General features: G+C 44.8%; 1 protein-coding gene across 3 annotated transcripts; it reads right to left on the reverse strand.

Moving 5' to 3' along the window:
- Positions 1 to 6850: 6850 nt before the first annotated feature.
- GNPDA1 (glucosamine-6-phosphate deaminase 1) lies at positions 6851 to 18632 on the reverse strand. 3 transcript variants are annotated; one of them, XM_039236211.1, is made up of 7 exons: positions 18569 to 18632; positions 17519 to 17648; positions 13882 to 13983; positions 12057 to 12161; positions 10842 to 11026; positions 8991 to 9165; positions 6851 to 8287 (listed from the first exon to the last, which is right to left on the reverse strand). In XM_039236211.1, the coding sequence occupies exons 2-7, from the start codon at positions 17640 to 17642 to the stop codon at positions 8190 to 8192; spliced, it is 789 nt and encodes a 262-aa protein (XP_039092142.1). In that variant the 5' UTR covers positions 17643 to 17648; positions 18569 to 18632; the 3' UTR covers positions 6851 to 8189. The 3 variants fall into 3 exon arrangements, with proteins under 3 accessions (XP_039092142.1, XP_039092140.1, XP_039092141.1); XM_039236209.1 differs by having other exon boundaries at positions 12057 to 12239; XM_039236210.1 differs by lacking the exon at positions 18569 to 18632 and adding an exon at positions 18293 to 18451 and having other exon boundaries at positions 12057 to 12239.
- Positions 18633 to 71761: the final 53129 nt, after the last annotated feature.

A 71761-nucleotide genomic window follows, 5' to 3' on the forward strand; every position in this document is an offset into this window, starting at 1 on the left:
CTGAAAACCTTTCCTTGAAGACTGATGACCTAACCCTATCAGACTCAGCCAATCATTGAACATTTTGTATGTTTGAGGTCTTTTTGTAGCTTTCAATCCATTATATCTCAGGACATTTCACTGGCTTTGTATGGAATTTTAGGCGATGTACGTGTTATGGTCATTTTCCAAATCAGCTTCATGAGGAAATCATGAAACTGGATAAGTATTTTGTTGTTGTTTTAAAATATTTTATTTTTAAGTAATCTCTATACCTGATGTGGAGCTCAGACGCAAAATCTTAAGATTGAGTCTCATGCTCTACCAACTGAGCCAGCCAGGTGCCCCTATACTGGGGAAGCTGATTAGACTGTGAGTCATCAAGACCCACAGGGCTCAGCACTGGCATGAGAGTGTAAGCTTGCAGTCTCAGCTAAATACTGAATCCAGTAAGTAAGCAATGTGTGGACACATCCCTTCCTGTTGAGGAGATGGATCACGGAGAAAAGACTTGGCAGCCACTCTCCCAGACATAGTATTGTTAGCAAGGTCATTTTTTCTTTAAGTTTATTGAAGTAATCTCTACACTCAACGTGGGGCTTGAAATCACCACCCTGATATCAAATGCCACACACTCTTCCGACTGAGCCAGCCAGGTGCCCCAGCAAGGTTATATTTTAGTAGTAGATGGTTCTAGTTTACTTTAGAAATCCCTTAATACACTTAAGATTTATTTTTGTTGTTTTTTTAAAATATTTTTTATCTATTTCTGAGAGAGAGAGACAGCGTGAGCAGGGGAGGGTCAGAGAGAGAGGGAGACAATCCGAAGCAGGCTCCAGGCTCTGAGCTGTCAGCACAGAGCCCAACGCAGGGCTCGAACCCATGAACCGCGAGATCATGACGTGAGCCGAAGTTGGACGCTTAACCGACTGAACCATCCAGGCACCCCTGTTGTTGTTAAGAGAAAAGTGGAGTTGATGAGATAGAATAATTATAAATCCATTCATATGGCTGACTGCTTTGGAAGGAAATTTTGGAGAGCCCACTAAGTACTAACTTTGTCATAAGCATCACCAGCAGGTGGCAGCAGTTTCCATGGTATAAAAATGCAGTAAATGATTAAGAGAGGAGCATTATGTTATTTTACTACAGAAACGGTCATTTCTGGGATTTTAATTTTCCCCATTGTGTTTTATTATAGTCTGATATCCACACTGGTAGGTGGAATGGCAGCTAATGAGAGCAGCAGGGTAGGAACAGCAGTGCTACCAAAAGCTGTGAGGCCACTTAAGACTATACTCGAACCAGAGTTGGCATCTCATTGTTACAAAGAAAGTGTCACTTATACATCCCCTGGTAAACAGATTATTATATCCGAAGCTCTTAAGTGTGACGGATTATTCCCAACACTGATACCATCTGATACTGGGAAGAAGAGCCAAACAGTCTGCTCCCTGAACTTTGGCTCAATAAAAAAAAAAATCGGCCAGCAACCCAGTCCAGGTCCTTTGTGGTCAGAGAGCTGACTGTGAGGATGTTTTTAACAAAGGTTAATGCTAATTATCCACCTGCAGCGTTCACAGTCCAGTCCTTGCGTAATGATTCAGGTACTAAAGATTTACCATTCCAAGGATTTGCATACTTCTCTGAGCCAGAGGACACCTAGGAGAGGTTTGTGCACACTGAAAACTTAGATTCTGATGCCAAAGTTGTAAATACAAAGTCAGCATAGTAACTTTTTTTTTCCTTGATTGGCTCTCCCCCCCCTTCGCTGAATCAACAAACTAAACTAATATTAATATATCAGTGAATGTGTGGAAATGTAAAAGGTGATTGTGTGTCTTATTCCCCTTCCATTTCTTGAAGCCTACTATGTTCCTAGTATTCATTCACTTACTTACCAAGTATTGGACACCTCATGATGGGCCTTCCTGTTTTTCTGGGTGCTGAGAATGTAGCCGTGAATAAAACACACCGAAATCTCCCCCCTTCTAAAGCTTTTAATTCTGGTAGAAGGAAACAGACACTAAGGAAATGCTATGGTTAATGAGAAGTGAAGTTGGTTGAGGGAATAGGGAGTTAGGGAAAGCGGAGTGATGTTGGATTTAAAAAAAATTTTTTTTTAAATGTTTTTTATTTATTTCTGAGACAGAAAGAGACAGGTGAGCAGAGGAGAGTCAGAGAGAGGGGGAGACAGAATCGAAGCAGGCTCCATGCTCTGAGCTGTCAGCACAGAGCCTGACACTGGGCTCAAACCCATGAACTGTGAGATCATTATCTGAGCTGAAGTCAGACGCTCAACTGACTGAGCCACCCAGGTGCCCCTATGTTGGAATTTTAAAGAGTGGAGAAGACTTCCATCATGATAGCCCTGGGACAAAGGCTTGGCAGTGTGGGAGTGTACCATGTGGGCAGCTAGGAGAAGAGAGTCCAGATAGAGGGGAGCAGCTGGGGCCAGGACCCTTGGAGTAAGAGCGTATAGGTGGGCTCCAGTAACAGCATGGGAGCCAGTAAGAGCTGAAGAGAGTAGTACGAGGTGGGATGGCAGAGGCCGACTGCTTGGACTTGGCCTTCTGCTCTGAGACAGGAGCCCTTGGAGGGCTTCGAACAGAAGTGTGATAGGGTCTTAGGTTTTAAGAGAGCATGTGAGCAAGGGTAGAAACAGACCAGTTAGGACAGTACTGCAATGGGGGGCCTGGCTGGCTCAGTCAGTTAAGCATCTCTTGATTTCGGCTCAGGTCATGATCTCATGTCTTGTTGGTTGAGTCCCACATTGGGCTCTGCGCTGACAGTGTGGAGCCCGCCTAGGATTCTCTCCCTCCTCCCCCTCTCTGCTCCAATCCCACTTTTTTCTCTCAAAATAAATAAGCTTTTTAAAAAAGTACTAAGAAAATGTTTACAAAAAACAACCCACGATTGCAGGAACTCAGGCAATAAGTACAGGTGGCTTGGACCATTGTGTCTGCACTTGGAATCTTGGTAAGTGGTCGGATTGTGTACTTACCTTAAAGGTAAAACTTCAAGGATTCGCCAGTAGATTGGTTGTGTAACATGAGAAAGCGAAGCATCAGAATTGATTTGTAGCTCTTTTTGTCTCAGCAGTTTACATTGGCAGAACTGACTGGTGAAGATCAGGAATTACTTTCCGACAGATGAGTTTGAGACACCTGGCAATTGCCTCAGTGGAGATGTTGAGTGGGCGGTTGGGTATTATAGTCTGGAGTTCAAGGGAGAGTCTCTGGCTGAAGATGGAAGTATGGGAGTCAGTGTACAGATGGTATGTGAAGCCATGGGACTGGATGAAATTACCAAGAGAGTGAGTTTTATGGGGAGAAGAGGTCCAAAGACTGAGTCTTGGAGCACCCCAGATGCCAAGAGTTGAGGGCAATGTGGAGGACCCAGCAGAGCAGATGGTGGCTACCAAGATAAAATCAGCCGAGAGTGATATCCTGGAAGCTGCGTGAAGTTTGAAGGAAGCAGTGGTCAGCTGTCACATACTGCAAACAGGTCAAGTAATATGAGCTCTAAGCATTGACTTAGCGATCAATGTGGTCATTGGTGACTTTGACAAGCGGTGTTTCAGTGAAGGGAGGGGGAAATCTGGAGTGTGTTTGAGAAGAAATTGGGTAGCCTCACAACAAGAAGAAATGCTGAGCACACTGAAAATCAGCTTCTCTCTGACCCGTCAAAGAAGAGAGGTCACACAGGGCAAGCCACCACAAAAACTAGAGGAAAAAGAATATGCAGAGAATACAGGTCACGTCACCTAAAGGAGACGCTGGAGCTGATAATCAGGATTGAAGCTAATTACTGGAGGCCGAGTGTGGACTACCTTGAGAGTTTACAACTCCTGGGATTTAATCTAAGGCGTTGCCCACACTTTGCTGGGTTTTACCTCCAGGAGCTTCCCCAGGTTCTCAATGTGAAGATCGTAGACAAATCTCCTCGTGTGGGGGGAATAGCCATTTCAAAATACACGCAGAGCTTTCTGTTTCCTTGGCAGAAGGCAGCCCTCACGGAAAACTACTTAAGTCTTCTCTGACTTGGGAGAGGGCTGTTGGATGGCTTAAGCTGCCTCCTTCCTTTCTCAAATAAGAGAAAAAAAGGCTAAGAAAACTGAAAAACAGGCCACTGAAGGAAATCAAAACCTCTGACACATACAGAAGACATTGAACACAGTCTAGCTGCTGGCCAAATAAACATAAAACCTCATACTAAAGGCCTTCTGATCTCAGTTCCTATTACCCAGTATATATCATGTCAAACTTCCAATCAAAAATATACAAGGATGCTAAGAAGCAGGAAAAGAATCCAAAGAGACCAGACACAAAACCAGATGCTGGTATGGCGGAGATTCTAGAGTTAGCAGACTGGGAATCTAAAGTAACTGATGGACATACTGAGGTCTCTGGTGGAAAAAGTGGACAACATACAAGAACAGGTGAATCATGTATGCAAAACATGGAAACTAAGAATCAAAAGGAAATGCTATCAACACAACAGAAATGAATACCTTTGAGGGGTATTCAATGCAAAACATGCATTTGTTTTGCATGCTGATAGGAGTGATCCAGGAAAGCAGGGCAGTTGGAAGCTGCAGGTGAGCGAGAGTCTTGCTGGAACAATGCCCTCAAGGAGGTGAGAGAAGGATCTAGTGCACAAGTGGAGGGACTGGACCAGGAGCAAGTAACAAGAAAGCGGCAAACCATGAGAGCAGGGCTGGCAGGTGGGTGCATGTGATGATGGGGCTTGTGAAAGTCCTGTCTTGATGGCTTTGATTTTCAAGGTCACAGCCAAGAGAAGAGCTGGGGGAAAAGCGGCTGGAGACCTCACAAATTAGTCTTAGAGGAGATGGAAGGGAATAGGGGAAATATCATATGGTTGCCAGCTGGTGGTAAGGCCTCCCTTGAAGCCTGAATTAGTATGTTCTATTTTATTTATCATTACTGCATAAGTCAGTATTTTGTTAAAGTATATTTTATTGGAAACATATGCATGTTTCACTCGCATCTCCTCACAGTAAGGATTTGGGTTCCCGTGAATGAGGAATCAAATTTGCAAAGTTAGATCTCCTTAGGAGGCCAATTGGCTAATCTATGATCATATAATATGCTCCTTTTCCCCCTGGTGGTTGTTATGGTTGTTACTCGTGGAAGGAACTGTCAGACTTATGGTTCAGCAAAAAACAGATACCTTCTAGATATCAAAGCACTGTTAGGGATGGGATAGAGCAGTATTCAGTCTGCCTTCATGAAGCTTCCATTTAGTGGGAAACAAAACACACATCAGGCAGGAAAAGTGCAGGATGAAGGGGAATAGGGAGTCTGGATTGCTTCCTTATGTTGGAGGGTCAGGGAAGATCTCCGATAAGTGACATTTGAGTGGAGACGTGAAGGAAGTCCGGAAGTAAGCCGTAGCTATACCAGGGAAATAGTGGATCTGGCTTTTGTATCTGTCTCTACTTTATAAACCAATTTGATAGAAGAGGTGACACCTACTTATGTCAACAGGCTGCCACTTTTTACTAAATGCAATAAAACCTTAAACACATTCAGTCCTCTCTTCCTGAAATGCAACTCCATTTAACTTAATACTACCTTTTTTTGAGTATCAGACTTACGGTTTCACAGATTGAACTTGTTTTACTTGGCTGTATTTAATACTTACTGATCAAATGGTCACAGCCTGGCCATTCAGAGCCCCATTACACTGGCTGCGTTGTCCTCTCATTACTGCCACAAACCTTTTTAAAAGCACCCTTACTTTTGGCCACAAGATATTCCAGGCCCGCTGTGATCCCCGCCCCCAAACGTCATTAGCTCCTTCCCAAGGAACCCTGAGTAGTGTCAGAGGGCCAGTCTCCCCCAAGAGCATACATCCCGCTTGATCTGTAGAAGAACTGTTTGTACAGGATGACACTGCTATTGGGCCCCCAGGGAAACAGGCCTGGGAAGGGGATCTTTTTAAGGTCCTGAGTTCATACAGGCATCTCCAGCTTAGCTGTTGTGACTAAATTTTTTTTCATTTCATCATTCTACTATAATTTTTTCTAGAACATACCTACTTGAAACGTAAGCCCTTCTTTACCAGATGAACAAAATGTGGCATATCCGTACCATGGAATACTGTTTTGCAGTAAAAAGGGAATACTGATGCATGTTGAATGGATTATCCTCAGAGACATTATGCTCAATGAAGGAAACCAGAGCCACAAGATGCCATGTGGTAAGATTCCACTGTTACGAAATATCTAGACAAGGCAAATTGTAGAGATAAAGCAGATCACTGGTCACCTGGGCTCGGGTAGGAACAGGGAGCTTTCAGGGATGATAGAAATGGACGTGGCAGGGAATTGCACAACTTCGTGGTGGACTAAATAAAAATCACTGAATTTATATTTAAAATAGATGACTTTTACAGGGATGTAAATTATCTCAGTACAACTGATAACAAATTAAACCCTTTTGCCAGCTTCTCCTTGTACCTCAGCTGGTTATATTGACCCAAGATGTTCCACTATGTTTACTTTTCCAACTAAAAAAAACACCGAAGCCTAATTTTTCATACCTTGCAGTGTTTATATCCCCCTCTGTCACAAGTCTCCTCATTCTTTTTAGAAGCTGTCCCAGGCGTAGCCAGAACACGACCATTTACTGCTCGTCTGTTCATGCCTGCCATTTTGCACAGGTGCTTCATTTTTATGAATGACTTTACTTTCCCCCTGGTGACCCAAGAAGTGAGCAGTTGTTCTGATTGCACCTTCCTGCGGGGCTGCTGTCAGGAGTGAATGTGAAGCCTGGCTCACCAAAATACATAAGTACCAACGCAGACCACCCTGTGACTTCTGGGGGCGCAAGTCCACAAAGACACATTTTATTGGAAAATAACAGATTTAATAGAAAATATCACATTGTAAACAAGCCCATCGATCCATTAGCCTAAGACAGAATGACCGCACGATCACATATAAAAGCTAAGGACAGAACACCAGGACCAAACACAGCACTTAAGGAGAGGCCGGAGCCAGTCTCGGAAAGATCTTTCCCCGAAATAGAGGAAGCAGCAGCCTCAAACAGGCACAGAGATCGGGAGGAAAAGGCAGCATCCGCTCCACGAAGGCTTAAGAGGGTCAAAAGGCAGAGCAATGAACTCATCTTGTGAACAAGGGGTGAAGGATAAAGGGGCAAAACAATTGTGTTTCCTGGTGGTCTGGGAACACATGACCACACCACAGGAGCCTGAGAGGGTTGGAGGGCAGGGTATTTAGGTGAGGAAAGGCTATTATTAGGTGACTTTAGAAGCATTTGGTATGTTGCCTTGGCACTCAGCTCTCAGGGAAGCAGGAGAACATGTCACTTGCGTTGTGACTAAACTTAGGCCGAACTTAGCTGCTTGCCCTGGCCCTCGCCTCCTTAGCTGGACACAGTGACATGGTGGCAGCATCTGTCGCCCCAGGGAGTCTTTGGGACGAAAACAAGGGCTTTGGTGGGAAGAGGGTTTCCGCCCTCCTTCTGTGATCGAGGGTCCCGAGGGAGGGGAGGGTGACGTGGCTCTGCCCCTTGAGGCTCTGAGTTTATCAGCAAAAGCCTTCTCTTTAGCCCTCACCACCCAGATCCTCCCCTAAGGAATCCTCTGAGTTCACGGAAAGGCCAACTGTGAGAGCAGAGGAAAACAAGGGAAAGCAAGGAAACTTTTTCTTTCTTTCCATGGCACTTAGAACTGAACATAAGGTTGAGAATTTGTTCCTTCATCTGGAGTAGTGATCCCTAGATGAGGGGCTTTCAGAGCCTCTCCAGAGAGGTTCTGGCTGGTGTGCACTGACCCCTAACCTCCCCCTCCCACCCCCCACACATTGAGAATCAGCGTACAAATGACAGAAGTTACTGGTGGGAGTGTGCTGTATGTGAGAACAGTGCCAGACAGAGAACCAAAGCTAAAAAGCCCTCATCTATGTAGGGCAGACATCAAAAATTATCGAGTACATTTTCCAGAGATGTTTTTTCCTGATTTAGTTACAAAACAAGTCATTCTTCCTGTTCCTAAACTTTGACAAAGAGGCTCCATGCTGCAGAGCCAAGAACAATTAGCATCCCCGTTCATATGGAGTCACCATACTGGGTGAAAGAAACACAATTGTGTCCCCCTAAAGGCAATCTCCAGAACCGTCCCGCCTGTCCTGAGGAGGCCCTTGATGCTAGGGTGCACACAGGCTAATCACCATATGGTTTCTCAGGAGACTCGTTCCCGGTTTCTTTCTCTTTGATGCTGTACAAGGGGTCCACCAACTTGTTATGAACAAGCATTAAGCCTGCAGAAAGTTAAAGACGAAAAGCAGTTAAGGCAGGTAGGAGCCAAGTTCCACAGTTACGAACAATACCATCCAGGAGCTCTCAGATTTTGTCCTCTTCCTGAAAGAAGCCTCATCATCTTTCTGTGGCTCCAAAAGACAAAAACCCGAGAGTAGGAAAAGGACTTGTTATTTCCAACGAATGCTAGAATCCATGGGACTTTTAAATCCAGTCTTTGGAGGGTGTTGGCCATTCAAAGGTTAATCTGTCAACCAAAGAATAAATTCCTAATATGCCTGTTTACTAGATGAGGCTTTTCACATAAGGTTTCCTCAAAGCAGTGTGTCCTTTTTAAAGCAGAAGAGAAAAGGATCCTCCTGAGAATTCAGTGGCCCACCTAGCCGGCAAGGCCTGCAGGAGACCGGGGAAGTTGCAAACAGCCCGCGGCTCAACATCGCTGCCAAGAGATTGCCACATGGCCCTTGGATTACAACGTTTCATTCTGCTGTCTGCCTCCTCAGAACAAAGAGGCTTCTAGAAATAGCCCCTTGCAGCTATGGATAGAAGGACCACTGACTGTATATTCTGAAACCATAAGGCTTGATTCTTGTTGAAATCAGAGTTGTCGACGAAAGTGGCCAGAGCACGAAAACCAGATCCAGTCATCACAACTGCCACACCCTAAACTCTGGCCACCAACTCCCAGGCCTGGACCCCCCTCACCTTTGAAATACTTGACGGTCTTCACTTTGAGCTCAAGGGTGGCGTCCTCGTCACACACAAACACCGTGCGGGGGTGCTGCTGGAAGGCAGATACGGTCCACATGTGGCTCACCCCCTCCTCGATGGCCTTGTACAGAGCAAAAGCCTTGTGGGCACCTGTGATGAGGATCATCACCTGGGCCGGGAGACAAGCCAGTGAGGGAGGAGAATGAGCAGTGGACCGGAGCACAGAGACCCGAATTCTGGCCCAGGCTCCCCAACCAGCTGTAAGAACCCTTGTTTTTAATACACTATTTTAAGTAGTTAGCCTGCATGGCGCTGTGCTCCCTGCTGTCTGGGCCTTATTCCACAAATAACCTGAGGCAGGGGCATCATTATCCCCTTCTTCTATGAGGAAAAGGGCTTTAGGGGATTAAGTCCCTCGTCCCAGGTCATTTCTGACCCAAGGGCCATGATCTAGACCGCCCTGTGATGGTGCCCTCTGATTCCTGTGACGACGGCTATGAATAGACACGCAGGACACAGGCCTACAACCCCTTATTCCAACGGTTCTGACACTGGGTCCCAAGGGGTCCTGGGCTAGGTGAGTTTTCTCAAGCGCAGTCTGCATAAGAGGGGTCCTGACCTGCCCCATCTACAAAGGGCCACGGAAGTGATGGTAATTCTTACGTGTGTGGCTCCTAAGGTTGAAGCCCAGAAAAGCTGCCCCTTAATCTGGTCACTTTCAATTGCAAGTATTAGACCAACTAATAGGACTTAGGGTGATGCTTTCTGTTCAAATAAAACAAAGGCACAGCCTTCCCTCAATAGTTAAAATATCAAGAACGTAAGTGCTAGAAAGTGACTATAAAGAACTCTGCTCTCTAGATCTCCCTTCATTGTAATTCCGCTGTACCACGGAGTTGTGAACAGGATTTACTGTTCTTCTCTTAAAAGATGTGAAAACAGAGGCACAGAGTATATAACTCTTTGTTCAGGACCCCAGGACTCCTGATTTCCAGACCCAGGTCCTTTCCCAGATCATAATACCCTCACATGACCAGGAGGGCCCTGAAACCCTAGGATTTACAAGCTGCAAGGCCAAAAACAGCAGGGTGACCTCCCTACATACTGAGTCAAGGCTACCCAAGAGAAAGCTGGTAATATCGCTCATTTCATAAAAGTTCACTTGAAACAGGGAGCCTTTTTCACTAATATAGATGTTTGTTGGGCAAAGAAACTTGAAGCTAAAATGTATGTGGCTGGTTCCCACTGAATATACTCCTGAAAGAAGAGAACAGGTTTTTTAAATTCTCGTGAAAAACAGTAAAGAAATTGGAACCACCAGAAATTCAAATGATACCCAACTTTCTAGGGAAAGACACACTGAACTGAGTTAAGACCCTTACTTTCACATCACACTTCTCCACATTTATGAATCCCCGAGCACAGGCCTAGGACCACAACTATCTTAGGGTGGCAGTGGGAGCTCCCTTCAAATAGTGACCGGCAACTGCAGGGAACCAGCAGCCCCTCTCAGGACCCGGGCAGGTGCAGATTCATACTCTGACATCAGTAGGCCTGGGCTCCTCTCTGCCAGGGAGAAGCCCTAAAGGAGTAGGGAGGCAGAGGCCGGGGGGCCTGCAGCCTCTTGCAAGTAGTTGGTGCTGAAAAGGGTTCCCCTCACACTGCAAACACTGGCTGCCTCCAAAGAGGAAGGAGGAGCAGTGAAGGGATTGGTTAGGATTTTAGCCTTATTTGTAAGGTCTTCATTTTTAAAAACAGTGTATTCAGGTGGTACCTGTATAGTTAATAATAAAAAGGCCAGTCCAACCCGCCCAAGGAAAGCCCACGGACCTCTTGTGCCCTTACCTCTCTAGCATCCATGAGAGTGCCCACACCCACCGTCAGGGCCATGGTGGGCACCTTGGTGAGGTCACCATCGAAGAACCTCGCATTGGCCAGGATGGTGTCCATGGCCAGAGTCTTCACGCGGGTCCTGGACACCAGACTGGAGCCTGGCTCATTGAAGGCAATGTGTCCATCGGGGCCGATGCCTGCGCAGGAGAAACGAGAACAGGCCTGCCAGTCCCAGGGATCCAAGATTTCAAGAATGGACAATCTATCTTTCCCCACCTGGGGTCTGAAAAAATCCTTGAATTCTCTCTGTCTTCCCATTCACCCTAGGCAGGTATACCTTAAGCATAAGGTTTTCACCGCTCCCCACCTCCTGGCCATTTCTGTTTTAGGGTCACACAGGCATCATCGCCTCGCTACCACCCTCAGAAAGCTAAGTAAGCAGCACTGCAACTAGCTTCTGCTTTCCAAGATCATCGATGGGTAACTTCTCGCTCCTTCCCAGTAGTCAGGAGACCTGCTGCTGAGACAGAGTCACAGCAAATATAAACTGGCCTGGTCAGTGGTTGCAAAGTTTATAAAATCTCAGAACATGAATGCTCAGGACATTATACTCTTCCTTCCCACCTTGAAGTAAAGAAGAGTTAAATCTAGAGCAGGAAAAGCCCAACTTAACATCCCCATGGGTAAATCCGGAGGTGGGAACAGACAAATGTAAGAGGGCAGCCCAGGGTAGGAACAAACCTCAAAATGAGACGGGGACACCCTAGATTCTTCCTTTCTTTCCACTGTTCTGGCTGACCTTGGGGAAGTCACAAAATTTCTCTGGTGTTCAAATGGCTATAGCAGTGTGCAGGGGCTGAATGTGCAATCTTCTGGAACTACACGAAGTCTTTGCTTTTAACTGTTTAGGTAAGTCCTGTGAACTGATCCATGCAAAACCTTTAGGCAATGGAATAGAATCTGAGTCCATAGCCAAACGTCTCACTTTACCAACAAGGCACTGAAGTGCAGGAAAAGGAGACGTCCAAGATCACACAGTTACTGAGCAGCATAGCTAAGGTGAGGGCTCTGACTCTAGGTCCTCCCTGCCTCATGGTAATAAATGATCCCTACTTCTACAGTGCAGTGAGGAAGCTGCAGTGAGACGGGCAGGGCCTGTCCCCCTTCCCACGTGTTCTCGCCACCCCGGGCCTGCCCTGGACCCATGCTGCAGAGTGTCAAACTTACCTCCCACGAACAGCTCGATGCCTCCCGCAGCTTCGATCTTCTCTTCAAAGGCGTCACACTCAGCCTGCAGGTCAGGTGCATTCCCATCCAGAATGTGGGTGTTTTCTGGGCGGATGTCAATGTGCTTGAAGAAGTTGTTCCACATGAAGGAGTGGTAACTCTCCGGGTGGTCTCGAGGAAGGCCTGTGGGGCCCTGGCTATACTCAGTCATGTCCAGGCTGGGCCAGACGGGAGACCCCCAGACCTCCACAGGCTCCTTCAGGGGAACACCCATCAGGGAGCCTTGGGTACCACCCCTCTGAGCCCGAGATGCTTGGGACAGGCTGAGCTGGTCTCCCTGTGTCCACCCACCACCGCTGTGACGACAGGACTGAGCCAGGGTAGCTACACACCAGGAGCCTGAGAGATCCCCTCATTCGGATCTCCTTTTCACAAAGGAGTTACTGGAGGCTGGAGGCCAGGGCCGCTCTGGGCTTCTGGAGGTGGCCTAGCAACCTGGGGGTAGAGTGTGGCCCATCCGGGAAAGGAAGCAAGCATGCCCCTTGCCCTGTGCCTCCCACCTCACCATTCACCCCCAGTGATACCCAGCTCAGCCTGAACCCCAACTTGAATGCCAGGTGGTTGGACAGAATTATCTCCGGGCTTCCCAAAATGATTTTTAGCCAAGAAGAAAAAGCATGTTTAAGGTGAATGTTTAACATGTTTAATAACATTGTGAATGTATAACATCAGCCTTAAAAAGGAACGAGATTCTGATACTACAACATGGGTGGACCTTGAGGATGTTTTGTTGAGTGAAATAAGCCAGTCACAAAAAGACATTTACTCTATGATTCCACTTAAATAAGGTACCTAGAGTAGTGAGATTCACAGAAAGAGTAAAATGGTGGTTGCTAGAGTTGGGCAAGTGGAAAAGGGGTCATTGGCGTTGAATGGGTAGAGAGTTTCAGTTTTGCAAGATAAAGAGTTCTGTAGATTGGCTGCACAACAGTGTGACTAATCACTGCTGAACTGTACATACAGAAATGGTTGAGATGGTAAATTTTATGTGGATTTTATCACAATTGAAAAAAAAAAAGTTTAAAAAGAAGCCATACAAAATGACAACCTGGGGGGTGGGGTGGAGGAGACAGGAGACCAAGGGGTAGCTTTTCAGCCATGGAAGGGACACCAGTGTAGCCGTGGAAGGGACACCAGGAAGGGGAAGTGGAGGATGAACACTGGGGAGAAGGACCTGACAGAGACACCCAGCGACACACCCCTGCCACGATGCCCTTTGCAATCACTGGCTCCAGAAAGAAATGGCATGGAGTTAGGGAAGAGGCAGAGGAGAAGGAGATGCTCTAATATTTATTTAAAATGCTTGCCCTAGAGGCACCTGGGTGGCTTAGTCGGTTAAGCTTCAGACTTAGCTCAGGTCATGATCTCATGGTCACAAGTCTGAACCCCGCGTCAGGCTCTGTCCTGCCAGCTCAGAGCCTGGAGGCTCTTCAGATTCCGTGTGTCTCTCTCTGCCCCTCCCCTGCTTACGCTGTCTCTCTCTCTCTCTCAAAATAAATCACATTTAAAAAATGCTTGCTCTGTATAAGAGGCCTCCACATCTGTGGGATCACTTAATGCGTACCATCTAGGAGGTCAGCTCTCATAGCACCACTGTGCAGCTGAGAACACCAAGGCCTGGAAGAGAACAGGTATCGCTAACCGAGCTTATCACCAAACATCCCTGGTTCCCCGGGACCTCCCTATTCCTCTCCTGGGCTGATCTAAAAGGGGAGGGGTATGACTCTCCTGGAATCAGGAAAGACCTTGAAAGAGACAGACTCACCCACATACTCATCCATGTTGAAAGTCTTCACATATTTGAAGGACAGGTCTCCATTCTTATAGTACTCAATCAGCTTCTTGTAGCAGCCAATTGGGGTGCTCCCTGCAAGAGAGGCCACAGCCATGAATCCCCTGCAGCTCCCAGCTCCTGAGGATGCCCAGGAATGAGTCAGGGCCGCTCAGCCAGGAGAACCTGTCAGATCTGAGAGAACAAGGCAGATCTGGAGTCCTATCCCACTGCTCCAATCCTAAGGGCTTCTGAATGCCTACCTCTCTGCGGGACTGTAAGCTCAAGGAGGGGAAGGGCCGTGTCTGTCCTGTTCACTGCTGAATCCCAGTGCTCGGCACACTGCCGACTGAAGTGAATATCACCGTACTTACTGATGCAATGTTCGCTGAGCAGCTAGACTGTGTGAGGCAGCGGGCCACGGGATGGGAACACAGGAGCAGGAGACACAGCAGCCACTCTGAAAAAGCTCACTGTCTAGGACAGGGGACATGAAACAGTGTCTGCTGTGATCAGAGTGAGTCTGTGGGTTCACGGAAGACTTCCCTGAGGAGCAGCAAACTCCTGCGAGTTGAGTGTCATTAAAAAGTCAAGGTCATAAAGCACATGAAAAAGGCAGGACCCCTGTAGATTAAAAAATTAAATTTGCATGAAGTCTGGATACAGGCTTACTGGGGGGAAAACCATAAAAAATAAATGTGGATGGTTTGGAAAGAAATGTCACTACAGTCTGTATATCAGATGATATAATGGAAGGATTTTTAATAGGTATGATAATAGTACTGTAGTTACGTAAGAGAATGTCCTTATTCTGAGGAGATACATGCCGAAAGATTTAAAAAAGTGTGCGTGCGTGTGTGTGTGTGTGTGTGTGTGTGTGTGTGTATAAACAGCATGAGCCAGAAGAGAAGACAATGTGGCAAATGTTAACAATTGGTGAACCTAGGAAAATGGTACTATTTTATTCTTTCAGCTTTTGTGAATATTTGAAATTTTCTAAACTAAGAAGATGGGGGGAAATGTCCCACCCAAATCATATGGCTCTTTTCACAAACTACTGCTTCATATTTCACTGAGTAAGAATCCTCACAAAATACGTACCTAACTTGGCCCCTGGTTACCTCTCTCACCCTTGCTCATCCTCCTGGCACTGCCACCTCAGCGCCCTTGTACATACTGTTCCCTTTGCCAGCAGTGCTCTTCCTTCAGGTATCCACATAACTCTCACCTCTTCTGGCCTTTACTCAAACGTCACTTCCTCAGATGGACCTTCCCCTCCACCATATCTGATAACTGCAAACTCCACCCCTGCCTAATCACTCCCTAAGCCCTTTCCCTGCTTCATTTTTCTCCTTCAATCATCACCATCTAACATACTCTATTTTGTCAATGAACTTATCTCTCTCTCCTACAATTTCAGCTTTAGGAAGGCAGGAATTTATTTCTTTTTTGTCTGTTGTTGTATCCCCAGCACCTAGAACAGCTTGGCATACAGCAGGCATTCAATAAATACCTGCTGAATGAATCCAAGTTTCCTCCCGGCCCCCATAATCAGTCTGTCCCTGTGACATGCCCTCAGCCATGCCTGAGCCACATAGCTTTTCTGTCCTTCCCCTGAGATTCATCATGTGCATTTCCCAAAGTTCTAGCTTCCTTGTCAATTCTGTGAGCGCCCCAATATCTAGCCAACAAATTCCTTTTTTACCTGAGTTAGCCAGAGTTGGTTTGTTTGGTTTCCACCAACTAAAGGTGTTTCTACCTTTTAGGTGTTTCACCTAAAAGAAGGCATGTTCCAAGGAACCCACACATGGCCATGCCATGCTGGTTCAAGTAGGCCAGGAAGGAGCCAGATCTCTGAAGGCCCTGAATGCCACACCGAGGAGCCAGGATCTGATTATGCAGGTGATGGGGAATTATGGAGAGATTTCAGCAGCACAGACTCTGACCTAGAGTAGCTCCAGTTATAAAACAGGATGTTAGTGCAGCCCCCACACGGCCTGAGACGTTGGTGGTTTTCCAGGTACGTGCAGATACTGCTCTCACAAACCTCTAGTGCAGAGGTCAGCCTGCTTCACACTACATGCCAAAACTAGGCTGCTCCCTGTTTTTGTGCAGCTCATCAGTGAAGAATGGGGTTTAAATATCAAAAGAATATTACGATGTGACATATGAGAAGTACATAGATTCAAACTTCAATGTCCACTAATAAAGCTTTATTGGTGGATGGCCATGCACATACATCAATGTATAGTCCGCTGCTGCTTATGAGCTATAAGGGCAGCTAAGTAGTTGCAACAGAGGCTATACGGCCAGTGAAGTGCAAAATATTGACAATGGGACCATTTACAGAAAAGGTTTGAAGGTCCCTGCTCTAGTGGATGGCACAATGAGGGGCAAACCCACCCAAACTCTAAAAGAAAGAATCAGGACGTTTGCCTTATGGAGCTGGCGTCAAAATATCCTCTCCTAAAGGCAACATCCTGATTTTTCCATACGAAACTGGGAATGTTTTAGAGGCTCATCAAAAAATTACGACCCAGCAATTGCACTACTAGGTATTTGTCCAAAGGACACAGGTGTGCTGTTTCGAAGGGGCACACGTACCCCAATGTTCATAGACACGCTATCACGATAGCCACAGTATGGAAAGAGCCCAAATGTGCGTCACTGATGAATGGATAAAGGAGTGGTATATACATACAATGGAGTGTTACTCGTCAATCAAAAAGAACGACATTTTGCCATTTGCAACTATGTGGATGGAACTATAGAGTGTATTATGCTAAGCGAAATTAAAAAGAAGCATATGACTTCACTCAAATGTGAAATTTAAGATACAAAACAGATGAACATAAGGGAAAGGAAGCAGAAATAATATTTAAAAAGGGAGGGGGACAAAACATAAGAGACTCTTAAATATAGAGAACAAACTGAGGGTGGTTGGAGGGGTTGTGGGGGCGGGGATGGGTTAAATGGGCAGGGGCATTAAGGAGGACACTTGTTGGAATCAGCACTGGCCACTATATGTAGGGGATGAATCACTTGATTCTTCTCCTGAAATCATTATTGCACTATATGCTAACTAACTTGGATGTACATTAAAAATGAATGAATGAATGAATGAATGAATGAATGAAACTGGAACTGTTTTTCACTTAGGTCCTGTGTTTGTTTAAACCTTACAGAAAATGCTTTGAGTGGACTATGTTCTCAATTCTCCCAAGGATAATGCTCAGCTATTAGCACTTTAGATGCACAGAAATTCATTCATTAGATGAACTGTATGCTCGAAGGCATTAGGACTCAATTCTGTTAAGGATTTCTGGTGGACAGGGCAGACTTACAATGGAGCCTAAAAATCAGGTTATTCCTGCCTAACCAGGATCCCTTCTACACCAGAACTCTTCAGGAGAAGGCAGCAACTAAACCAGACCATAAAGGAAACTGTGTCCTCTCTTTTGCATGTCCAGGAAGCAAGGTTGTTCACTCACTCAAAGCACCAGTACCTCAGAGTCCTCCTTCAAAGTCCCTTGGCTTAATGGGCCCATGAACCGGGTACATTAAAAACCCAGATGCTCACTCTCTCCCCCTGCCTCCAATCCACGGCTCCCTCTCTTATCCCACAACGCACCAGTGGGAAGTCCCAGGGTGAAGTATTTGTCTGGCCCTGGGTTAAACTGGATGATGCGATTCCTTATGTACTTAGCTGCCCACTCGCTGGCCTGAGAATAATGGTCCAGGATGATGAGCTTCATCTTGTCCTGTAGGGGGGAGGTGACAAAAGGAATCAGTGGTAAGGGACAGGGAGAAAGGGGTGCAGGCAGTTGGGGACAGTGAAGAAGCCCTTCTCAACCAGCAACACCCTCTCCCCAGGCTGTATGAGCCAGGAAGAGGAAGACCCCAACTTTCAGCTCACAGAGGAATTAATCGGCTGGGACAAGTGCCTCCACCACCCACCAGGAGGCGCTGCTCTGAGACAGACCTGGGTTCTAATCGTTCCTCCATTTACCAACTGCAGGACCTTGGTCAAAGGACTCAAGATCTCCGAGACTGTTTCCTCAGACGTGAAAGTGGGGACAATAGTACCTTCCTGACACATTCCACGATGGTGAATATTAAATGAGGATGCATGTAAACCACGGTGTTCAATATGTTGCCAATTAATTACCTTGTAGCTCGACCCACCCCCCTTTCCCGACCTGTCTACCCCCACCGGCTGAATATTTTGTACCCACAGCCTCTTCCTCAATAAATAGAGGGGTCGTGGTATCCTACTGGGACGCTAGAGCAGGTGAGACCCATGGGTTTTGCCTGGAGAGGTGTGTTCTCTTTCAGTACTGGAGAGGGTGCCCCTCCCCCCAAGCCTGCCTGCCTTTGTGGACCCTCAGTTTCCCCCACAGCACACCGAGTAAATGTAATAGCTCCGCAGGGAGGGCGTCTGCTACCCTCTCACTGCTGTCAGAGTGGGAGACGGATGGGTCCGGATCGGCCACCCGAAGGATTCGGGAGTGGTTTTCCGATCCCGATGGCGATCCTATTGCCCCTCCGGCCCTGCTTGGGGAAGCGGTCTCAGCAGCTCGCTGGGGCCCCGGCCCCAGGGGACCGGAGGCCGGGGCAGCGCCCGGACCCCCGCCCGCGCCCACCCGCGAGGAGGGTCCCCGCCAGCCCGTTACCCACTTACTCCGACACCTCCCGCGGCGGCTGCAGCTACTGGGCTGGCGGCCCCGCCCCGCGCAGGTCACGTGGCCCCGGGTCACGCGGAGCCGCTCTCGGGAGGAGGGGCTGACTCGGCCGGGTGACTGCGGGGGCCCTGGCTCTCGGTGGACTCTGCCCAGTACGGGGCCACCCACCCTTTCATCCCGGCCCCAGGGACGCGCAGGGATGGGAACAGCCGTGGCAGGCGAGGCTTGGAGACTGGGTCTGTGCAAGAGGCGGGAGACTTGGGGGCCCCAGGTGACTCCCAGGAATGCAGTGCCCGCCCTGGGGCTGGGGCTTGAGTGTTCACTGCTGGGGGAGGGTCGGGGGAGGAAGAGCAGAATCGCTTCCTCAGAGGCTCCTAGAGTTGGGCCTAGCTCTGCCTTCAGGTTAACTTTTAGATGTCGTTGTTTTACCTACATATTACAATTTCTTTGCTTTAAATATAATTGGATTTTTCTTACTCTTTTTGTAAAGCTTAATCATTACAGCAGTCTATACTAGAGAAAAAGGAAGATCCCTTGTCTTTCCAGGTCTCCACTTCAAGATAACGTTGCTAACAAAAATGATATAAAAACAGGCAGGGAGACAAAACAGAAGACAAAACATAAATATAGGGAACAAACAAAAGGGTTGCTGGAGGGGTTGTAGGGTGGGGTGGACTAAATGAGTAAGGGGAGTTAAGGAATCTACTCCTGAAATCATTGTTGCACTGTATGCTAACTAACTTGGATGTAAATTGAAAAAAAAAAAAAGATAACATTGCTAACAGTTTAGACTCCATCTCCAAATTGTTTCTCCTTGAATATACTTCTGTTTAACAGAAATGGAACACACCACGCTTGCTATCCACAGTGAGCTAGGTGGCCACCTTCTTCAGTGCCCGTCGTTGGACTGAGGCTCCCTGGTGGCCCAGCTGCAACGCCAGGCCAGCCTGATAGAGGTGGTGTTAGTCCGGTGAGGCCCTGATGAGATGGAGTGGTGGAGCTAATTTAAAAAAAAAAAAAAAAAATTGCAGTCAGAAATTTCATCTCCATATGAGGACTGTAGATGTTTCACAACCCCAGGCTCCAAACACTTCAGATAAGGGGATCCTTGCCTGAGGCAGCTGCCTCCTGGTCTGTCCACGAAGAGTGACTTCATGTGACTTCGATTGGGCCTGTCCCTCCCACCCCCACACCCATTACCCTTTCGCAGGGAACCAGTTTCAGGTCCCTGTTAAGGCTGACAGCTCTGGAATCCGAGACCTTAGGGGCTAATCAGAAAGATCTCGTCTAGTCAATTCCCAGTTCTTGAGTGAGCGACTCAAGCAAAGGATTCAACTTCTCCAGCTCTGACTTTTGTCTTCTGGAAGAAGGGGATTGAGTGGGGATTACTAACATTGACCTTATGTATCTGTGGGGGTATTAGATGGGACAGTAGCAGAGCTTGGCTCTTATGGCCAGCCACGATTACCCCTTATTTCCTCCCACCTTCCTTACAGCCCACTCTCTACCTTCCTAATGCTTTCTGCCCTAACCACCTGCCCCTCATGTTCCTCCCACTGCCTGCCTGGGGTTCAACGTACTCACACCCATCCTCCCTTTTTAGAACTAAAATGGGCTAATTGAAAGAATGGTGGATCCACCCATACAGTGGAACACTCTGCAGCTTTTCCGTGACAGGTGTTGTTGTACTCTTTCATTGCCCCTGCCCTGAGTAAACACCTTGCTCCCAGGCCCAGAAAAATCCTGCTTGGTCCCTAAGGTTCATATGAGGTTTGTGAAGCTGGGCCCTTTGGCCTAAAATCTAATCAACTGGAGAGCTCCATGGCCCTGGCCATGATTGATTCAGGGCTCGGCAGACATGGAAGATACTAACCCAAGGGCCACTCACAGGCTCCCTTCTCCTTGGCGGTTTCCTACTGTGGCCTCTGGAAAGTTAGCTACCCTCCCAGCCCCTCAACCAGGATGTGGCCAGGTAACCTACTTCTAGACAATGAAGTAAAAAGATGGCGCTGGGAAGATACTTTACTTTCTGAGAGAAGTGACCTGCTTGCCAAACAGTCTCTGTTCTTTCCCTTTTCTTCCTTCCGTGAAGGCAGGTGTGATGCCTGGAGCTGGAAAAGCCCTGTTATAACCATGAGGCAATAAGTGTAAGGATAGATTGAGCTTCTTAATATTTGACCAGTCCTGGGACTCCTGCTTCTGGACTTCTCCTAAGTAAATAAGAAATATCCTTATGGTTTAAACTTTAAGTCACTATTAGTAGAGTTTTCTGTGACTTGAAATTGAAAACATGACTCATCGTTACAGCAGATGAGTCAGGTCTTCCTTGGGGTTTATGCTGGTATTTTGAGGATATACGTTTTTGGGAGCTGTAAAATCCAGGAAAGCTTAGAACTGCCAGTGAGAAAAGTAGAACCATCTAAAAGATACAGAACCCTGATGACATCATTTGAGCCATGTCTGAAGTCAGATATATCTATCACTAAGTTCAATAACTGGGTAAGTTATTGAGAGGAAACATACATAATTTTTTTTAATCTTCCTTCCTTTCTTTCCTTCCTTTCCTTTCCTTTCCTTTCCTTTCCCTCCCTTCCTCCCTCCCTCCCTCCCTCCCTTCTTCCTTCCTTCCTTCCTTCCTTCCTTCCTTCCTTCCTTCCTTCCTTCCTTCCTTTCTTTACCATGAGGCTAGTTAGAGGAAATTCTGGAAGGATACTTACCTATTGCTGCACAATAGATTATCCCAAAACTCAATGGCTAAAAATAATAAGTTCAGTAAGGGCTACAAAGAAATGTGCTGTCAAACCACGAAAAGATACGAAAGGAAACTCAAGTGTGTGTTTTAACTGAAAGAAGCCAATTTGAATAGGCTATGTCTACTATAAGATTCCAAATGTGTAACATTCTGGAAAAGGCAAAATTAGAGAGAGGGTAAAAAAAAAAAAGATCAGTGGTTTCCAGCAGTTAGGGAGGAGGAAGGAAAGACGAAGTGAAACTATATAGGGCAGTGAAACTATTCTGTAAGATGCTGTTATGGTGGATACATGTCGCTATACATGTATCTAAATCCATGGGATGTACAAGAATGAGCCCCGATGAAAACATAGGCTTTGGGTGATTACAGTGAGTAAGGGTAGGTTCAATAGTTATAACAAACATACCACTCTGAAGGGAGATGGTGATAAAGGGGGAGGCTGTGCACGGGTGGGCGCGAATGGGCATTCTCCGTACCTTCCTTTGTTGTTTTTAATGTTTATTTATTTTTGAGAGAGAGCATGTGAGTCAGGGAGCATCAGAGAGAGAGAGAGAAGGGCAGAGGAACTGAACCAGGCTCTGTGCTGACAGTATAGAACCCGATGTGGGGCTGGAACCTACAAACCACAAAAGTGAAGCTTCACTGACTGAGGCCCCCGGGTGCCCCTGTACCTTCTTTATAATTTTGCTGTGAACCTAAAACTGCCCTAAAGAATCCTTTTAAAAACATGTATTTTTTATTATCTTTCATGATTTCTATATGCTAGACATTCGGACAGGGTACAGTGGAGCCTCAAATGTAAGACTCAAAGGGTGGAGCTGGAATCATGAGGCTCGTTTACTCACATGCCTGGTGGTTGATGCTGGCTGTCAGCTGGAACATTCCTATTGGGCCTCTCCTTGGGGCTTGGGCTTCCTCACAACATGGTGGCTGGGTTCCAAGGGCAACCATGTCCGACACACATCGATGGTATATCGCGGAATGGACTTCAGAGTCACACTGGCTATGAATCTCAGCTCTATGATTTACTGATTGGGTAACTTCTGGTAAGTCACTTAACTTCTCTGTGCCCTAATTGCTTCATCCCTAAAATATGAAAAATATCTTCCTTATAGTATATGCTGTTATAACCAAGAATAATTACATCAGGGAGGAATAAATGATTTTAATAGATGTAAGGCACTTAGAACAGTGCCTGGCACAGTTAGCCATAGCTAAGGGATCATTTTGAGATGGGTCTCAAAAGAGAATTAGGATTTGGTCATTGAAGGAGAAGGCATTATAGACAGGGCTGATCGAAGGCACGGAGGCATAGAGGCTGGGGGAGAGGTGTTCACCAATTCAAGAATCAAAAACACAGGACACAGTTAAATTTGAATTATTTCTAATTGCCTACATGCATGTACTTTGAGATAAAATAAATATTACATAAGACATACTTATTCTAAAATCAGAGTTGTTTATCTGAAATAAATTCTAAGTATCTAAATTACACACCTATTTATTTCCTTATATTTCCCTGGTGATTTGGCTCTCCTTAATAGTTCCTCATTTTGCAGAATTTGCTTATAAAATTCCTCGAAGTTACAGTCTTTGTTCCATTTATATTCTAACATGATTTCTGCAGTGATCACATTCAACTTATTCTTTTTTTTTTTTAAGTTTATTTATTTTGAGAGAGAGAGAGAGTGACAGCGGGGGAAAGGCATAGAGAGAGGGAGAGAGAGAAGCCCACACAGGCTCTACACCATCAGCACAGAACCTGACGCAGAGCTTGAACTCTGGAAGATCCCACAAACTGGGAGATCATGATCTGCGCCGCAATCAAGAGCTGGACGCTTGACCAGCTGAGCCCCCCACGTGCCCACATTCAGCTTGTTCTGTTCCTGGCTAATGAACATTTGTTAATGAGAAATCATGCTTAGTATTAGCATTTAGAGCCAGCATGTGGAACACACTCTTGCAAAAATTTAACAATCCTGAGTGTTGCTCTTCAAATGTGATTGGCTGAAGCACGTAATACCATCTTTCACAGCATAGCCTGCTTTTCCACTCTTTCAGGATTACACTGCATCTGTTGATCACAAATTTTGTAAACTGTCCACTAGCAAAAAGGAACATGGCCTTCAATTTTTATTCCTTCTTTCTTCTGTGCTACACATGTTGATTCTACTTGTTCTCATGCTGAAAGAGTGTTCAGTAACATCCAAGTAAAATAATCAAATTTTTAATAGATGAAACCCATCTCAAAAGATAGTCATAGCAGGTGTTGAAATAGTTATCTACTGGATTGAAATTTATTTTCCAGTTCACATAATGTCTCTTTTAAGAATAGCTTTGATAATAAAAGGGATAAGTTTTTCATCAATTCTCCTTTAACACATTCAGCCAGTTCCTTAGTAATGGAGCACCTCAATAACATTGTTAGCTCTTCTTTCATTTTGCACCATCCTGCTGCCAAATTGATCCTGAAAACTATAAAGAAGAAATAAGTAGGGGCGCCTGGGGCCTCGGTCGGTTGAGCATCCAACTTTGGCTCAGGTCATGATCTCATGGGGTTCATGGGTTCGAGTCCCATGTCAGGCTCTGTGCTGACACTTCAGAGCCTGGAACCTGCTTCACATTCTGTGTCTCCCTCTCTCTCTGCCTCTCACCCCCCCGCCAGCTCATGCTCTGTTGCTCAAAAATAAATAAACATTAATTTTTTAAAAAAGACATCAGGTATTGTTGAGTAGCATTATGCAGAATACAGCAGGATAACCACCCAGAGAATTATTTATGTTGTGCTTCAACCTTGAGTAAGCAGGATTTATACCCTTATACAAACATTCACCAAAAGTTGTGTTCATATTCTCTCCAGCAAAAAGTTTTTCAATAGCTCTTTTTTTATATACACAATAAACTGTATATATTTAATGTATGTGATTTGATGAGTTCAGACATATGCATACACCTGTGAGCCATCACCGCAGGCAAGGTAATACATATCTTCATCACCTCCAGAAGTTTCCTGTGCCCTTTTGGGATGTGTGTGTGTGTGTGTGTGTGTGTGTGTGTGTGAGATGAACTCACTGAGAGTTTTGCATAAATTTGCTATTGTTTCTGAGGTCTTATCTGGAAGAGATTCTACTCACAATAGCTGTGATAGCAAGCCTTTTTAACCAGAAAAATATTGCACAAAAGAAAAGTTGTTTATGCCTTGAGATTACTTGTACTGTGGCTATGCCATAAGGTGAGACGTTCTGATCTCTCATCATCTTGGTGATACGAAATGCAGCTTTTACAATTTTATTACAGAAATGGAGTTCATGCTACCATTTGAAAATGTGCAATTTTGGAATCAGAAAACATTTTCAGCAGTAGTACCTTTGAATGGTTCTCTGAGCTACTGGACCGATGGCGGTATACAATATGGAAGGCCACTACATTTCTGCTGCAATTATTTTATCATTTTAACCTGAGTCTCTCTCTTAAAAAAATCTGTTTATCACTCCCCTTAACACTAGTTGAGGAAATCATATGTCTCTCTGCATAGCTGTTAACATATGCTGGTTTATATCTGGCTTTCCACCATTTTTTAAACTATGAAATGACCACACTGTGGAAAGCTTCAAAAGGAATGTTTCCTTGTTCCATAAATGACTACTGCTCAGAGAGATGAGCACCAAATTTATGCTTGCTTTTGTTTGTGGGGGGTTCAAATATATACAAATAAAAAATAGATAATAGAAACGATGTCAAGAGTCAGAGATTGAAGTTGAAGATCTCACAGCTGCAACAACACACCTCCACTTACAAATCTGACCTCACAACCAGCCATCAACAGGAGTCCAGACGTTAAAAGGTGCAAAGTTGCAAACTAATATTAAATTGAACTTCATATCTTGATGCAAAAAAGATGAACTTCATACTTGATTAAAAGTGAGAAGTGTAGGGAGATGGGCATGGAGGAGGACACTTGTGGGGATGAGCACTGGGTGTTATATGGAAACCAACCTGACAATCAACTATTTGTAAAAAAAAAAAAAAAAAAGTGAGAAGTGTGCTTTTAAGGCAAAGTCTTCCCAACAAAGCTAGAGCTGATTTCAGGGTTGGGGAAGCGGGGCAAGGAGCTGGGGCACTTTCAGAAGAGGACTTATTTAGGGAGTTAAGGACCGTCAGCTGTGTCAGCATAGCTGTAGCACAAGGCTGCTTTCGACTTGCTGACTTTCAAGCTGGACTGTGGAACGAGGGGCTTGCTGATTGGCTGTTGTCTAGGCGCACCGGGCTGCACTGATTGGCTGGCTTCCCGAGGCTGGGGGCTCTCCTCCCTTGACGTGCTGGCTGTCAGAAACCTGGTTACTGGGGTGAGTAACACTGATTGGCCTTTTTCAGCACAAAAATCGTTATCTTTTATTAATGGTAGTTACTGTTCACCCCTTGGGACTTTAGCCAAAGAACAGTATTTTCCTTTCCTGAATGTGAAAATAAGTAGCTTTAATTTGCAGTCTTCCCTTTTATACTTATCTCAGTTACACCTGCTGGAGACCATAAGGGATTGTCCAGATCTTTATCTGTAGGATAGGCTTTTCAGTTTGTGTGGCCATTTAATTGATTTAAATACCGATTGTGGTGGGGGGAAAGTAACGCTGAAGGTTTTTAGTAGTTTAATTTTTAAAAGCTGAGTACAAGGCTCGCCTGCGAGGCTCGGTTGAGCATCTGACTCTTGATTTCAGCTCAAATCAGCGTGGAACCTGCTTAAGATTCTCTCTCTCTCTCTCTCTCTCTCTCTCTCTCTCTCTCTCTCTCCCCCCCTCCCCCTTTCTCTCCAAAATAAAAAAAAAAAAAAATAGGGGGCACCTGTGTGACTGAGTCGGTTAAGCGTCCCACTCTTGATTTCAGTTCAGGTGGTGATCTCCTGGTTAGTGAGATGGAGCCTGGCACTGGCTCTGTACTGACGGTGCAGACCTGCTTGGAATTCTCTCTCTCTGCCTCTTCCCTGCTCATGCTCTTTCTTTCTCTCTGAAAATCTATAAAAACATTTTTTAAAAGAATAATAATAGTCATTTTAAAAGATAAGTTAATAAAAAAGCTGAGTACGTTCAGGGCATCCTGACAGTTAATACAGAGTACAGGACAAAGTACAGGACATGTCCTGAATACACTGGCAACTCTGGGGAAAGTTCGAGAATAATGGAAGAATCTCCCCCTCCAAAGGAAGGAACTCTAATTCTCATTTCCTCCTAGAAGGTCGTTCATGGGAGCCCTGCTTCTTAAAGGGACATATTGGAAACAACCTAAGTGCTCATCGTGGTGGAACTAGTTGGATAAAGTGTTGCAGATCTGTACAATGGGTTATAATGCAGCAGTTAAAATGGAGGAGTTCTGTGAACTGCGATAAAGACCCCCCCCCTTAGTTAAGTTTTAAAAAAACAAGATGCAGGGGCGCCTGGGTGACCCATTAGATTAAGTGTCTGATTTTGTCTCAGGTCATCATCTTGCTGTTGATGGGTTCGAGCTCCGCATCAGGCTCAGTGCTGACAGCTCAGAGCCTGGAGCCTGCTTCATATTCTGTGTCTCCCTCTCCCTGCCCCTCCCCCACCTCAAAAAATAAAATAAAACATTTTTTAAAAAGAGGGGCGCCTGGGTGGCTCAGTCGGTTAAGTGTCTGACTTTGGCTCAGGTCATGATCTCGCTGTTCATGCGTTTGACCCCCCATCAGGCTCTCTGCTGTCAGTGCAGAGCCCACTTTAGATTCTCTGTCCCCATCTGTCTGCCCCTCCCGCCACCTCAAAAAATAAAAATAAATAAACATTTTTAAAAAAATAGGGGCTCCTGGGTGGCTCACTTAGTTGAGCATCTGACTCTTGATTTCAGCTCAAGTCATGATCTTGCAGTTTGTGAGTTCAAGTCCTACATCAAGCTCACACTGACAGCTTGGAGCCTGCCTGTGATTCTCTCTCTCTCTCTCTCTCTCTCTCCCTTTCTCTCTACCCCCCTCTCCTGCTCTCTCTCTCTCTCAAAATAAATAAATAAACGCAAACATTTTTTGCATAAATTTAAAAAAGCAAGATGCAGAACTCCAGGTATGGTACCATTTGCACTGAAGTATGCATGGGGGTCCTGAGGGAATAAATAATATATTCCTACAGACTGTCTCTAGAATGATATTCTAGAACAGTTGTGATGATCTCCCTTGGGGGGGGGGGGGGCTGAAAAGCCGAGAAGCTGAAGCAAAAGGAGAAGGAAGAGTCTTCCTTTTCATACTGTTTGACTTTTTTTAACTCTTTATTTCTTTTATTTATATATAGAGAGAGTGCTGCATGCATGAATCAGAGATGGGGGGGGGGAGAGAGAGAGAGAGAGGATCTCAAGCTGCTGAGCATGCAGCCTGACATGGGGCTCAGTCTCATGACGCAGGGTCAGACCAAGAGTCAGATGCTCAACCAGCTGAGTCACCCAGGTACCCCTTGTTTGATTTTTTTATCCTTTGTGAGTGTATTACCTACACTAAACACTATTGATTTTTTTTTTTTAAGTTTATTTTTTTAGAGAGAGAAAGTGTGTGGGCACACACAAGCAGGGAAGGGGCAGAGAGAGAGGGAGAGAGAGATTCCCAAGCAGGCTCTGCACTGTCAGCACAGGGCCCGATGCAGGGCTCAATCTCACCAACTTCAAGACCTTGACCTGAGCCAAAATCAAGACTCAGATGCTTAACGGACTGAGCCACCCAGATGTCCCACCTGTAATTATTTTTAAAACAGTGATTTCAAAAATCAAGTGTGTGACCTGGGCATGGACAAAAGGCACAGGTTTGACATGTTTGGGGGTGTGGACGGGATGTTTCCGGAACCTGGTGACCCTTCTGCACTAGAGTGGACTTCTGAGGCTGGCGGACCCGCAGTGTGGGATGTTTCCCACGTCTCTGAGTCTCGTCCACATCACAGAGCACAGGAAGCAGCCTGGGGCTGGAAGGAGAGCAATGTCATCCCACATAGCATATGACCAAGAAGCAGAGCTCACAACAAAGGCACTAAATATCAAAGGCAGCGAAAGGAGACAGGAACCACTCTCATTATTCCGTGTAGAGTTCACGTCCTGGGATCTCTCTGTTGCCGATGGAGATAAAAACCAAGAAGGCTACTCCAGAGCGTCCTTGGAATTTGAGCTAGAAGTCTTCTCACTGGAGAGTCATAGCTTCCTTCCTGGCAAAAACAGATCTCTACAGTGCAGAATGTTTGAGAGAGAGAGAGAGAGAATGATAAAAACTTTTGAAAACAGAGGGGTTGGGAGCGGTAGAGCCTACTGTGTAGCACATAATCACCATCATCCTAGGAGCTGATATTCACTGAGAACGTATTGTGTTATATGGGCTGTGCTAGGTGCTTTGCGTGTATCATCATGTTGGTCCTTAGAACAACCCACTGGGGTAGGCACAATTATTCCAATTTTACTGATGAGAAAACTAGTAATACAGAGGTTTAGAAGTTCACCCAAGATCATTTAAGTGGGTGATCTGGGGCTTAAACCCAGCTGTCTGCAGTCTTAGCCATTCAATCATACTTCCCCCCAAAAAGGGCTTATCCACCATAGCCTAAAAACCAGTGAAAAAGCATCAAGCATTCACTGAGCATCTACTATGTGTCTGGGACTGGGAGGGGTGCCATGGGAGACATTTGATGTTTCAGTGTTAGTGAGACTCTTGAATGTGATTTTCTTTACTTGAGGTGAAATTCTCATAACATAAAACTACCTTAAAGTGAACAATTCAGTGGCATTTAGTACACTCACAATGCTGTATAGCCATCACCTCTATTTAGTCCCAAAACATCATCCTTACCCCAAAAAGGACCTACCTCCCTATTAAGCTGTTTGTCTCCATTCTTCCCCCTTCCCAGCCTCTCTAACCACCAAATCTGCATTCTGTTTCTGTGGATTTACCTATCCTGGATATTTCATATAAAGTGAATCATAAAATATATGACCTGTGTATGGCTTCCTTCAGTTAGTATATTGTTATCAGGATTTATCCACATTGTAATAGGTGTCAGTACTCCATTCTTTGTTATGGCTAAATTAGATTCCATCATATCATATACCACACTTTGTTTATCTGTCCACCCACTGATGGGCATTTGGGCTCTTTCCACATTCTGACCATTACAGATGTTATAAGACAGAGAACCAGTTCCAAACTTAGGTTCACCTGCTCGCCGCTTGAAAATCAAGAGAGGAGCGATGGAAGGAAAGGAAAGGTTGGTTTATTCGGGAAGCTGGCAACATGGGGAGATGGTAGACTAATGTCTCAAAGACCATCTTCCCTGTCCAGGGGAAGCTGTAGGGTTTAAAGGAGAAAGCATGGGAAAAGGGAGGGGGCTACACCCAGGAGAAGCAGGTACCTAGGCTGTTACTCTTATGTAGACATGACCCTGAGCAGACTTCCTGGCATCAGTGGCAGCTGTTTTCAAATGTTGTGAGGCCTTATCTTCTGGGAAAGTTTGGTTCTTCACGCCCCAAAACCAGTGGTCTGCAAGTGTCAAGGAAAGTAAGTTGTTTCTGCCGTGCATCAAGGGACAAGTTACCAAGCAAGGAATGCATAAGCTTGAAGCAAGCTAACCCTGAGGACGGGTTGGAGTGCTGTCCCTCAAGCAGCGCTGCTGTGAACATGTGTGCATGTATTGAATACCTGTTCTCACTTCTTTGGGGTTTAGCCTAGGAGCAGAATTCCTGGGTCACATGGTAATTCTGTGTTTCCCTTTTTGAGGAACCCCCAAACTGGAATGTGCTATTTTGACATTGGAGTCTTTTCTTGGGATCTTGGTTCTCTCCTATCCAAGCAAAGGCAAAAGCTCCCTTCCAGGGCAAACAAGAGAAACACAGTGTGGTGCAGTGAAGACACAGGCTGGCATAGTTTGGAATCTCTGTTCTACTGCTTGTTGATACTATGTGTGTGAGCTAGTTGTAAGCCTCTTTGAGACTGTCTCCTTCTGCATAGAAATGGAGAAGATCCCATCATCCATCCATCCATCTCTTCACTGCATCTGCTGAGGGCTGTTGTGGGCCAGGTGCTAGGGTCAGAGTGACGTTCATTGAATTTATGGAAGGAAAATGGGGTGGGATGGGGAGGACCCTGGAGTGGACTATTTTTTTAAGTTTATTTACTTTGAGAGAGAGAGAGAGAGAGAGAGAGTAAGCAGGACAGGAACAGACAGAGAGGGAAATAGAGAATCCCCAAGCAGGTTCTGTGCTGTCAGCTCGAATCCACGAACCATGAGATCATGACCTGAACCGAAATCAAGAGTCAGACGCTTAACCGACTAAGCCACCCTGGTGCTCCAAGAATCTTTATTTTTTTAAAGATTTTATTTTTAAATAATCTCTACACCCAACATGGGGGTTGAACTTACAGCCCCGAGGTCAAGAGTCACATGTTCTACGAATGGAGAGAGCCAGGAGCCCCAAAAGGAAGAATCTTTTTTGTCATGAGCATAACCACTCCCTTTAATCACAAGTAGTCTGTGAGTCCACCCAAGTGGGACTGCAGCCCATGCCTCTCTCTCCCCAGCAGCAAACACAGGGCCTACAGAAAGAGGTGTGTCACTTAGGGTTCTGGGGTGGAAAGCAGCAGGAACTGAGTGGCTTGGTTTAACAGATATTCCTGGAAAAAAATTACAGTAGCTCCCAGAATCAAAAGAATAACTAAGCAGTCAGCCCTCCGGGAGGCCGGGAAGAAGGGAAGACGCCAGGCGGTGACAGGCATGTTGCACCAGCAGGCGTGGCTCTGCCTCCCCTGGGGCTCTGGTCCCATACTCCCACCTGGTCTCTACTTGAGGGCGCCCTGCCCGGCTCCCAGAGCCTCCTGCCGCTGCCCGGGGCCTGCGTGCCACTGCACGTGCGGCCTCTCACTGCTGGTGGGTCTTTGCACGACTCCAGGGAGTCTCTTCCCGTTACAGTCATCGGAGGTTTGCGTTCTCATTATGACAATTTTCTAGCAAATACCGGTAACACATCTTGAGGAAAGGTATCTCTGTCCAAAGTCCCTCCTGGGACTGAAGACAGTGAAAGTCAGCATGCACTGCCAAGGAAAGAAGCCGGGAAGACGGAGAAGACAAAGCCAGCTGGAAAGCCAACAGGAAGCCCTGTTTCTCCCGGAGGTCACGTAAAAGTTGGGAAATGTCATAAGGACCTCTCTTTGGGTGATCAATGCTTTCTGATCTGTGACAAAGGCCTTCTTTGCCATTCTCATCTGTTACGGAGGACGACCAATTACTCTCCCACCTCACGCACACCAGTTGACTCTACTCTGCTCTTTTTTTTCTTAATTTTTAAAAAATGTTTTATTTATTTCCGAGAGAAACAGAGACAGCATGAGCAGGGGAGGGTCAGAGAGAGAGGGAGACACAGAATCTGAAGTAGTCTCCAGGCTCTGAGCTAGCTGTCAGCACAGACCCCGACGCGAGGCTTGAACCCAAGAACTGTGAGATCATGACCTGAGCCGAAGTCGGATGCTTAACCGACTGAACCACCCAGGTGCCCCAAACTCTGCTTTTTTCAATCCCGAGTCCAAAAGAGCAGCACAAACAGTCCTGTGGAAGCCCCACCTTGCCGCATCAGGTCAAGAAATCCAGTTGCATCAGACTGCAGGCTCCTTCCTGGTGGCCTCTGGCTGATGAGGCTTGATGGGACTGTGGGGGGCTGGAATAGAGGACTGTGAGTGGCAGCCCCACCATGACTGTGGGATGGAGGGCTGAAGTCTGTCCGAAGGAAGGTGGGACGCTGTTATTAGGAAACAGTGAAAGGATTGGGCCTCTAGACCCGAGACATCCAGACTCCAAGAGTCTTGGAGTATGTGCTGAATTCATGCTAATTGTTATTATTCCAGTCGTGTTCTTAGCAAGTATCTTATAAAATTAAAGATGATAATAATAATGCTTAATGATGATTGGACATTTGCTCTGTGACAGGCGTTGCTTGTTTATTTAACTCCTCAAGCAACCTCATGCCCATTTTATAAGGTCCTTGGCTGTTTCTGGGACATGCCGTCTGTGAAGGGAGAGTCCTCCAGCATGAAGACTAGAGGCTGCCAGCTCCCAGCCCTGGGTACCACTTCAGTGACTACTCTTACCTCGCAGTGTTCCCTGGATCTCTCTAGATCTTTGTTGGGGATGTATGAAGTCAGAAGTGGGCCCTGACCCAACACGCCCTACTTTAGGTCAAAGACTCACACTCTACCCTGGCAACAATAATGGTAACAAACACTCTTCAGCTGCATTACTACGTACTGGGGACCATGCTAGCAGTTCTGCATTTATCATCTTATTTCATCAGCAGAGCAGCCCTGTGAGCTACATGCCTCTTTATTTGACACATGAGGAAACGGAGGCCAGGAGAGATTTCTTGCTAAGGTCACATAGTTGATAAATGACAGAGCCAAGATTTGAACCTAAGGCTGTCGAGAGCTCATGTGCTAAATCCACAAGGCTACATTGCTTGAATGACCTGCGGCTGTCTGTAAATACAGCCTATGTTTACATTTTTATAATTGTTTATGTAGTTGTTACTATCAAGATATATATACGTGTGTATACATAAAATATATATATATATATATATATATTTTTTTTTTTAAGTAGGTTCCACACTGGATGTGGCACTTGAGCTCACAGCCCTAACTAAGGTAAGACCTGAGCACTGAGATCAAGAGTTGGACACTTAACTGACTGAGCCATCCAGGTGCCCCCATATTTAAATATATTTTTAATAAATTAGTGAATAAAGCACTTAGCCCAGGGCCTGGCATGAGACTCATGAGTCATTATTACAGTTACAATGGGTGTATTCTTGACAAGTATGTAAAATCCTATTCTCACTGTAACTTTAGGTTATGATTCTCCTTTTATCTTCATTGCTCAGTGATGATCAGTTCACCACGGCTCTTAGATGCTCTCCGTCTCTCCCTTGAATGCCATCTGCCAAATTTCTCTCTCACGCTCTTTATGTGGCAAAGACTTAAGGGCAAGTGCCTAAAAAACAAAAACATCTCTAAGCTTAATTATTTGGAGGATGAAAGAATGCTGTTGTCGTGGTGTAAATAAGCAATCAGCCCCTAATTTTTCTGTTTGCAATCTTGGGAATCTGGGATTTGGGGCGAGAAAGGGGATGCGGAGACCATGATGGCTGTCCCACAGACTGGGGAAAGCCCAGAGTTGTCTCTGCCACTGAAAGTAGCCAGAAGGGCTCAAAGTACAGGCTCTGACCATTGACATCACTGTCACAATGAGCGGTTTGGCCAAGAGGCATGTTCCTGGGCTCTACCTCAGGCACACTGAGGCCATATCTCTGGAGATGGTGCCCATGAACCTGCATTTAGCATGTTTTCTGGTGAAGAGTCATCGTCTTATTCTAATGTCAAGGAGAAAGAGCTTGAGGCAAGGCTGGGGTCACTGTCAGAGTGTAACAGGATTCTCCCACAAAGAGTCATGATACGGAGGCTTTTCTTGCCAGGAAGCAACTTTATTCAGGCCGGCACAGCAGCTCATTTGGGTTTGTACTGAAGACCTGAGCCCCAAATGCCATGTGGCGTAGTTTTTTATATATTTTCTACTTCTTTGTCTCCCATATATGAAACACACAAACATGTAGTCTGATTAAGTGGTTTCACGTTACTAGGTCATGAGGGATGTTATCTCATATGCGTATAACCGGGTTGCCTTGAGGTTGTTTTTTTTTTTCCTACTTAGGGAGGGGACCCTACCACAAGAAGAGCAAAATTTTTTTTAGTTTATTTTTTAAGAGAAAGGGAAAGAGGAGGGGCAGAGACAGAGGGAGAAAGAATCCCAAATAGGCTCTGCACTGTTAGCACGGAGTCTGATGCGGGACTTGAACTCATGAACCGTGAGATCATGACCTGAGCTGAAATTAAGAGTTGGATGCTCCAACTGAGCCACCCAAGCACCCTGAGGAACAAGTATGTTTAAAAAATGCTTTGTGGATGGCCATCTTTTTAGGGCTCTCCTGCTTTTTATTTTTTATTTTTTTGTAATCTCTGTACTCAGTGTGGGGCTCAGACATACAACCCCAAGGTCAAGAGCCACATGCTCTGCCACTGAGTCAGCTAGGTGTCCTCTAGGGTTCTCCTGTTCTGCTCTCCCATGTCTTCCCTGCAACAACTTTTCATCATGGCCTCACTTGCCTTTTTAACATCAATGTAATTATTACATTAGTGCTCTAAGGGGCCACCTCTGGAGAATGCAATGGGGGGGGGCTGTCCCTGCTCCTTCTCCCAGACATGGTTCTACTCCCAGAGGCTGATCGCATAGTAGTACCCACCATCCTTCGAGGCCCCTCATCCTTTTTCTTATTTCTTTTGGTCTTTGGTGCTACTCTTTCATCATAGGGAAGGCAGGGAGGATGCTCCTAGAATGTGAAAAACCCATTTCCCTTGTGGAAATTCAAAGATGAAATTCACATGAATCAGTTTTCCTTTGGATTTGAGGCCCTGTTATTTTGGACCTCATTTAGCATGCCCTGGACTGAAAGAATTGAAGCCAGTTTGTTGATCTCCTTGGCTGACCTTCCCTCCTTTCTTTCTGCTTTTGTTTTCTTTTCTCCAACTGCTGTTGCAGGTTTCATTGATCAGTCTGACTTGCTTTGGGGATGCCAGGAGAGGAGGCTGGGCCTGAGTCTGTGGCTGGCTGGAGGATTAAGAGGAGGCTCTAGGAGCATTGTGGGAAGAAAGGAATAAAGGCATGTAAAACACCTTGCTCCAACTCAGCAACAACAACAAAAACAAACAATCCCAACTGAAAAATGGGCAAAGGATTTGAGTATACATTTCTCCAAGGAAGATCTGCGAATGACCGATAAGCACATGAAAAGATACTCAGGATCACTAACCAATAGGGAAATCCAAATTGAAACCACAATGTGATACCACCTCACACCCATTGGGATATTATATAAAACAGACACACACGAAAAAACGAAAAAAACAAGTATTGATGAAGATGTGGAGAAACTGGAACTATTGGGCACTGCTGGTGGGAATGGAAAATAGTATGGCAGTTCCTCAAAATTAAAAATGGAATCACCATATGAACCAGCGATCCTACTGGGGGCGTACACCCGAAAGAATTGAAAGCAAGAACTTGAAAAGAGTTCTTAGCAGTATTATTCACAATGGTCAGAAGATAGAAACTATCCAGGTGTCCGCTGACAGATGAATGGGTAAACAAAATGTGGTCTATACACACAGTGGAAAGTTATTCAGCCTTTAAAAGGAAGGAAATTCTGACACATGCTACAACATGGATGAATCCTGAGGACATTATGCTAAGTGAAATAAGCCAGTCACAGAAGGATAAATATTGCATGATTCCATTTATATTAGGTACTTAGGGTAGTCAAATTCAGAGAGAGGACAGCATGGTGGTTGCCAGTGACTGGAGGCAATGGGGAAGGGAGTTTCAGTTTGGGAAGATGGAAACAAACTGGAGACGGATGGTGGTGACATTTGCACACTAGTGTCAATGTACTTAGTGCCACTGAACTGTATACTTAAAAATGGTTAAAATAGGGGCACCTGGGTGGCTTAGTCGGTTAAGCGTCCGACTTTCGCTTAGGTCATGATCTCGCGGTTCGTGGGCTCGAGCCCCGCATCGGGCTCTGTGCTGACTGCCAGCTCAGAGCCTGGAGCCTGTTTCAGTCTGTGACTCCCTCTCTCTCTGACCCTCCCCTGCTCATGCTGTCTCTCTCTCTCTCCTAGAAATAAATAAAAAAAAATTTTTTTTAAATGGTTAAAATAGTAAATTTTATTTTATGTATATTTTGCTACAGTAGAAAGAAAAATGGGGCAATAAAGTTACCTACCTCAGGGATTGTAAATAATAGCCAGTATTTATTGAGCCTGTGCTATGTGCTGAGTGATGCTCTAAGAACTTTACATGCGTGTTTCATTTAATCCTCACACAAACGTTTAAGGTAAATCTTTTGTGTGTGTGTGTGTGTGTGTGTGTGTGTGTGTGTGTCATTTCATGGATGTAGAGACTGAGGCTCAAGGGGCTAACAATGATCAGTCATCCACTGAAAAGCAGAGACAGGTTTGAAACCCAGATCTGGTCCAAGTGAAGCCTCTACTGTAACTTCTTAGGGTAGGAACTTGGCCTTGATGCTGCCATTTCCCCATGGTACCTAGAAGAGCACCTGGCACATAGTAGTCTCTCAATAAAACATGTTAGCTGAATGAGTACCTCCAGAGCCTGTACTCGCAATCTCTCTGCCAAATGAGATAGTGCATGGATAGCACTCAATACAGTGCCTGGCACACTGTAAACAGACAGTGAAGAGACACAATTTTCATGACCATTATGGGTGCTTCCATATAGCGGGGAGCTCGGAGGAGGGGCATAAAATTCATCCCCCAGCCCTGTCCTGTGGACCAGACTGGGGCTGTAAGCCTGGCTGGTTCCTTCCTCAGCCCACTCCTTTCTTGGCTTCCTTCTGCCTTTTTTACACTTTTGTTCTCCTCTGCTCCCAATTGGACTGAGCTTCCTTAAGAACAAGCTGATGACATCTTTGTATTCCTTCAACGGCTCCTCCACATCAGGCTTTACGCTCAGAGGGCCCTGGAGAAATAGAGCGGAAACCCCCATGCACTTTCTGAATTGGGAGTGTGGGAGGCTTCTCTTCAGCACATGCTGAGGGCCCTCAAGGAATTCAAGGCCAGGCAAAACCCCTACGTCTTGCTTTCCTTCAAAGACCCTGCAGGTTAGCTCTGGTATACAGAGCTAGTTCTTTCCAAGTTGGGAAGCACTCAGGTCAGAATCAGGAAAAAGGATCAGAAAGAAAAGGCTTTCAGAATATTGATAGGAAAGACACATTCCCCAAATCTATGTACTAAGAGACTTAAAAAAGGGAGCATCCACTCAAAATTAGGGTACTCCTCTTTGTTTTTGTTCGGCAATTCAGTATTTACAGATGTGCACTTCCCCTGACTTTGCTCTCTGTCAGGCCTTCACCCGTGGGTCAGTCCTGCAAGCAGTCGTTTGGTCTGAGGGCCCCCGGACAACCAGGAAGTGCCATGTGGAGAGATCTGCTGACGTGGAAAATGCATGGCTCTGGGCTTTGGTTGGGTGAGGAGTTGGGGCCTTTTTCTCTGCCCCAGGAGAACAAAGAATTTCTATCATGACTACAGCATAAACCTGCGCTGGTAGTTTTCTTTGAGGGCTGGGTTTTTCTGGAAAATTGCCTTTGACTTCCAACCAGGCAGTTTCTTTTTCTTTTTCTTTCTTCCTTTCTTTTGTTTTTTTAATTGTTTTTTAATGTTTATTTCTTTTTAGAGAGAGAGACAGAGACAGAGCCTGAGCAGGGGAGGGGCAGTGAGAGAGAGAGTCACAGAATCCAAAGCAAGCTACGGACTTCAAGCTGTCAGCACAGAGCTCTACACGGGGCTCAAACCCGTGAACCATGAGATCATGACCTGAGCTGAAGTTATACGCTTAACCGACTGAGCCACCCAGGTGCCCCCCAACCAGGCAGTTTCTGATGCCTCTTACAGACGTTCTCAACAAATTGTTCATCTTTTTTTTCTACCTGATTCATCTACATGGGCCAGTCCCTTAAATACCTCTGCCTCTCCCATCTCAAAAAGCCTAGGTGTCCAGTATCAGTTCATGAAGGGAGGATTGTATATACACCACTGCTTTCTAAAATTCGAAGATTGTATACCACTTCATTAGTTTTTTGTTTGCTATTATCTGTGGACCATCTGTGTTATTTACTTAATATTTTTTAGTCATTTTTTAAACCTTAGCGTTATCGTAATCAGTTGTTATCTATGAAATCATAGATTTTATGTTCCATTATACACATAGGTACTTATATACACACGATTTTTGAAAAGATTTTATTTTTAAGTAATCTCTACATCCACCGTGGGACTTGAACCCACAACCCCGAGATTAAGCGTTACACGCTCCACTGACAGAGCCAGGCAGGAGTCCCTATGCACACAATTTTACATAAACACCTAACTAGTGAAAAAAATTTACAGAAATCATCAGGTATATGTACTCTACCTCAGGAGCACAGGCCTAAGATATGGTGCTCTGAGTACAACTCTGGACGTGGATTCTGTCAGGCTTGAGTGGAACCAACGTCAGCCATGGCCGTGGGGACCTTCCTGGCCAGTGGATTGGGGTCTTGTCAGGCCTTCTTCTACATGAGTCCCAGAGCATTCTCTTCGACTCCACAGGGCAAACCCGGTTAGGAGGCACTGTGTTTATGAGAAGCACCCACACTTCTATTAGCACTGGAGAATTGTCCCCGAGTTTCTGTTCTTCCTTGTATTAGCCTGCTGGTTTCACCCTGTTACCACACCCTCGCTCTAGCCTCTGCAGTGCCGGCAAGTCAGCTGACTGGCAGGGTTGCCCTCAGAACCCTGAACAGTATCCTCAGTCCCGGAGAGGGCTGGCCAGCTCAGCTAGGCAGCCATAGGCCGCTTCTCGTTGCTCGAGGTGTCTCTCAACCCTCTTTTTTTAAAGGTTTATTTAAAAATATAATTATTTATGTTACTGAGGTATAACTTTAATATCTTAAATGTACAGCTTGATAAATTGTTATGTAAGTATATACCTATGAAACTACCACTCAAATCAAGGTGCAGTCCTGTGGCTTTTGATATGTGACCACCAGCCATGTGTGGCTATTGAAGAGTTGAAGGGTGGGTAGTTGGAATTGAGATGTGCTGCAGGCATAAAATGCACTTTCAACAACTTACAAAAAAAGGAATATATATCATTGACAATTTTTAACTAGTGATTAAATGTCCAAATGACAACATTTTGGATATTAAATAAAAATATATCCTTAAAATTAAATTTCACTCGTTTCTGGGGACACCTGGGTGGCTCACTTGGTTGAGTGTCTGATTCTCGATTTTGGCTCAGGTCATGATCTCAGGGTCATGGGATTGAGCCCCACATTGGGCTCTGTGCTGGGTGTAGAGTCTGCTTGAGATTCTGTCTCTCTCCCTCTGCCCCACTCTCCTGCTCGCTCACTCTCTCTCTCTCAAATAAAAAATAAATAAACATGGCTCCTAGAAAATGTTAAATTGCATATACAGCTTGCATTATATATTTTTGGGACAGTGCTGGCATAGAACATTCCAAGCATCCTAGAAGCCTCCTTCATGTTCCTTTCCCATCAATACCCCCCAGGTAACCCTTCTCCTGATCTCTCTCATAGCTTCATTTGGCCTGTTCTTGGCCTTCATGTAAATAGAATAATGTATGTAAACAGATCAACATTTGATCTGTGAAGATCATTCATGTTCTACCATGTTGTAGAGGTTTATTTTTTCAGTATTCTGTAGCATTTTGTGGTACAAATAGGCAGTTTATTTTACCTGTTCTATCACTGATGAACACTGGTGTTTTCCCAGTTTTGGGTTATTAGTAAAGTTATTGCTAATAATCTGTAATGATTTTGTGTGTACACTTTTATTGGTATATATCCAGGAAAGGACTGGCTGGGTCATGGGGTAGATGCACGTTTTGCTGTAGTAATATTGTGTGACATTTTTCCAAAGTGGTTGTTAGAATCTGCACTCCCATCAGCCATGGACGAGAATTTTGGTTGCTCCATATCCTCACTGGCACTTGGTATTGCCAGTCCTTTTGATTTTAGCCAGCCTATTAGACAGACAGATTTTGATTTGAAAATAATTTTTACCATTTTCTTCTCTTTACAAGGTGACAGACACCTACCTAAAGGGTATGTAGAACATATACACAGGCAAAATGAAGACAGTAAAAATACCCATCATCCCAACTCCTGTTAATCTTTGATATATATCCATCCTACATTTATTAGTTATTAGTGTGTATAGTGAAAAAAATGACATCATATTACAGTAAGTTTTGGTAACAATTTACCATGTCCATCTTTACATGCCCATGAGCATTCATCCACAGTGTAGTTTTTTAAAGCTAAATGATATTCCACTCTATGGATGTGCCGTAATCCATCAGTCCCCTTACTCTTGAGCATTTAGGCTATTACCAATTTTTCATTTTTATAAATGGTGTTGTAATGAGCACCCTTGCCATCAAATCTTTGTTCTTGCCTTTAAATTTTTTCTTTTACTTAAAAAGTTTTTTTAATGTTTATTAATTTGAAAGAGAGAGAAATAGCATGAGCAGGCAGAGAGAGAAGGAGACACAATATCTGAAGCAGGCTCCAGGCTCTGAATGGTAATCACAGAACCTGATGCAGGGCTCGAACTCATGAACCACGAGATCATGACCTGACCTAAAGTCAGACGCTTAACTGACTGAGCTACCCAGGCGCCCCGTCTTTAAATTTTTTCCAACAGTGGAGTTGCTTGTTAAAAAGGCTGGTTATGCATGTTTGGAAGGCTGCTGGTCTGTCTCCCTGAGTGGCTTCGTCCCCACTCTTGACAGCAAAACCCTATCTCTTTTCAGTGAATGCCATTGTGAAGGCAAGAGGGCGAGAGAATTTTCTGTAGAACACAGAGTTGCTCCTTCCTAGATCTGATGTGCAGGAGGCACTGGTCGTCTAAGAATGCTAGGTCGGCTCTTAATGCAGAAACTCAGGTCACGTTCCCGGGGCAGAGAGGGAGCTGTTGGGTTTCTCAAGAAAGAGCTCTCTGGACGTATCTGTGAGAGGGGATGTGCTAACTAGGTGAGTCAGAGGGACCCGAGGGGTCTCTTAGGTGAGGTCTATAAAAAGGGCATGAGGAATAACAGAGCATTGTGTCTTGGCTGCTGTGAGGGCTATAATCCAAATCCCCATGGAGGCCCATGGCTCCATCTAATTAAGCGGGATGTTTCTCTGGGCGAAAGAGACTAAATGTCTGGAAGCAGATAGAAGGACTTGTGCCCCTGCCTACTCCTTTGGATTGCCTTGAGCACTCTCCAGAGGGACGGACTTACAGAAAGAAACTGATAGAGAAATTCAAGATGGACACCTCAAGATTCAGGGCAAAGCAGAGCCCCTCAAGGGCCCAGGCCACCTGCTGTAGCTCAGAAGCAGCCAATTCCATCCTCAACCCACAGGAAACACTCTGCTCCAGGGCCTCTCATGATAATTTATGCAGAGGTGCTGCCTTTCCAAGGAGATTTCAAACCATCAGAAGCAGTGGTGCCGAAGAGGAGAAAAAAAAAAAAAAAAAAAAAAGGCAAGCAGCTGCCCGGTGACTACAGAGATAGGCTACTTGGTGTGCTCTTGTGAAGTTCCTCTCAGCACCTCCCAGACAGACCCGGGGCACTCTGACAGAGGCAGAGGTTCCCTGTTGCACTTGTGGGGGGTGTGGAATCTGGTAGCTGCCCTGCTCTACTGTGGATGATCTGAGAAAGAACGAGAATCAAGCTGCATGTCACTTATGATCTAGCCTTGTGAATACACACCAGCACTTACACTGTCCATTACCCTTTGTTATAAGTCCAGCTGACGCTCAAGGGGAGGGGGGTTAATTTCACCTTTTGAAGAGAACAGTGGCATGAATTTGTGCACATATTTTAAAACAATAGCAACCAAGCATATATTCTCACAATCTGCACCACTAGAAAACATTATTAGGAATGAAGAGAATTACTAGTTAAGAAGTGTTATTATGATAACGGATTAGCCATTTGGTTAAAAAAAAACAAGGGGGGGGCGCCTGGGTGGCTCAGTCAGTTAAGTGTTTAACTTCGGCTCAGGTCATGATCTCATGGTTTGTGGGTTCGAGCCCTGCATCAGGCTCTGTGCTGACAGCCAGCTCAGAGCCTGGAGCCTGTTTCAGATTCTGTATCTCCCTCTCTGACCCTCCCCTGCTCACACTGTCTCTCTCTCTCTCTCTCTCAGAAATAAATAAAACATTAAAAAAATTTTTTTAAGAAAGAAAACAAAACCTTAGATCCCTATCTCACATTTTGCACCAAAATGAATTCCAGATAATTGAAATATTTAAATGTACAAAAGTATTGGAAGAGGGGTGCGTGGGTGGTTAGGCAACCAACTTTGGCTCAGGTCATAGTCTCATGGTTCGTAGGTTCCATCCCCACATTGGGTTCTGTGCTGACAGCTTGGAGTCTGGAGCCTGCTTCACATTCTGTGTTTCCCTCTCTCTCTCTGCCCCTCTCCTGCTCGCACTCTCTCTCTCTCTGTTTCTCAAGAATAAGTAAACATTTAAAAAAAGATAAAAACAAAAATACTGGAAGAAAATTTGGATACATTGAAGTAGGACGGATATGAGAGTTCTTAATTCCATCTTGGTCAAATTATTGCAAACTTAGGCTTTTAAGAGAAGTTTCAGTGGTTTTATAAGAAATGATATTCATCACTTAAAAAAATGAAGTAGAGAGGATATTGAATTGTGACATCAAAGCTCAGACAACAGAAAAGAAATGATTAAACAATATGATCACATATGAAAATTAAACACTGCAGAAGAGAAAAACAAGTAAAAGATAAATGAAAGCTGGGCAGAAATATTTGACACTTATAAGATATACAAGAATAAAACTCAGTATAAAGAGCTCTTACACATTCGTGTGAGGGGGGAAAAAAGACTCTAAAATGTGTCCTTTTCTGCTGCATAGGACGTGTGCAAAGAGAAGGTTGTGTCTGCAGTCACTGCGCTCCCTCAGAGCATTGCACAGGGGTGGGACTCATTGAATGTTTCCGTTGACTGCAGCTCTTCATTACAGTTCCAAAAATGCCTGCATATATTTCTGTTCCTCATCCTTCAGTTCTCTCTCACTCAAAGAAATCTCATTCAGATACTTCCTGTGCAGCCTGTGACTCACAGCTAGATGATGGCCCAAGCAGTGCTGAGTTCAGCAAAAAGTCCTCCCCACAGAATAAACTGGGTCCCTGTGATGCCCAGAATGAATTGCAACTACAAAGTCTGTATGTCCATTCAATACCTCCTTCTTATACCCTTACTATGAATCTAGAGCTTCCCCCAACCCCCTCCCCATCTTTCTTTTTATCTGAGGGAGGGTGAAGACAAGAAGAGCCTGGGCAAGAAGAAAGGGTATGGTCTGGAGATCAGGGTTTGGAGCTAGCTCTACTACTTTTCATCTGCGTGATGAGACAGGAGCCTGCCAGCCCTGGGCCTCAGCTGCTCCTGGAGTAAAATGAGTCGGGAGACTAGGTGGTCGCCACAGGGTCTTCCAGCTCTAACATTCAAGGATTCAGCTCGTTTTCTCTTTTTAACATGTGGGCTCTAATAGGTGTTTAACTTTACTTGAGAAGTTTTGGAAGTCCTTGAGAATCCTTTTCAGATTTTGGAACCCACTGAGAGTAAAATAGAAAGTGCTTTCAATTACTGAAGTTTTTCCTCCATTTTCTAAAAAAGATTCCATTCCACTCATTTGGAAAAAGTGAAATTGCAACAGAGTGAAATGACTAAGGAGGTGATAGTTAGCTTAGGTGGTGAGTCTGAGAGAAGGTCCAGGCACAGAGGTGGGTGTGGGAGCCAGTGGGGACCACACATTTTAGACTTCATTTTCCTGGACATGCTATTGATACAAGGGTGGCATGACTTACATGATGGAGGGCAAGAAGTTCTCTGTCCCTAAGTATAAACTATCCTCGGTGCTGCTAAGTTGGGAGGATGTGAGTCTGAGCAGTGGGCAGCCATCCTTCTCGTACTCGGAAAGAACCTGATATGGAATGAGGCCAAGCGGAGGCTACAGAGATGAGAGGTGGAGGGCGCGTCATGGAAAGAGGACACCAAAGAAACAAGAAACAAGAGGCAGATTCAGGTGGGAGGGGCCAGAGAGAAAGTGAGAAATTCATCTTGAAGTTGAAGCCTTGGTTCCTGTAACTTCCCCTAGATTCTGTAAGCTACCTGACTAAATTCCCAGTTACATGAGTAAATAAATCCTCTCTTTGCTTCAGATCATTTGAATATGGAAGTGTCCTGAATAATGTACTAGTGTATCTCCAGGGAGCTCTTTTTTTTTTAAATATAATTTATTGTCAAGTTGGCTAACATGCAGTGTATACAGTGTGCTCTTGGTTTTGGGGTAGATTCCCATGATTTATCACTTACATACAACACCCAGCAGTCGTCCCAACAAGTGCCCTTCTCAGTGGCCATCACCCATTTTCCCCTCTTCCCCGCACCTCCCATCCACCCTCAGTTTGTTTTCTGTGTTTAAGAATCTCTTATGATTTGCCTCCCTCCCTCTCTGTAACTATTTTTCCCCTTCCTTTCCCCCATGGTCTTCTGTTAAGCTTCTCAAGTTCCACACATGAGTGAAAACATAAGATACCTGTCTTTCTCTGTCTGACTTATTTCACTTAGCATAACACCCTCAAGTTCATCCATGTTGCTGCAAATGGCAGGATTTCATTCTTTCTCATTGCCATGTAGTATTCCATTGTGTATATAAACCACATCTTCTTGATCCATTCACTAGCTGATAGACATTTAGGCCCTTTCCAGGAAGCTCTCTTATGTTGTAAAGGAGTTATCCAAAGGGATGACACATGAAACCAGTAATGTAGGCTAGGTTTTCAGATAAGCTGTGACTACCACTTAGAACATAAATTTGGACAAAAGGTAAGGCAAGAGTATTGCTAGAGGAGGAGGTTATTGCTAGGAAAGGGGGACTCCTTGCACACCGCTGGGAGGTTGTAAAATGGTACAACCACAGTGAAAAATAGTTTGGTACTTCCTCAAAAAAACTGAACTTGTGTTGTGGAATTTAAAAAACAAAACAAACAAGCAAAGGGAAAAAAGAGAGAGAGAGAGACAACCAAGAAACAGACTCCAGAGATCAAACTGATGGCTACAAGAAGGGAGGTGAGCAGTGGGGATGGGTGAAGTAGGTGATGGGGATTAAGGAGAGCACTTCTCCAGGGAAGCACCCAGTGATGTATGGAAGTGTTGAATCACTATATTGTACACCGCAAACTAATATTACACCGTATGTTAACTCTACTAGAATTAAAATTTTTTTTTTTTTAAGTGAATATCTGGGTGGGTCAAGTAAGCGGCCAACTCTTGATTTTGGCTCAGGTCATGATCTCATAGTTCACGAGTTTGAGCCCTGCAATGGTCTCAGCACTCAGTGTAGAGCCTATTTTGGTTCCTCTGTCTCCCTCTCTCTGCCTCTCTCTTTCAAAAACAAATAAATGTTAAAAAGAAATTGAACAATTTGGAGTGCCAGGGTGACTCAGTAGGTTAAGTGTTCGACTCTTGATTTTGACTCAGGTCATGATCTCACAGTTTATGGGATTGGAGCTCCGTGTCAGGTCCTGCTCTGACAGGGTGGAGCTTGCTTGGGATTCTCTCTCTCTGCCCCTCTCTCATTTGATCTCTCTCTGTCTCTCAAAATAAATAATTTTTTTAAAAAAAGTTAAAAATTGAACAGATTTTATGACTCAGCAATTCTACTCCTAGCTATATACCCAAGAGAATTAAAAACATATATTCACACAAAACCTGTACACAAATGTTCATGGTAGGATTATTCATAATAGCCCAAACTCCTTCAACTAATTGGTGAATGGATAAACAAAGTATAGTATATTCATACAATAGAATATTACTTAGCCATAAAAGTGAATGAAGTTCTTTCTGATGCATTAGACAATATGGATGAAATCTGAAAATAGACTAAGTGAAAGGAACCAGTCACAAAAGGCCACATGTTGCATGATTCCATTTATATGAAATGTCCAGAACAGGCAAATCTATGGAGACAGAATAAATCAATGGCTGTGAGGGGCTGGGATATAATGACCTGTACACTTTAAAAGGGTGACTTCTTGGTGTGTGGATTACATCTCAAAGTTTTTAATGTTTATTTATTTTTGAGAGAGCACAAGTGGGAGAGGGGCAGAGAGAGAGAGACAGAGGATCCCAAGTGGGCTCTGTGCTCACAGCAGCATGCCCGATGTGGGGCTTGAACTCACAAACCACGAGATCATGACCTGAGCTGAAGTCAGATGCTCAACGGACTGAGCCACCCAGATGTTCCATCTCGATTTAAAAAAAATTTTTTTTAATGTTTTCTTTATTTCTGAGAGAGAGAGAGACAGACAGACAGACAGACAGACAGAGTGAGCAGGGGAGGGTCAGAAAGAGAGGGAGACACAGAATCCAAAGCAGGCTCCAGGCTTTGAGGTAGCAGTCAGCACAGAGCCCGATGTGGGGCTCAAACCCACAAACTGTGAGATCATGACCTGAGCTGATGCTTAACCAACTGAGCCACCCAGGCACCCCATCCATCTTGATTTTTAAAGAAGGATTACTCTTATCCTGGTCATTCCCATCTTTATATCATACCATCCAGAGTACTTTTTGTGGTTTGACTCTGATTCTCTCCTAGATATCTCTCTTCTAGTCCCCCATTCTACCCCAAATCCTCCATAATATTTAGAACCCCTGGAACATTTCCTGGTATGAATAAGAACTGGGGCTCACTTCCCTTTCAAAAGAGTTATACTCTTTTGGTTGCGCAGTTACTTTGTTCAGTAAAGGACCTGTCTCATCGACTGGAAGGGGATAGGCAGCAGGGGACTGAAACTAATTCACAATTTTGTTTAAATTTACTTGTCAAAGGCAGAAATATTCAATTTCATGCATAGTCCCAATTCCCTGCCCTGGGAGCAGATTTCCAGGAGGCAATTATGTAGAACAAAATATAATGGGTAACAGGGGGTGCCTGTGAATTATTCATAATCCCATAATGATTTTAACCCATTTTTTAAAACATTACCTGCTATTGGTGTTAGCTCTGGAAAGTTCCCAAAGTAAGCAGCACAGAGGCTTCCTTTAGTTATGCTTATATAACCATAAACCCCCTGACTTTCCTCAAACCGTCCGAATAATGACAATTAAAAGAGGACTGGGATCCCTTTTCTTCCCCAAGTCTATACAGCAAAGGTAAATGCTGCCTTATAGACTTCATCTTGCTCTCCCATCAGTCCTCCTTACTAGCTTCTCAGAGAGGTTGGTGTGGCATAATGCCCAGCAGAGTGCCTGGCTCCAAGAAGGCACACAATACTTATTTGGCTTAGATTATCTGAATGAAAGAGTGAATGAATGAATGACGGAAAAAACGAAGTATTTGCAGTAAAGAAGACTTAGGTTAAGTGGTTTTGCTGTTTACCACCTGTGTGATTTGGGCAAGTGTCTTGCTCTCGTTTTTTGTTTTGTTTTGTTTTGTTTTGTTTTGTTTTCTTTAATCTATAAAATGGAGAAAATAATACCTACTTTGTGAGGTTATTACATAATAAGTGTTCAATAAGCAATAGCTGTTCTTCTCGTCTTTCTTTCTAGTAGGAGGCCAGTAACTTCCCCAAATCTGCTAAACTGAGAGTCAGCAATAGCTTTTTTAGGATCCAGAAGTTCCCAAACCTGAGTAATCATTTTTTTAAAATATAAATTTCCAGATTATACCTCTGGAGATTCTAATTTAGTAGGAATGGGAGAGGGGCCAAAGGAAGGAGATATCTATGTGTGTGTGTGTGTGTGTGTGTGTGTGTGTGTGTGTGTGTATTAAATTAAGGTAAAATTTACCTATGGGGAAATGCACAGATCTTCAGAGTATAATTGGGTGACTTTTGGCAAATGTATGGATGGTATAGAACATTTCCATGGCCTCAGAAAGTTAAATCAACCCCCATCCTGCATAGATCACCATTGTTCTGGTTTCTGTCACCATAGAGGAGTCTTTCCTGTCCTGGAACGTCATATCAGTAGAATCATAATCGTGCAGTATTCACTTTTTTGTGTCTGTTTTTTTCACTTCTCGTAAAGTTTTTGGGATTTATCCCTGTTTATTGCTGAGTAATGTTCTACCCTAAGGCTATACCTCAGTTTGTTTCTCTCTTTACCTACTGATGGGCCTTCCATGTTGTTTTTGGCTATTATGACTAAAGCTGCCACATATATGTTTTCATTTCTTACGGGCAAATACCAAGGAGTGGAATTACTGACTAATAGCATAGGGATAGTTGAATTTTATTGATAAAAGCCCTTCAGGTGATGCTGATGATCAGCCAGATTTGGGAATCCCTGAGGTAGTGGGAGCATCACTCCTGATGACTGATGATTTGTTCAATTTTTCTCTCATTGTGCAAGCATCCTTCTTTTTCACCAGGGAAAAGTTACCTCTTCTCCCTCTCTTACCTGAGGAGCCCCACCCTCCTCTCTCTTGCTTGCCAGTACCTTACCAGAGAAGAGGGTTCCAGCCAAGGATCCCCATGAGTCTCTTGCATTACATCATCCAAATAGTTCCAGGAAGTAATGGTGGGGAAGGGAACCGGAGGAGGCTGCCAACCAACAAGACTTGCTCTGACCTTGGGGTTGTGTGCTTAGGATATAAGGCCAATCCTCCAGCCACTTGGAAGAGTTAACCATTTCCACTTGGCCACAGCAGTCCTGCCACCTAACACAGGTGCAGCCCTGGGGCATTTTGGGACTGCAGTCTTTGGTAGGCCATGTGGAAATCCAAGGGCAGATCAGTGGGCAGGGCCCTGTAGACTCCTCAGGTCAAGAAATTAAAATCACAGCTGGGTCCTGTTAACTATGATGGGAAAGAAAAAGTTGTCAAACATAACCATTTTGTTCCAAGGGTTTTGCTGGCTGTTGGCTCAGGAGTGATTTATTTTTTCTTTCTGGAATTTCTTTTCTTTTTGAGGATTATTAGAATTTCACAATAAAGGTAAAGATCGTCCCCAACGTGATGCTCCAATTCAGTGTTTCGCAAAGGATGGTATATGTGTATGGTACTCAGGAAGATTTCAGGGATTATACAGATGAGTATAATTAAAAATAAGTATTTGTGTTAGCACATGGTAGAAAAAATAAAAATAGTACGTTAAATATGTGATATCATGGGTATATTGCCTATCGCAAAGCCAAGTTTAAAAGGTAATTCAATATGGGGCGCCTGGGTGGCTTAGGTTAAGCGTCCGACTTTCACTTAGGTCATGATCTCGCGGTTCATGGGTTCGAGCCCCGCGTTGGGCTCTGTGCTGACTGCCAGCTCGGAACCTGGAGCCTGTTTCAGTCTGTGACTCCCTCTCTCTTTGACCCTCCCCTGCTCACGCTGTCTCTCTCTCTCCTAGAAATAAATAAAACATTAAAAAAAATTTTTAAATAAAAAATAAAAATAAAAGGTAATTCAATATATTAATATTTGATTTAGTATGTAATAGTGTAGGTGCTACACAGGTGTGGCAAAAAGGACAAAGGTACAGGGGGGATGCCACGGATGCCAGAGTTTAGAAAATGGCCTGTCACACCATGCATTTGAAGGTCGAGAAACCAAGACCCCTAGATGCAAGCGACTTGAACAAAGTCCCACCCTATCAGAACTAAGACCAGATCCCCAAACTTACCTGGTTTGTGGTCCAGTGCTCATTCTACACACCTGTTGCTTCCCTTTTGTAAGAAGGGGAAAGGATCTCAGTGACTATGTAGCCTAGTCCCTATACTCCAAGTCAAATACATTTGCAGCAATAGCCTATAGTTTGGTCAGACCACAAAGTCAGAAGGAGTCCACTAATAGGTCCAGGCTCCAGGAAGCCTGAGCCAATGAGAAGGACCCAGCATTATAAGGAATGAGCAAGAAGATCTTTGTAACTCTCATCATGTGAAATCTATGGGGGAGAACAGGACAGAGGCAGAATGGACAACTGTCCCGAGCTCCCATCCCTCCAGAACATTGAAAATATCCTCTAAGACAAGGCACTAGAGCCGTGCTACACGAGTGCCCTACGTGAGCAGTCTGCCTCTGCATAGGTTTTTTGAGGCCATAGAGAAAGAAAGCTCTGATTGTTCACAGAAATAGCTTCAGGCAGCGGGAAACATGTAAGGGCACAGCTTCCCAGATGACTGTCATCTTTGAACCTTCACAAAGCCAGTAGGGAGATTTAGAGGCGGCAACCCTGTCAGAATTCTAGTATTTGCAGATCTCCACCCCAGTGAGAGTGAAAAAGGCAGGCCCTGGGAATGCAAGCATGGAACTGAACTTTCTCAGCTGGATAATATAATTGACAGTGGGCAAGAGGGTCCATGTTACCCTTTCTCTTCTCTGAATGGGATCTTGTGTCCCTTGCTGACACATCACTAACCCCTATAGTCTGGGAGCCATTCATTCTTTCTTCCTCTGTGTCACCCTCAGGGTGTTGGGCTAATGTATGACCTGCTGAGCCCATCCCTCAAAAGATATCTAAGGGATGCAAGCATGCGACCTCATCTAACATCAGGGGAGATGTGGTGAGATATGAGACATGTAGGTTTTCCTAAACTTAAAAGAGCTCAGCACTGAGGCCAAACTAGACTCTGTGAATGAACCCCTCCACCCTGACCTCCTGTCCTTGCTCTGGCCAGTGGTAACAGGAGCCCTAAGAATTTCATAGTGGATAAGCTAAGCAAATAATGACTGTTCCAAAGCCTCTCCTGACTTCTGTAGGCTCAGAGTGAAGGCTTTTCTTCTTTCCTTAAATGTTTATTTATTTTCAGAGAAAGTGGGAGAGCAGGGGGCAGGACAGAGAGGGAAGAGAGAACCTCAAGCAGACTCCATGCCTAGCTCAGAGCCTGACTTGGGACTCGATTTCATGAACCATGAGATCATGACCTGAACCAGCAAGAGTCAGACACTTAACCAACTGAGCCATGCAGGCGCCCCAAGATGAAGGTGCTTTGCTTTTATTTAGCAAAGTACCTTAATGTGTTGTTAGCATATGCCAGGGTCAGCTCAGAAATCTGACTTGAGTGGAGGTAGAAAGCTGAATACCTCTGCATTAGAAAGTAACAAGGAATGTCACGGTTCCTGCTGGGAGTTCCAAGAGAAAGGTCAAAGAGGAAGGGAAATCATGTGATTTCCTTACAGTGAGCACTAAGGGTGGAAGGCACTGAGAAGTGTTTCAGCTTGTAGAGCGTATGTTGGTCTTCTGAGCTCTAGAGTGTTCCCCATCTGTTACCCCCTAGACCTCAGTCAAACTTGCTATACACAGCAACCAGAGTTAGTGGTGGCTTTGGGTCCTACATGGTTTGGTGGGACTACACATGAGGGTGACAAAGATACGGTGGGCAGAGAAGTCCCTGGAGCAGAACATGACCTTGAGTTGGGACTGAACCAGGGCATAGGGACGAACGCCTCTCAAGAATAGAACTGAGACCATAAAAATAAGAAACCAGGAGTGCGGGTGGGATGGGGGGAGGGTGAGGGGGTGGAGGGGCACACACTTCTATGGGTCTCCCTCTGTAAGGGTGGTCTGGACCCTGGAACTATCTGCCTTTCCCAACCACAAAGAACTCAGGAGCCTCCTTGTTAGTACTCTGATCCCATCCCTGGACTTGGCTGGTTAATCAGGCTGGGAACTTCTGACCGAGGCCAACAAGTGGCCAGGTGTTATGGTCTTAAAATGGGAGAGTGCTTGAGGTCAGGCCATCTTCCATGACTGTGGCTGGGAAAAGTAAAGCTCAGCAGCCATGCTGCCTGTCTTGTGGGAAACGCCACTGCAAAGAGAAGGAAGGAGGCTGACTGCCAGGGAGAGGGAAGAGATGGTGATAAAGTCCCGATGACTTTCGGGCCCCAGACCCCCAGCTGTATCACTGCCTAAATAAAGATCCTTTTCCCTAAGATTAGTCTCTGCCACTTGCATCCAAAAATGCCCCCAAATGCCCTGCTTCCTCAGGTGCACCACCCCCTCTGGAAGTGAGAAGCTTAGATGAGGACAGAGGAAATGTCCATCCCAGGATCATAGCTCCTCAGCCCCTTTCTCTCTTCACCACATTTCCCACTCCCCAAATCATGTTTGCCTACCTGTTCACTTCTGTCACCCCTTTCCCCTAGGAAGATGTCAAGTTCCATGCTGTCTTGTTTAACATGGTATCCCTAGTGCCTAGATCATAGTAGGTGCTCACGAGTCACTGAACAAAGAAATCTGGGCTTAAAATCAGGCCACCATAGACCCCCTACCAGCAGAACTCGGTGCCAGAACTGAGTCCCGGATGTTTGAAATTTGTGTGTCCAAATTATCTGCCCATCAGGTGCACAAGTATACTGGAGGCAAGGCCGGGTGCACAATCGGTGCTTCATAAACCACAGATAAAGAGCCGGCAGCCGAGCGTGACAAAGGACTGCAGGGAGGAGAAGTTCAATGCAACACTTGATCGTAGCCAAAAGGCCTACAAGCGATAGAAGTTCAATGCAGATTACAAAGGTTTCATCAGGAGCAGGGAATTGAAAGGCAGCTGTAATTAGAAAGCGTAGGCATTCAAAACTGCCTGGAGGTCAGAAGGGCTGGACTGGCAGGCTGCGAGCCTGGGCAGGAAATGGACACGGAGGCACTGCAGTTCTGGACTGACATAATTGGACAGAGACCAGCAGGCGGTTGCCATGGTAGCAGCCAATCAGCGGAGCGCTTCTGTGGCAAGGAGTCAAGGTTTCTAAAGAAGGGGCTAAAAAAGCTGCCTTTGTTCCCACTCTGAGCTACTTGCTGTCAGATCCCTGCGGGGGTGATGTGGCGTGGGGCCAGAGCCAACAAGTGCTGGCCACGGTGGCCAGGAGGGGGCCACGTTAGGACTCAAGGGGCTGCCTGTGGTTGGGGAAGCAGAATTGTCACTCCATGTAGCTGTCTGGGCCTCCCGATGCAGAGCGGTGGCCAAAGGCTTGAGTTTCAGAGTCTGAGAGTGCAGTGTTTAGGTGGTGGCTGGGCTTCTCTGCCGCCGTGTGACCCCAGGAACGATCAGGCGGCATCGTTTCCTTGCATGTAAAGAGGGACTATGATGCCTTTCTTTCAGGGCAGATGTAAGGATTGAGAGAAGTGAGGCATGCGCCCCCCTCCCCCCCACCCCTACTTAGAGAGTGGTGAATGCTACTGTCATTGTTTTGAGGAACGTTACAAGCTGCTTCCGGCCCCTTGCTCAAAGGGGATTCAAAAACCAAGTTTGGCTTCTTCAGGGGGATGGAAAGACAGCCAGCAGAGACTCAAAACTCCAGCAGATGACCATTGAGACTAACAAAGTCGAATTTAAAAAGAAAGTGTGCTTAAGACTGTTTTGAGAGTGACGTGCCCTCAGAGAATCCTTCTCCTTGGTTCTTCTGGCCAATTTGTGGGCCTGGACACGATACAGAGATGAGGCCTTCCTTCCACAGTGGGAGAGAGAAAGCACAGGAGAGGACTGTGAAGGGAGAGCTTCCTCTGTGTTCCCTTGAGGTAGGGCTGGAGGGGCCAAGGAGGGCTCTTTGCTTAGACCAGGAAAGGCCAGAGGCAGACAGAGCAAGGACACACCTCTGGCCTGAGCCCCCCTTTTCCTTGCCCTTGCAGAAGTGCTTGGAGATGCAGACATCCCTGTTGGACTCTGGTGGTGTCCTCTGTTGCTATGGCAACTCAGTGGGCTCTCCGGTGGGTGGAAGAAGGGCAGCACTGCATGGAGATCAACAGTGGAGGGAGCAGCTCTGCCCTTTGGCTGTGACAATCAAGGCCCTTCCGAGTGGTGAGCAGACATTTCCTCTCCTGTCTTAGGAGGCCCTGGCAAGCCCTGGGACTTCAAGGCCTCACTCCTGGCTCCGACCCACACCTGCTCACTGTGAGGCACCAGTCTCCAGTCTGGAGAGAGATAGCTCCCTTGGGACCCTCCTTTGGAGCATGCTTTCCAATCATACATTCCTCTGGAGACTTCCTCATTTATTCAACCATTAGACGCCCTGTGGTTGCTGTGCACCACACTGGGTACAGGGCAGCGTGGAGCTCCCTGTTTTGTGGGGAGAGGAGTGTAAACATATGCACAGGAAGAGACCTGGAAGGTGATAAGTAGGGTGGTTTGAGCCAGAGAAATTGGAGGTGTGGGCTGATTAGAGTGGGTGGTCAGGAGAGGCCTTTCTGCCCTGCAGCTGGCGAGCTGAGCAGGACCCGCCATGGCCTCTGTGGCTGTGAGGTGGTCTCCAGGGAGGAGCCAGTGCAAAGGCCCAGAGCGGGTGGCATGGTGGTTAGAGGAGGAGAAGGGGGGTAAGTTGTGAGGGACCCGGAAGACAGAGCTGGAGAACCAGTAGGAGAGGGTTGGCCAGAGGCTTGCCGGCTTTGCCACGGAGCCTGGATTTCACTGTGAAAGCGACAGGAAGCACCGATGGGTTTTAATCAGGACAGGGAAATGGCCTGGTTTATGTTTTCGAATGCCTCTGCTAGTCTGGTGGACAACGGGCTGTAGGAAGGCAGGCGTGGAAGCTGGGGGCCCAGCCAGGAGACTGCTACAGTGGCCCAGCCGGGGAAGTGGGGGGACCCCATGGTGGCCTGGCCCAGAGTACTGGGGTGGTAGAATCTGCATGTACCCCCAACCAGGTTTGCTGAGAGCCTAAGAGCAGAGGGAAGGGAAGAGTGGACTCAAAGGTGACTCCCAAGTGTCTGCCTTGAGCCCCTGGGTGGAGGGAGGGATGGTGGCAGGGAGTGAAGGGGAGGGACTGCATTGAATCTTGGTTCTGTGGCCTGGATAAAGCACACTTAAGTTGCCCCAGACCCTCTTTTCAGGCTGGCCACGAACCCCTAAGATGTCATACAGTGCATCAGCAACAGTTGTAAGGATAAAGCTGAAAGGGAGCTTTCCTACAGCCCACCAATGGGGAAGAAAACCACCTGCTGGTAAAAAATAAAATCTTAAAAAAAAAAAGCTGGGTGAGAGTGCTCCTGGCTGGCTCAGTCAGTAGAGTGTGCGACTCTTGATCTCAGGGTTGTAAGTTTCAGCCCCAGGTTGGCTGTAGAGATTACTTAAAAATAAAGTATTTAAAAAACAACAACAACCACACAACACCTGCTGGATGTTGTAGGTTGGTGGCAGAACTCATATAGGGCGGTAACTGCTCTTGCGAGAGGGAAACACCTTGATGGGTCATTTCCCAGTGTGAGAGGTGATATCCTCCTGGATATGATATGAGCTAATGTACCAGGCGCTTTCCTGAGGGCTTTAAATATATTCTAATATGGCTTCTGTTACAGAATAAAAAACTGGAGCTGAGAGAGGCTATGTAACTTGTTGAAGGTCACACAGGAAGCAAGTAGCGGAGTCCAGATTTGAACACAGGGACCCCGTTAACCACGCTGTAAAACTGCTATGCCAGGTAAAAATGAAGTAGTAGGAATTCAGCAGCTATTCCTTGGCCAGTGAAATTAGAAAGGATTTAGGAAGCTGGCAGAGGTCCCTTGTGAGAGAGGAGATAATTTGGCAAGGTACCAGGCCCTGAGAAGTTCAACCAGTGGCTCCTCCCCAAGGTACAGTGGTCAAGGAGTTTTCCAGAAGAGCAATGCCTAGCATTTGTTGTAACGTGTTTCCTGTTAGCATTGTGTTGTGACCCCTCTCCTTTACCATCAGACTTTAGCGAAAACATTGGTGTTGGGAGTATAAACAAGGAAGAGTTGCAATAATGAGCATGAGGAGAGAGGTGAGAATAGAGAAGCCCCTAGTAGATTCAAGACCAGGACAGGGACAGGAAGTGACCAGGAAAACATAAGCGACCTTAGAATCTACAGAAATCCCAGGAAGGGAGCTGCCTTCCCCTGTGCTGTGAAATGGGAAAAGATGCCAGTTTCTTGGGATATTGAAGAATTAGGAACAACCTAAATGCTCATCAAAAGGAAGATCCTTACATCAACTGTGGTATATTTATATGATACAATGGTAATATGGTGGTTACAAAGGACAAAGCACCCACTCCATATCCAATAGGGCCAAGACAAAATGTTAACTGAGAAAAGCAAGTTGTATGTTGTAGAGAATATGATCCCACCTAGGAAAACACAACAAAACAATCTTTCCCATGGAGCAAAAGGCTTAAAACACCCAAGCTATGGTAGACCCTTTTGTGTAGACAGTGGACAGGAGTTTGGAGAGTCAAATGGGCTGGCTCTTTTTACTTAAGTGAACGGTTCAACTTTTTTTTCCACAGAAATATATTTGTGTATTTCCATTGTAATAAAAAATTATTTAAAAGCTCTAGAAATAAACCAGTGTCCCTGAGTGACAAGCACAGGAAGGCTGGTGCTGATCGTCTGACCCCGGGTACTGCCCTACTGGCCCCGGGCAGGGGCTGTCCTTCTCCAGATGATGGGCTCCAGGGTCAGTAAATATGAGTAAATACGGGCCCAACTCTCCAGTCCCAAGTCAGACAGTTTTGTTTTAGCGGGAACGAACCCCCTCGTGCCCATGAAGAATCCCAAGGACACAGAGCAGTCACAGCTCATGACAGTCACATGTAATGAAACTGGGTCTCAGGATAGAAGGTTGAGTGAAAAAGCAAGGAAAGGTGGGGGAGGGGGGATGCCTGGGTGGTTCAGTCGGTTAAGTGTCCGACTTCAGCTCAGGTCATGATCTCGTGGTTCATGGGTGTGAGCCCTGTGTCGGGCTCTGTGCTGACAGCTAGCTTAGAGCCTGGAGCTGCTTCGGATTCTCTATTCTCCTTCTCTCTCTCTGACCCTCACTTTTTAAGGCTTCCTTTCTTTCTCTCTAAAAAAAAAATAAAAAAAAAAAAAAAAAGGTAAGGGGAAAAAGCAAGGCAAAGGACACTGGAAATATAATTCCACTATTTGAATGAAAAGAAAAACTGTGAATATGCAGGCTTATGTATGCATGGATTATTTCTAGAAACCGGTAACACTGATTGCTTCTGAAGAGGGCATCAGGGGTGGGAAGGACCATCTATTACAGGCATTTTTGTACCTTTGAGGTTTGTAGTATTATGGATTGCCTAATTTAAAGTAAGTGCTTTTTTCCCCCCCTGAAAGTCTGTACCTTTTGACTCTCTTCACCCATTTTGCCCAACTTCCCATCTCCCACCGCTAGCAACCATCATTCTGTTTTATCTGTGAACGTACTGTGTGGGTTATTTTGTTTAGATTCCATACATGAGTAAGAGCATATGATATTTGTCTTTCTCTGACTGACTTATTTCATTTAGCATAATGCCCTCAAGCTCCATCCATGTTGTTGCAAATGGCAAGATTTCCTTCTTTCTTATGGCTGAATACTGTTGCACATACGGTTGTGTATATACACATATATATACACATGCAAACACACACACACACACATTCACTTTCCCTATCCGTTCATCCATCCAGGGACATGGGTTGTTTCCAGGTCTTGGCTATTGCAAATAATACTGCAATGAACAGAAGTTAGTGTTTTAATTTTCTTTTGATAAATGCCCAGAAGTAGAATTGCTGGATCACATAGTGGTTCTAGTTTTCATTTTTTGAGGAACTCTCATACTGTTTTCTCTAGTGGCTACACCAACTTTCATTTCTACCAGCAGTGCATAAAGGGTTCCGTTTTCTCACATCCTTGCCAATGCACTTACGTTTTTTCATTGTTTTGATAGTAGCCATTCTGACAGGTGTGAGGTGATATCCCATTGTGGTTTTGATTTGCATTTCCCTGATGATGATTGATGTTGAAAACTTCTTCATGGACCTGTTGGCCATCTGCGTGTCTTCTTTGGAAAATGTCTACTCAGATCCTCTGCCTACCTCTTAATTCAGTTGGGTTTTTGTTTGTGTTTTGGGGTTTGTTTGTTTGTTTTTGCTATTGAGCTACTTGTGTTCTTTATTTATTTTGGATATTAACCCTTTATCAGGTATATAATTTGCAAATATTATCTCCCATTCAGTGAGTTGCCTTTTTTCTTTTCTTCTTTTTTTTTTAATGTTTTATTTCTTTATTTTGTGAGAGAGAGAGAAAGAATGCAAGTGGCAGAGAGAGAGAGGGAGAGAGAGAAGTCCAAGCAGGCTCCGCATTGTCAGCACAGAGCCCTTCACAGGGCTCCATTTCATGAACTGTGAGATCATGACCTGACTAAAATCAAGAGCTGTACAGTTGACCAACTGAGCCACACAGATGCTGCGCCTTTTCATTTTATTGGTAGTTTCTTCTGATGTGCAGAAGCTTTTTAGTTAGATGGAGTTCCACTTGTTTATTTTTGTTTTTGTTGACTTTGCTTTTGGTGTCAGATCCAAAACATCATTGCTAAGACCAACGTCAAAGTGCTTACTGCCTGTGTTTTCTTGTAAGAGTTTTATGGTTTCAGGTCTTACGTTTAAGTCTTTAATTCATGTTGAGTTAATTTTTGGATGTTGTGTAAGATGGCTGCCCAGATTCTTTCTTCTGCATGTGGCTGTCCAGTTTTCCCAACAGGACTTATTCAAGAGACTGTCTTTTCCCCTCTGTATGGTCTTGGCTCCTTTGTTGTAAATTAATTGACCATATATCTGTGGGTTTATTTCTGAGTTCTCTACTCTGTTTGATTAATCTAAATGCCTCCCCCCACCCCGTATGTCTGTTTTAATGCTAATACCATACTATTTTTATTGCTATTGCTTTATAACATAGTTAAAATTCACAGAGCATGATACCTCCAGCTTCATTCCTCTTTGTTCTTCCTCAAAGAAAGGAATATGTACTTAAAACATATATTTTTAAATTAATTAATTAGTTAATATTTTTCAAATTAATCTCTACTCCCAGTTAGGGCTTGAACCCATGACCCCCCAAGATGAAGTGTCACATGCTGTACCAACTGAGCCAACCAGGTGCTCCAAAATACATATTATTTTAAATTAACAGAAATATATTGAGCCACCAAGGAAAAACTGTCAGAAAGGGCCTTTTACACACACACACACACACACACACACACACACACACACACAAATTGTGAGGACATTGTTGGGGTAGCTTCCTTGACTTAGGACTTAGGGGCCAGTGCTGGGGAAATACTGACACACAGGCTACTGCATTAGGTATTGACTCCGTTTCTCCTAATGCAGCTCTGAGTGCCCAGTCAGTGATCCAGAAATCATCTTGATGCTGTGATAGAGCACCTCTGCAGGCATATGTCCTTTCCTTTCCTTTCAGGGCTTTTAGGATAATAAGACACTAATTTATTTTTATTGTCCATTGGAGTTGGTTCATACCACAGAATTGACGTTTCCAAAACATAGCTGAGAAAGCATCCTGTTTTTGCTTGCCCAGGAGACATATTATATACCCAGCTGCTCCAGTTCTATGTGGAATGAGGCAGCACCTAAATAAATATACTTTGCTATGTATGATAGGGAGCCTGTAGTACTGTCATGCTCCAGCTTAAGTATCGTAAACCACCCTCCTTTATGAGAGTGTGTGTGCCTGCTGCAGCACATGCACACACACGCTTTCTCACAGTTAATTGCTCTTTCCATCAGGAACTAAGGACAATGGGAAGCTGCTGGAGGGTTTTAGACAGAGGCGTGACCGGATCTGCATTATTCAAAGATGGCTTCCTGCAGTGCAGGAAGTAGAAGGGAACTTGGTGAGGCGAGCTCAAGAGGGGAGAAGAGGTGGGGAGGGAGGCTGCTGCAGTGGTCCAGGCTACAAGTAATGAGGTGGCGGGGTGGGCTTGGGGAGATGAGAAAAGCACTGCGTAACTGGTACAGTGGCTTCTGTGGGGATCCATTGTGACCACCCTACGTCAGCCCTTTGTGGACTGAGGAGAGGGGCACCTGGGTGGCTCAGTCAGTAAATGTCTGACTTTGACCCAAGTCAGTGATCTCAAGGTGCATGAGTTTGAGCCCCGCATGGGGCTTCTGTGCTGATGGTACAAAGCCTGCTTAGGATTCTCTCCCTCTCTCTCTGCCCCTCTTCCACTTGTGCGCGTGCACTCTTGCTCTCAAAATAAGCAAATGAACTTAAAAAAAAAAAAAAAGAAATAGCTGAGGAGAGAAGAGGAGGGGTCATGCTCAGGTTGCCACCTCTCCTGCAAGTCTCAGGAAGTGAGAAGGAAACTTGAGCCCCCAGGAGCCCTGAGCTGCTCAAGGATAGACCTCTATCTAATGTGTCACTGACAACAGGGCTGGTGGAAACGATATGTAGGGGAGGGCAGAGTGAGGCAGAATTTCAGACAGAGAGGCAGGACCATCTTCTTTTTCTCATGTTTATTTCAACTCAACCCAGCCTTTTTCCTCAGAGGTCCCTGGTGTTCAGCCCACGGCAAGCTCTGGCAGAGCTGCCGAGTCACAGACAGGTGATACCACCGCCCTGTAAGAGGGAGGAGGCCCGGCTTCTGGTTCTTCACTTCATCGCTAACCTTCTGTTGTCCCCGGGCTTATCACTTAACTTCCTTGGATCTCAGTTTTTGCATCTGTAAAATAGGATTACCTTCTTTCTGGTGGAATTGAATATGAATCAAACAAATTATTAAATGCTGTTCTTGTAACACAGAAAGAACAGTCTCATAAAGTGGTGATTTTTTAGGCTGTGCTCCTGGTGCCACTGTGAATGGGGAGGGGGGATGGGCCTCTAGACATCCCACTTTCCTGTTCAATGAGGACAACTCTGCTCTTCAAAATATTGGAATTTGAGTAAGATTTCCTTTGAACAAAGGGCTCTCCTGCTGAAACAGTTTGAAAACCACTATGACACAGCATTCTTCCCTGAACAAATCAGATGTCTGATTTTAACCCAGAGATGGCAAATAAATTACCCACCACATCTGAAGCCTGTGCCTGCGGCAGACATCAGTAATCAATCACAGGCCCTTTCCTGCTGACCCTTAATGAAGCCTCAGAATTACTTGCAACACAACAGTTCTAGCTGCCAGTTCCATCGTGAACATGTGAGATGAAACCCATTTTCAGGATGCCTGGTGGCTCAGTCGGTTACACATCTGTTTCTTGGTTTCAGCCTACGTCATGATCTCATTCTTCATGAATTTGAGCCCAGCATCAGGCTCTGAGCTGACAGTATGGAGCCTGCTTGGACTTTTCTGTCTCCCTCTCTCTCTGCACCTCCCCTGCTTGTTCTTTATCTTTCTCTTAAAATAAATAAATAAACTTGGAAGAAACCCATTTCCCACTCTTATAACTTTTCAGTGTCGGTTGACCCTGAGTAGAGGACAATAGCTGCTGTAAACTTGATTTAGATAAAAAAGTTTGAAAGCAATGTGGAAGTGTTTGTTTTTGTCTTAGTTTGGGCTGCTATAGTAAGATATCACTGACTAGGTGGCTTAAGTAACAGATGTTTATTCCTCAGGGTTCTGGAAGTTGCAAGTCCAAGATGAAGGGGCAGGCATGGTAAGGTTCTGGTGAGAGCCCTCTTCCTGGTATAGATGACACCTTCTTGCTGTATCCTCATCAGGAAGAGAGAGAGAGAGATCATCTCTCTCTTATGACTCTTCTTGTAAGGGTGCTAATCCCATCAAGAGGGCTCTACTTTTATGACCTGATTTCTTCCCAAAGGCCCCACTTCCAGGACCACTGGGGAGTAGAGCTTCAACATATGAATTCTGGGGACACCCAACCATTCAATCCATAGCAGCTTTCAGAGATTTGTTTTGCCATCACCTATTTAAGAAAATAAGATGTTAATTAAAAAAATTTTTTTTAATGTTTTATGTATTTCTGAGAGAGAGAGAGACAGTGTGGGCAGGGGTCACAGAGAGAGGGAGACAGAATCCGAAACAGGCTCCAGACTATGAGCTGGATGTCAGCACAGAGCCCGACACGGGGCTCGAACCCATGAACAGTGAAATCATGACCTGAGCCGAAGTTGGACGCTTAACCCACTGAGCCACCCAGGCACCCCACGATGTTAATTTTTAAATGTTTATTTATTTTTGAGAGACAGAGAGAGACAGAACCACAGAATCGGAAGCAGGCTCCAAGCTCTGAGTTGTCAGCACAGAGCCCCATGTGAGGCTCGAACCCACAAACTGTGGGATCATGGCCTGAGATGAAGTTGGATCCTTAAACGACTGAGCCACCCAGGCTCCACAGATGTTACTTTAAAAAAAAAAAAAAGTTTGTTTCTTTGTTTATTTATTTATTTATATAGAGAGGGAACATACAAACACGTGCCTGCAAGCAGGGAAGGGGCAGAGAGTGAGGAGGAGAGAGAGAATCCCAACCTGCAGAGCCCTACTCTGGACTCACTTCCATGAACCATGAGATTATGACATGAGCTGAAATCAAAAGTCACACACATCTGACTGATCCACTCAAGCACCCCAAAAAACAAACTGTTCCTTTTGATCACTTACAGACAGTCCTTCATCCTAGTATGCCCCACCCTCCTCTCATTTTTGTGTGAGTTATCATACTCATCCTTTAAATCCCAATTCAAATGTCTCCTCGTTACCTTCTCCATGAAGATGAATTTTCTTCTCTGAATTTTCACAGTGTTCTACCTGCTTTGCTCATGGCATTTAACGCCTTGTGGTGTTAGGTTGTGTTTTCTTTGTTGTTGCTCTTGTTTTTGCAAATGTCTTGTGTTTCCATTTAGACAGGGAGTGCCCTTGAAATCATGATTGCCATCTCAATAGATATTTGTATTGTTTCAGAGTAGCCCAGTAGTTACTATTTACCAAAAGAATGAATCACCATAAGGAAATCTGAGTACTAGTTCAAAAGGCTATTTCATTTTGTTAAAACTACCACTTGAAGCACACTTAAGTTCTATTGGGAATTGAAAGCATTTGTTAAAATGTACATTCTAGGAAGACTTGTGACCTTTGCTTTGTTCATGTTTCTCCCATGTCTAGAATAATGTCTGGCATACAGTGGGCCCTCAATTTATTTTTGCTGAATGAATAAAAGAATGAACAAATTAGGGGATGAAAAAGTACGGTAGCCTGGCAGTGACTTCTCTTGTGTTTATCTCACAGGAGGTAAGGCATTAACTGATTACCAAGGTCTAGCTGCTTTTGAAACCCGCTGGACAAATGCCTGGTTATTTCTATGGAAACCTGCACATTTCACATACTTTCCCAAACAGGTAAGTATTGACAAGAAGGTGTTATGTAATTGAGATATGACTTTCACCTCCAACTGGGAACTTACTTATTCTTGCCTTGTGGAAATCTGGGTAGATATAATCCTTCAAAGGATGAAAATATTCTGCATATTTTAAATTTTACAGTTGTTATCAAAATAGCTCCTGAAAATCCTGTGATTTTTCCTGTGTTTGGCAAATGAAGATTTCTGTCTTCCAGGGCCATTCTGCCAAGAGAGCTGCTACCACATTTTCAATTTCTCTTTGCTTTGAGAAATTTTTTGATAATGTGCTTTACTTTGATAGTTTGCTTTACCAGTGATTGTGCAGGAACTCACTGACGGAGAAATCCACATTTGGAGTGATGTGGTGACATTCCCAATCTCCAGGCAATATATTGACATCAGAAAGGTGGCTTTTTATGTATTAGTTTTATTTTTTTTTTAATGTTTATTTTATTTTTGAGGGAGAGAGTGCGCACATGTGGGGAAGGGACGGGGTGGGGGAGGGGAACAGAGGATCCAAAGCAGGTTCCATGCTGACAGCAGGCAGGCTGATGGGGGGCTCGAACTCATGAACCATGAGATCATGACCTGAGCAGAAGTCAGATGCCTAACTGACTGAGCCACCCAGGTGCCCCAGAAAGGTGGCTTTTTAAAGCCTGATGTTTGTAATCCACTGTTTGGCACCTAGTAGGTACTTGGCTAAACATCGGATTTGTGTATTTAGTCCTTCAATAAATATTTATCCAATGCCTGCCCTCCACTTGAGGTTACCAACATTAACTCAGGTTTTGAGAACATTAATGGTGTTGTGTTTCAGAGTCAAGCTGGCTAATTAATTTGGGCATGCTGTTATTTTCTTGACTGGCCTAGGACTGCCAAAGGGTTCAATTAAAGCAATAAAACTGAAGAGGGCTTCATCTTCCTTTAACATTTTTTATCATCAACATGGGCTCAGGTCTATGCTAGAAAGGCTTGGGTAGAAATTTTATGGGGCCCTTTGCCTACTCTAACTAGTATATAACCATTAACTGGTTAATCCAAATAGGCCCTCAGGGAGGCCTGGCAGAACCATTATCTTTATATTACTGAAAGCCAGGTGGCTTGTTCAAGGCTGCTGAGTAAGGTCAGAGCTAGTGGCAGAGCAGAGTCCCACCCTTCTTTGTCAGGATTGGTCATGTGCTTCCTCCTTGGGCATTTGCACATCAGTCTTTATTTTTCCCATGAAAGTGGAGCTCCATTTTGCCACCTTTTAGCCTTGCCCACTGGTGAGCCATTCCACTATCCTCTCTTTTGGTGAAAAGTCTGGCCCTGGAAGTGAGCCTTGGATGGACTTCTATTTCAGAAATCACCCTAATTGTTGTGCCGAGCTTAGCAACTAAAGCTTTGCTGTCAAGCAACTTCCGTTCAAATCTTGGTTTTATTGGTTGGTAACCCCTGTGACTTCAGGCAAGTTGTTTAACATTCTCAAACCTCAGTCTCCTCGTCTGTAAGCTGGGGCTGTTGATGATAGTACTAACCTATGGCATTGTTGCAAAATCAAATGACATGATGTCTGTAAGTGCTTAGCACACTGCCTGGCACATAAGAAATGCCTGATGTATAGCAGCCATCAATTTACTAGGTAGCCATCACAAATTGCCTCTGGACAGAAAAAGTAGAGACTTTTAAACTCCTCACATCTTGCCTCTTCATTGAAACTCATCTGAAAAATCAAGAGCCAGAATAGAAACTTGCCTCTCCAAGTGAGATGGAGCAAATCTAACCTGTATACACCTGTGTTGGCTAGGACTTGGGAGGATAATACATGTAATGAAAAAGAAATATGTCCTTGCACTCCTTATTTACTTGGATGCAGCCAACTGAAGAGAAAGCAGATACACTTTGGAGAGATGCATTTATTACCTCCGGGAGGCTGAGCTGAAGTACAACTGAGCAACCAGGGTTTTGACATTTATCTGTTTTCCCCGATGCTTTATGGACTCTGTATAAAACCAGTCTAATGACCTTCCTACCAAGGCTGAATGGTATGCTTGATAGAGCTGTATGTTTCTGTGGGCCGTGTGTGTGTGTGTGTGTGTGTGTGTGTGTGTGTGCGTGTGTGGCTTTAATTTCATTTCTGGAATAAAGGAAGTGCAAAGACATTAACTCTGGATCCATCAAAGAAAGGACTCTGTAATTGCAATTTGGCAGCCAATGTGCTTCTGCTATGTGCACTTAGAAAGCCAGCGATGATTAATCCTGCATATTTGTCTGAGTCCAAGAGCAGACACACTGTACTGATAACTGTGTCAACCAGGAGAATGTTGTTTGAGCGTTACAGACTTGGGTCTGCTGTGATGTATGTGAGGAGCAGTGTCCACTCAATCTCAGCCAAGAAATCTAGACCTGCGTGTCCACCATACTAGCCTCTAGCCACATGTGGCTATTAAGCCTTTGAAATGTGGCTGGCCTGAGTGGAGATGTGCTGTAAATGTAAAACACATGCTGGAGTTCAAAGATTGAGTCTGTGAAAGAGAATGTAAAATATTTACATATTGCATATGTTAAGGTAACCGTAACCATATTTTGGATATGTTGAGTTAAATAAAACATATTATTAAAATTAATCTCATCTGTTTCTTTATATTTCTGTAATGCATCTGCTAGACAATGTTGGATGACGTATGTGGCTCACATTTGTGCATGGCGATGTATTTCTTCTGTTGGGCAGTCCTGCTCTGTAGTCAGAGACTAACAGGGGAGGCAGACACCTCTTGGGTTTGCTCTCAGGCTCCCGGTGGTTCCTCTTTTTCAGGCAGCTGCCTTTGTCCCCAATTCAGGGTTGAGTGGTTTCTTCATTGCCATTGCACTGGTTTTTGGGCCTGAGGATGGACGCATGACTCAAGTCTGTCATTCAGACTGCTTCACTGGGAAGCTGGACTGGGAACTGGTGGTTGGAGTTGTAGCAGGTAACATGGGTGGCTGTGGTTTTCTGCTCCTGGGTCAGAAAAGCACATGGAGTTGATCGTCAAAGAGAAAAATAAGAATAAAGCACATGTGTAGGTTTACAAAGCGATAAAATAGGTAGAGTCCTGCTTTGTGTTTGAGACTTTGGCTGCCATATACATGTTTGGCCCAGCTCGGTTCTCATCCTTGGGTCCTGTGAGCTATCCTGGATCCTTATCATAAATGCTAACTTCTTCCACTCCATCTGCTTCAAGTCAGTCTTGGAGTACCAAAAGAGTCTGACTAATTCGTGTGTCAAATCTACTTTTCTCTGTCACCTTAGGTCCAGGCTGAAATAGATTTTCTCTGAAGTTCATGTAGCTTAAGCTTCAGAGCCACTCACTTCACTTGCAAAGCTCCCTTCCAAAGCCCATTTTATATTTGTACTTTTCCTTATAGAGGGTCTCCCAAGCTGTATAAGTTTCGGGCAGTATAAAATATGGATATGCTCTCTGTATGGAATACCCTATGTATTCCTCTCTGTACTTGCAAATGCAAACCTTTGGTGATTTCAGGAAGACTATTCCTTCATAATAACACACCCATACCTACATTAGAGCCTTGGACAAGCCTCCCTTTGCCTGCAGTGTTCTCCCCCAGGCCTTTGCATAGTTGGCTCCTTCTTAAGGATCAGGTCTTACCTCCAGTGTTACCTCCTCCAAGAGCCCTTCCCCAAGGGACTCTGTGTCTCTATCACTTCATCGTCTTTCATTTTGATGACAATTCCTTGTGTATTCATTTATTTGCTTCTTGTTCATTTCATTATTTATTTATAAAATATTTAGAAAGTACCTCCTGTCTGCTGAGCATGATTCTAAGAACTTTCAAAATGACTGAATAAATAACGTTCCCAACTCTCTTTTATAGCCCAGGCCCTGTGACATAGTTTCCATTCCTGATTCCCTCTTACTAGGAAGGAAAACTGGAACTCAGCAACAAATATGTATTAAGTTATGCCTTTGCTCCATGCACTCGGCTCAATGCTTCACAAACATCTTATGTGAATCCTCACAGCAACCATATAAATTAGTATATTCACTTGGGATTGCATCTGGCTTGAGTGTAACAGAATCCTGACAACAGTGGGTTAACCCAGTAAATATTTATTTTTCTCACATAACAGGGGTTTTGGGCATGTGGTCCGAGATTTGTATAGCCTCTCCATGAAGTCATCAAAGACCTGACTTCTTTTGCTCTCTTGTTCTGTCATTCTTACAGCAGCAAACATGGCTACTGACCCTCTAAGTGTCATTGTCTTGCTTTAGGCAGGAACAGGGGAAAGAGTTAAGGGCAAAGAATATATGAAATCTGAACATGTCCTTTCTGATCAGGGATAAAACAATTTTCTTGGAAGCCTGTTGTTAATATCTAATACCACTTGTATCTCATTGATCAAACTGGACCACATGGCCACCTCTAATTGCAGTGGAGTCTGGGACATGAGTGTTTTTAATCATGCACGTTGCTGCCTTGCATAAATTTTAAGTTCTATTGGTAAAGAGAGAGGAAAGAATAGATATTGGGTAAGGAATTAGCTGTGTTGACTATGACCAGCTTCCATTGCTAAATCCAGGGCCCTCAAGTGTGACAAAGTCTGCAAGTGCTCCAGGAATTCATGTGTTCAGGGCAGCTGGAAACATTGAAAGCTCTGAAGGTTACATAGGATTTGGATGATTGGATGAGGGAAAACCATTTTACTTTACAGATGGAGGAATCAAAGCTATAAGTGGTGAAGGGTTTTGCTCGAGATGTGGCATCTAAAATGACTGAAGAGGGGGAAAAAATGATACAAAACTGGAATTTAAACCAGAACTGTCAGATTCCAACGACCATATTCTTAAGGATTGAGCTTCGTGTGTCTTAAAGATAGTTAAATGGTGATTTGATGGGATCGAAGGACCCATCTTTTCAAGATAAGTTTTCACAGTAATGACATCTACCAGTAATTGAGCACTTACTGTTTGTGATTCTCTTTACTTGCACTGTCTCATTTTGAAAATGGCTTTCTGTTTTTGTAAAAGTATTTCCTGATCATTGTAAAAATTTTTTAAATCTCCCAAACAAGCAAACCAAGCAGTATGGAAAAAAAATAAGAATCAAACCCTCCAGAAGTCCCACCCCAAGAGAAAAACACGGTTAACATTTTGGTGAACATCTTTACAGATGTCTTTCTTTGCAGATTAACATATTAGATGTGCGTGGGTTTTTTTTGTTTGTTTAAAAATTTTTTTTAAACATTTATTAATTTTTGAAAGAGAGAGAAAGTGCCAGTGGGGGAGGGACAGAGAGAGAGGGAGACACAGAATCTGAAGCAGGATCCAGGCTCTGAGCTGTCAGCACAGAGCCCAATGTGGGGCTCGGACCCATGAGTGGTGAGATCATGACCCAAGCTGAAGTCAGATGCTTGACCGACTGAGCCACCTAGTCACCCCTAGATGTGTGTTTAAATAGACAAGTGGGGGCATGCCATATGTTTCCTGTGGACGTATATTGTCAAGTTAATCATTCCAGTAACCCCATGGGGTAGGCATCGTTAGCTCCAATTTATAGGCCTAGAATGGTTAGGTGACATGCCTGGGACACACAATTGGCAAGTGGTCAAAAGAGGCTGGTTTTGATTTTACCTGAAATGATCACCCCAATTCCCTGGTAAAATTAGAGTTGGACAACACAAAGGTCTCTGGAGAGAGAACTAAACACACACACACACACACACACACACACACACACACACATAAAAGATGGTTCTACTATCAAGGCACCTCGGTGATAGGAAAATAGAGCGAGCTCTGTAGACTCAGCAGCTCTAGAGAAATACACCCATTCTGAATAAAATAAGGCATTTTCAGTGCATCAAGGCTTCTGAGGCATTGGTAATCTGAAGTCTGTGTAAAGCATTGCTGCACTGATGTCTCTGAGGGCAGTACCACGGGACCCCATCACATGACTGAGTCTTCTAGAACTGACAGTGGTTTTACATCATTGCAAGTGATCTTCATTCTGATGCATTGCAAATGACTTGTTTTATACCGCATGTGCACCCCTAGCATTGCTGATGCTTTGCTCTATAGTTGTATTTGCCAGATGTTGTGGGCCAAGCTGAGTCATCTTTGGAGCTGTAGGATTTTGAGTAAATGAATGAAATAGATGTCTCTACTCACTTACTGGTGAATAGCATAGTAACTGCCAAGGGGCCCAATAAAGTCTTTAAAAAGTGCTTTGCCATTAATAAGGCACTGATTAAAAAATTATGGCATATCCCTATGTTGAAAAACCATGTGCTGATAAAATAAATGAATGACATGGATCAGGAAAGAATGCCAAGGTGTATTTTTTGGTAAGAAGAGGAAAAAACAAAAAACAAGTTACAGAACATAAAGTAGAGCCACATGATCTCACTCCTTTTTTTTTTTTTTTAGTAAATTAAAAATATCTATATATGCACTAATAGAGGTTTTTCTGGAAGGACCCATAAAAAACTCTTAATAAATAATAGTTGTCAGCATTTGGAAGGGCAGGAACAGATGTTTTCACTTGTTATTTTATACTTTTTAATGATTAAAATTTCAAACTTTATACATGTACTTCTAGTCCTGTGTTATAGTGTTACAATTATTTATCAGCAGGAGTGATCTAGGCAGTATAAACATGGGTCATTAAATGTTTTCTTCTGTGTACTTCTCCATGCTTGAGAAACCTTAAGACTTATTTTTTTTAAAAGATGCCTTTGGAGAGATGTCCTTCCTCCTTCAAAGAATAAGGGGTCCTCTCAGACTTTTGGTGGTGGGGAAATTCATGAAATAGCCCTGTGTGTAAGGGAACATGATAGGAACTGCCGTGTGAGTGAATCCATTTGAAGACAGATTTATTTTTTCTTTTTCAATGATTGTAATAAATCAAGCAGGACTGCCAAATAGCGCCAATTAAGTTCAATTGATGGTGGCCTCCTGGTGTGGTGTTGAGATAAGCCTCAGAGGCCATTTCTGGGCTTCGCTCTGATTGGTCAGCCATGGCTGCCCCGGCGTGAGGGTGGGGGGTCTGGAGAGCAAGCTTCCTGTGGGTGGATGTCACCAAGGGACAGGTTCTCCCCAAGTTAGTTCCAGCCTCCCTGCAGCCCCCAGCATGCCGGCACATGACACCGTCCTACCCACCATGTTCCACGGTCCCGGAGGGGGGAGCAGGTTTAATAGAGACATGAAAACACCAAACCTGATGGTGTATGAAATGAGCCACGAACACTGGGAAACATAAATCACAGCTCTGTTTGTTTTGGAACAGAGTGAAAATCACAATAATTTCATCAGAATAGAAGATAAAACCAGAGGAAAGACAGAGTGCCAACTTATCAGAAGCACCACCACCACCACCACCCTTTCAGATGGTGGCTCTGCCCCCTTCATTCTTAGTGAGTTTCTGCTGCGAAGGAGAGAGAGAGAAAGAGAGAGAACCAGGGTGCTGTGTGGGCTGAGACCGACAGCAGTTTCATCTGTAGGGTCTCGAGGTCTTTGTGAAGTGCCAGGGTAGTCTCCTCTGAAGAGGTAGGGGACATCTGAACTGATTCCCCAGGAATACAGAGGAGCCAGTCATAGGCACAATCACTAGCTGCTGCTTCTGGGAGCCCTGCAGAATGATTCAGGTGCTTACAAGTAAAACCTATCACCTCTGGTGTGGCCTCTCTGCCAAGGTCTAAGCAACGAGGAGCAAAGAGGCCTTTTCCCAAAAGGGGCTTTTTGAATGTCCCTGCAGTTTGCCTTCCATGCGTCTGGTGGAGCATCTGGCTGTCTGGTCCATGAAGGTGCTTCCTGGACCGTGTGGGTGTGGGCTACCAGCATTGGCCACCTGGACTTGGTGCTTAAAATACCAGCATTGAAAGGTCTGCTTATTCTATTTCTCTCAGAGCTGCAATTAAAAGGAGGGTTAGAGGTTTACAATGCAGGGTCTGTTCACTTCCATGGCCACCTTTGGGATCTGGTCAAGTCAATGTGATTTAGTATTTAAACTCCTTACTGTTTGTTTTTGTTGTTCAGTACAAACTCCAAGGTATGAAGACATTTCTCTTCTTTCAAAATTGACAGATAAAGGACTGACCAAACAGGATCCATTTGGTTTTCTAGTTGATGCACCCCCCTCCCTTCCTCAAAATGCTAAAGACAGTCTTTCAACTATGCCTGCCTTAGATATATCCTGATCCATCCCTTGTCACTTAGAATTGAGTGAGGCTCAGATATCCAGGGGGAGCATAAACAACCGAGTGGGAGCAGGTGTGTGGGGCAAAGGCTAGAAATATGATTCTGGACGTACCTTTCCTCATTCCTTTAATTAACAAATACAGTATATTTACGTTGTGCCTACCACAAACAAAGATGCAGTTCTTGGGGCGCCTGGGTGACTCAGTCGGTTAAGCGTCCGACTTAGGCTCTGGTCATGATCTCATGGTTCATGGGTTTGAGATCCATGTTGGGCTCTGTGCTGCCACTTCAGAGCCTGGAGCCTGCTTCGGATTCTGTGTCTCTGTCTCTCTCTCCCCCTCCCTTGCTCACAGTCTGTCTCTCTCTCTCTCTCTCTCTCTCTCTCTCAAAAATAAATAAACGTTAACAAAAAGTGTATAATTCATCCAAGAGCTTGTGCACAAATGTTCACAGCAACATTATCCATAAGAGCTGAAACATGGAAATGACCAAAATGTCCATCACCTGGTGAATGG

The sequence above is a fragment of the Hyaena hyaena genome, unplaced genomic scaffold (assembly GCF_003009895.1).
Source record: "Hyaena hyaena isolate Hyena2069 unplaced genomic scaffold, ASM300989v1 scaffold_107, whole genome shotgun sequence".
Taxonomy (NCBI): domain Eukaryota; kingdom Metazoa; phylum Chordata; class Mammalia; order Carnivora; family Hyaenidae; genus Hyaena; species Hyaena hyaena.

What these genes read in the sequence shown, in the direction of transcription:
- GNPDA1 (XM_039236209.1), bottom strand. Translation starts at nt 17,642, where the DNA reads ATGAAGCTCATCATCCTGGACCATTATTCTCAGGCCAGCGAGTGGGCA. An exon ending in CAACATGGATGAGTATGTGG is followed by an intron (nt 12,240 to 13,881) that starts GTGAGTCTGTCT and finishes AGGGCCCCACAG; the next exon opens with GCCTTCCTCGAGACCACCCG. An exon ending in CTCTCATGGATGCTAGAGAG is followed by an intron (nt 9,166 to 10,841) that starts GTAAGGGCACAA and finishes CTCCCGGCCCAG; the next exon opens with GTGATGATCCTCATCACAGG.